We start from the raw sequence: 72089 nt of genomic DNA on the forward strand, positions 1-72089 counted from the left end.
ACATACCTACAAATGATCGTGAAAACACAACAAAGATTACGCCGTATAAAAAATAATAACAAACACAAAAATTTAATCTGGTTTGACACCTCTTGCCTACATTCACGCAACTGTCTCAGAAAGTATTTCACTATCACAAAAATGATTACAAAATTATAACTCATCCCAAATAGTGTATCACTCTATAAACCCATGTACCACACTTAATGGTTACAAGAAATAATAACAATCTTACACAAATACATTTTTCTCTCAACAAAGTGACTTTATTTCACAATCTCTCTCTTTATGTGTTGTGTTTCTCCACTAATTCTCTTATTTATTTATAGTGAAGATTGTCACCAACTATAATAAATAAGCTCCCTTGGAAGTTGAAACAAAAATAACTTTCAATGCATCCATTCAACTAAGGTTCATCTAATAAAATGCAATTTTCCACTTTGCATTTAAGCCACCTAAACCTTAGTGATAAAAATCAAATTTCCAATATGCAGGTACCTTATCTTTTGGCTTGAAACTCTACAAGTCTCCCCCTCAAGCCAAAAGAGAAATATTTTTCCATCAATTTGAAAGTGAACAAACTCTCCCTCTAACAAAAGTATCTCCCAACACATCCACAACATTAGAAAACTTCATTTTCTTCTTCACTTTGCTATCATGGTTCCTCTTCAAGGCTTGACCATCCAAATAACAAATGTTACCTTTATTTTTTTGTCCTCGCAACACCAAGTGTCTCCTCTTGTACACCTTGCATCCCCACTTTGAACCAACATACTTGTACCCTTGTGATATCATATCTCCTATAGAAATCATATTGACAATAACAGAAGGTACAAACCTCACATTTGAGAAAGTTCAAATAGCACCATCATGGAGCTTCATCTTGACGCTCCCTATGCCTTCAACCTTCATTTTCCCACCATTCCCTAACTTAAAATGACCAAATTCTCCATCGATTTTCAAAGTATCAAACATCTCTCGATCTCTGCAAATGTGTTTTGAGGCAGCAGAATCCATCACCCATTTTGTTTTTGCAACCTCATCATTTGTTGCCAAAAACACATCATCTTCATCTTCAACACTTTTTACTACATTAGCTTGGGAGTTGGAACCATCTTTGTTCATATCTCTCAATTTCTTCAAGTCCTCCTTCATTTGTTTGCACCTCACTTGCACATGACCATTCTCACTACAATAGTAACATTGAATGTTACTCATATCTTGTTGTGGATGTGATTGCAATTTTAATCTTCTTCTTGGACCATCATGTCTCCTTGAATGATTCCTCCTTCGCTCAGACTCCACCATAACTATTACATTATGCTCATTATCAACATTTTCAGTTCTCATCATTCTCTCATTTTCTCTAAGAGCAACAGTCACCTTATCCAAATTCAAAGTTGATCTTCACACAAATAACTTTTGAACCAAAGCTTTGAAGGACCTTGGTAGTGAGACCAACAAGAACAGTGTCTGCTCCTCATCAGAGATTTTATAATTTGCATTCAACAATTGACTTACTAGCTGATTGAACTTGTTGATGTGGTCATAAAGATCTCCTCCCATCTCCATTTTGAGTTGATACTACTCCATCTTCAAATAAAGGCGATTAGTCGATTGGTTAGTGACTTTGACGCATAGATATTCTTGAGCTTCTCCCACAAGACCTTCGATGTTGTCTCCTTCAACACGGTTTGTTTTATCTCAAGAGCAAAGGCTAACCAAATCGTCCTCACAATCCTCCTTTGGATCTTAGTCCACTCGGTTTCATTTATAGAAGCTGGCATTTCTTCTTCTAACTCCTGATCAAGACATTGTTGCACCAAAAGGTCTTGAATAGTACTCTGGCAAATCATAAATTTTATTTTTCCATCAAAAAACTGTATCTTGAACCTTTGTGTGTTCTCGACCATAGCTTTGATATCACTATTGAATAATCAACGCTCCCACAAATAAAATTATCCACATCCACGAAGGATCGTGAGAATGCAACAAAGATTATGCCATATGAAAAATAATAACAAACACAAGAATTTAACGTGGTTCGACATCTCTTACCTAGTCCACGGAATCGTCTCAAAAAGTATTTCACTATCACAAAAATGATTAAAAGATTGTAACCCACCCCAAATAGTGTATCACTCTACAAACCTGAATACCCCACTCAATGGTTACAAGAAATGATAACACTTTCACACAAAGACACTTTTCTCTTAACAAAGTGACTTTATTTCACACTCTCTCTTCATGTGTTGTGTTTCTCCACTAATTATCTTCTCTATTTATAGTGAAGATTGTCACCAACTATAATAAATAAGCTCTCTTTGAAGTTGAAATAAAAACAACTTCCAATGCATCCATTCAACTAAGGTTCATTTAGTAAAATGCAATCTTTCATTTTGCATTTAAGCCACCTAAACCTTAGTAATAAAAATCCAATTTCCAATATGCATGCACCTTATCTTTTGGCTTGAAACTACACACAATGTTTCCATGAGATTGATGTCAGGAAGCAACAACACGAACACATTGTGATTTAGAAGCAGTAGGTCAATAGGGCCTGTATCATCCATTGTGCGCTTCATAGCGTCGAAGTCCCGCAAGTCCATCGTGATCGTCGCCACCACAATCCCCATGATAAGTTGGATCATGTTTGGCACCTTTTCTAGCTTCTCAAACGACTGCACGAGGATCTAGTCGTGTTCACCTTCGTCGTGTGGTGCGTCAACGCAACCCGATGTCACTCGATTACTCACGCTATAGCTGGGAATGAGGCTACCAAATCTAAAAGAAGCTTCTCTAAGCCATTGAAGACTCTGTAGAAGAGACTATGAGAGTGGGCAGAAATAAAGGACAACATGGCGATGGTTGAGATCGAATTAAACATTTCAAATTGATGCTCTTGCTTTTATTTCCTTTTTTTTTGGGGATCGGATTATGACTTGTAGTTGAGATTTGATTTGGATTTGAGTTAAGATTTAGTTAGGGTTTTATATGACCTTTTCATCATTTTGGAGAACTAATTTATATTTTTGCTTTTAAAAATAATTAGTGGTTGCTTTGAAACTATCAATATGTGAAAATTAGTTATTGATAGTTTTTAATTGTCATAAAATGTAAAATTGATTAATATCTTTAATTCATTAATACCGTTTATTTTAATTTGGATGGAAAAACCTAATTTAATATTTTTTAAAATTTAAATATAAAATTAAATTATTTAATAATTAAATGATCAAATCAGTCATTTAACCTATTTTATATAAGCTCAAGTTAATGTATATAATTAATTATTTCCCTACCTGCATATACACATGCACCATAAATGCAGTTCTCTCTTCTATTGGATCTTCTCGATGCTCAACAACAAATTAAAGTCAAATTGTATTTTCTGGTTCTTTAATATTTTTGCTTAGGGTCTAATTAGATTATTAAGTGATGCCAAAGAGATCTTTGGATTTACCTAATAATTGAATCAATAATGACATCATATGGCGATCGAGTGGGAATAGAAAGCAATCTCGTGAGTACATAGCGTGGCTTAATTAATTATGACAAATTGATTATCCATATTCATGAAAACAACCCAAGAGTTGTATCATCACACACGGAAACAGTCCTGCCATGATTAGAAGTGTAAGCAAGTCAAGCTAAACTAAATGCTCGAAGATTAACTTTGGTTTACGAAAAATATATATATACTACTAGTGTTCAAATTTCCTTCATAAAAGTGATTAAATTTAATATTTAGATTTGATTCGTTAAAAAATTATATTTAAGTTTGATTTATTTAACTCATTTTAAATTGATTATTTTATTATTATCCATTAAACACTTTTATATTTTAAGATTTTTTATTTATTATTTAATAAAACTTACATTCAATTCCTATTCTTGTCCTATCAATCTTTATAGTATCCCATACACCAAAAAAAAAATTTCTAGTATCCTAAACATCAAACTTGCTCATCATTTATATAATCAAGTTTAAAGAGAAACTTGAATTTATTTATTTATCAAAATAAATGAACTTCATCGAGCATGGTTTTGGTACGGTTTCAATCTTTTTTGGTACACAGTTTGGTCAAGTATTTAATTAATAGAGTTCAAAATACACAAATAACGTAATTCACTCATACTCCCATGCAATATTTCAAGAGGAAATTTTTTAACTAGAGTAAAATAATTGATATATATATCTCATATAACTTTATCTAAAGTAAAAATAAAATAACAAAATTTGTTTTTTTTTTTCTAATTATGTTTATTGGTGTGAAATACACACCCAACTTTTTTTTTGTCATCATCGGCTAGTTCTTGATTATTAAGATTTATTTAAATTAATAATAAAAAAATAACACAGGATGAGGTGTTAAAAACAAAAAGAAAAAAAAATCCTTCCAAAAAATACAAGTGTTTGGAGTTATTTTGTAGAATATTAATAACGTGTTTAGCTTGACAGCGAGTCAACCAAACATATATATTTTACCCAAAAAAATCTTGAAGTAACATATTGTAGCTTAGCTTTAATTGCCACAAAAATATAATCGATTTTTTTAAAACTCACCGCTTGACCAAACATGTTGTGAATTGACTTTGATCCACTATATGCAAGGGTTCATTTGTGTTTATTTTTAATTAAAATTTATTTAAAAAATTATATTTTATGTAATTTTAAAACTTAAAAAACATCAAAAGAGTATTAGTATTTTTTTAAGACAAAAAATCATAGATAGATTTAAAATATTCAAATGATGTTGTTGTTCCACAATTATTTTTTTAATTTTAAAGAAAGAATAAACACAAATTAAAGTCTTTGACGGTGTGTCACTATAAAGAAAAAGTATTAGGCAACAAAACATATTAAAATCCAATTTCACTAATGTGTGAAATGTGAAAGAAAAGAGAGATGTTTCAATAAAAGAAAGAAGAGATATGTGTATATCTTACTCATGACATCTGGGGTGATCAAATTGAATAGGGGGATTATGGTCATCAAAATTAGATTTTGTTTTTAAAAAGTTAAGGATCAAGATTAGTTACCTACAACTTGTTTAAACCATAATTTTATTTTTTTTAATTATTTTAATGTCTTAAATTTATTTGACAAATTTATCCCTTGCACATCCTCTCCCTTCTCTCTCCACGTCGATCTTCCACTGCGGCTAGCCCAAATAAAGAACATCAACAAGAGACACACAAGAAACAAAAAAGTTGAATTCCTATATGTTGTGCTTTGGAATGAAGATCTAGGAAATAGTGGACAGTAATACAAAGTGTGGAACCAAACCCATCAATCCATAAAACAATGTCGATAACAAAAAAACAATGGACAATCATATTCAAAAATTAAACATATCAATAATACCAAAAATTAACACAAACAAAACTTCAAATCGAAAAAATAAATTAAAAATTACATTCAAAAATAAAATCAACAAGGAGAGGTCAATAATCGAAAGGAAAATTGGTCAAATCCAGTTTGTTGTGTTTGAGTTTAAACATTGGGCCTTTTGTCGATCTGCGGCGATAGTAGCAATAATGTTTCAACATAAGTTGTGTTGTTTTGTGGTGGCTCTACTAGCACTGATGAAAGATCTATGGGTTATGAGTAAGATCTGCATAGCCCATCTCTTCTCCAAATCTCCACCACTATCATTTCAATGTCACAACTCCATCACTGTAGTTCCAACATGTTTGTTTCTCTCCTTCCCTTTCTATTGTTCTTTCTCTGGCGGTTGGCGATCACCGCAAACACCACACCACAACGTTGTTGTTGTCACACGAATAGTATTGCTGCCTTAAACCGCCACGTACATCATGTCCATTGTCTTCATCTTCCATGTTTCAGTTTCTCACACTGTTTAGGTTCAAGCTGCTAGTGGCACTAGGGTTCTTTTCATTAAGGATACTGATAACGGTTAATTATGAGTATTTGGGTTAAATTATATAAGAATTTGTAATTTTTCTCTCCTAATTCTTTCTTTTTGAGTAAATAATTGTTAAATTAACATCATTTAAGTTTTTGTGTAGAGAATATTAAAAGTGATGAATTTATGATGCTTAGTGAGTAAAATAAAGCCCAAAAAAGTAGGATAATTAAGAAAAGTAAGCTAATTAAGGAAAGCAGAGTAAATTAAGGAAAATAGGTTAATTCAGGAAAGTAAAGACGAGCTTAGTACGACGAGCCCACTTAGCACTAAGCTAATATGCATCTATAAAAGAATAAGAGAGAAGAAGGAAAAAATATACAAAAATTCCAAGAGAATACAATTCTTTATAGAAGACAAATGCTAGAAGAAGGAGAAGCAAACATTGGGAGTCATTCATTCCCTTTCTTATCTTTTCTCTCTTTACTAAATATTTCTCTCTTGCAATTGTAAAGCCTTCATGACAATGAGAGACTAAACCTCATTTATTGGGAACTTCGTAGCCAGCTAATCTTGATATAATTTCTTTTCCTATCTATTTAACAATATTACATTTGCATTATCCTTTCTTGAGCATAAATTATTATTTGTGGCTTGATCACCTATTTGCATGGTAAGTTTTACGGGGTAGCATTGAAAAATGTTATTTTCTAATAGAATTAGGAAAGAGTATCTAAATAAAGTCCTCATTAGGGATAAGTTGGTTTTTGTTTAGCCTGTTATACATCTATATTCTTAATGCAATTTACTATTTTAGCTCTGCAAAGAGATTTGAGAGAGAAAATAAATAAATTAGGCTTTTTCATGCGGGGACCAAAGTTAGAGTGTACTAGTGGATGCATGTGTAAATTGAAATAATTATAAATAGAGAAAAATCATTAACATTATATCAAAGAGTAACTCTGATAGGCTAAGTTTCTAACATTTTCATCTTCTGAAATTAACTTATATAACAATTGGTTTTTCTTTTCCTTTATGTTTTTAATTAATTAATTTAAATTCTTGTTTAATTTCTCCTTTTTAATTTAATTTTCTGCTAATTTAAATGACTGTTTTCTCATAACCTTTTGTAGGATTTATTTAATATGCCAAGAACTATGGTACTGGGTAGTATAAATATGATTATTCTATGTTGGATTTAAAATCATGGATAACATAAATCAAATGAAGATAAATACTCAATTTTTTTGTTATTAGCTAGATGCGGTAACTTTTTATCATGATGAGTATAAAATACTCATTTTTATTTCTTGTTTAATAACTAATATATTTTTTTTCTCTCATATCTTCTCCATCATCATTATTGTTGCCTTCAACATCTTACTATTATCGTTATGGCTATTGTTGTCGTTATTGTCATCGTCGTGCACAACCATAATCACCATCATTATCACTATCTTTGTAGCACTACCATCAACATTATAGCTTCCAATGTCTCTGTCATTATTGTTGTCCTCGTTGCTACGATCACGGTCACCACCACTGCTCGTGCCCACTATCATTCTTATTGTATTAATATAATTAATAAATTATATTAAGATAATTATTAATTAATTTTAAAAATGGTATTGTTGTAAATTTCATGTTATTTTGTTTGTAATGCTCGTTGTCTAATCAACAATGCAAAAAATTGTCTTATAACATTAGTATTTGTCCTATATTGGTCTTTTTTATGTTGTACCTTAATATGCATCAAATACACCCTCCTCCTTCTTTAATACTTAATTAGAACTAAAACTTAAATGTCAAAAAAAAAGGTAAAGATCAATTCATTATCAGTGAGGATCAAAATTCAAATGAATGAAAACATAAGGCAAGGCAGAAAAAGAAACACACAAATCAAATCTAATAAAATTACAAAACTAATTTTTATTTCATATTTTTTTAATACCACTAAACTCAAATTAATAAAACTATTAGTACTTTGTTGTTCACATAGTGAACATGCTCCTGTGATACGACATTTAATGAAAATAATTTTCTGTTGTTTCAAATCCTTGACTGCCAATGGAATTTCTTTATTGTAAGTGACTTTTTAATTTTAAAACATCAAATAAAATTGCAGCACGATAATATCGGTAACCGATGAACTTTTGGGGTCTCGGGTCAATGTTGTGAATGGTGTGGAACACAGTTCCTTTACAGTGTCATTCCAATAAATGAATGGCTTTCATCACTTCCCAACTGTTAAGTCCTTTTCATTACAGATTATAGCCTCGTATTATTGGACATTAACGCCACCATACAATACAAAATACGAATATACAATGCTGTTTTTTTTTATTCTTATTGGTCCCAAGCAAAAAAACTCTCTATAGTCATAATCCTAAAATCTTATCTGAAAATCAAATCTTAGTCCCAAGTACCCTTTTCATGGATAATCATTTTGAAAACATTGTTCTAGTAGTTTATATTTTAGTATCAGTATAATAGTAACTTAGAAATTCTGTCAAAAAGAAACTAAAAAATAATTATCAATACAATCAACAATTCCCAATGATTAGAAAATACAAAATTGGTTAATTAATAATGAAAAAAACTTTTGTAAGTTTATTCTAGTTAAATTTTTATATATATTATTCATAACTTGTTTTAATAATTTTAATTACTAATTTGGACAGGAGTTAGATTCAACTTAACGATTGGCGTTTCAGGAAAAGTTTCCCTCAAATTGCTTTGGTATTTTTTTAACTTTGAAAGTAAAAAAAAATCGTTGAACTGTAATTTAAACGTATTTCCAAACACATTCTAAAAATCAAACATCAACTAAATAAGAACATTAATAAAGTTGTACTTTATTATAAAAATGAACAGAAAAGGAATTTATTCTTCAATACTTATATATACTACTAGGAAGGTGCATATGAAATTAGTATTCTGTTGAATGTCCCGTGAATAAGCAGAATGTTGCAGGAGGAGTGAATGATTATAGATGAAATGGTCCAGTCAGATCATGATGAATTTTGTCCTGACAGGTCAACATACTCTCTGTGGAGCCACGAGGGCACAGTTGTCAAAGAATCAAGTCTATGGCAATTCCAGCTTTGAGAGGGATTTCACCCCCAATACTTCCAAGCTCTAAATTGACATAACACCCACTAATGTTTACATGTGTACCCTGCTGGCTTCTGATCAGTTTCTTTTAAATGGTGCAGATTCTAAATTTCAAAGGAAGGTTATGTTTAAATGGTAATATAGTTTAAAGGGTAATATGATCTTCACTCTGTACATTGTAGACAAACTCTACTTTAGGAAGCTTTTAGAAGAGCTGTATTAAATTAAATATGTGTTTGGATTGCTGTTTCAACAAATTCAACCTCCGTTTCCAAAAGCATGCTTTTCCCTACTTATGCGGTGGAGCTGCATAGTCTTATAGAGTTTTGTGCTGCCACAATTCAAACGGCAATGTAAACATACTTTTACTTTAATCTCTTAAGATTATCTTGAAATACAATTAAACATTGTTTTAGATAAATGTAATTATGTGTTGAGAAATTATTTCTAAATCCAAAGTGGATTTTGTGTTAAATTAACTTTAGGTAGTTATTTTATTAGATGAAAAAGGTTATATTAAATTTCAACTATAAATCACTTCACTTAAAATTATTTTTAAGAAAACAATAATTTTGTAAACGCTGACCCAAACATAAACTTATTTGGTTTATTTTATCATATAAGCGTTAAAATAAGTGTTTGGTTAAGTTTACAAAATGACTTACGACCCTTTGTTTTATTTTTAAAAAAAAACTTATTTTATTAAATTGGTATCATGAAACTTATCTGTCTCAAAAAAAAAAAATCATGAATCTTATCAAAATAAACCAGTGTGATCATAAGTTTTTAATAAATAAGTGCTTAACTAACCAAACCCCAATTAAGCTTACGACTCTAACGTTGACATATTACAGTTTTTTACTAATATTTCAATGTTCACAGGACCACAGGTAAAGGTACCCAATTTTCTCTGAAGCGATTTGCTGAAGTCCAAGCGCAATCTTACAATAGTGCCATCTCAAAGGATTTATCAGTTTGCGAAAAATAAAGATAATAAAAACTGTTTAAGAAAAGTGCTTTTCAAATTGAAGCAACAAAGAATACTAACTATATAAGAAATGTTTTCCCCTTAGGCCATGGATGTTTGGAAAGCAATGTATGTTACAAAAAAAGTGCTTGTAAATGTGAATTGAATATTTTAATTTTCAAGGCATGTAGCACATAGTTTGTGCATGTGTGATCATCAAATGAACCACTAGTGGGAGCAAATAATTAAACCTAAGACGACAACCTAATTTCCCCTACAATATTCTTAGCGTGTACTAGATTTCATCTCTTTCCTGTGATATCTGTCTAAGCACATAAATGATAGAACACAAGCTAATTTATTTTATAAACAAGAGTATGCAAGTATGTATGGGCATTTAGCATTATGGAGAGTCGGCAATGAAAAAACGTAAAGAGAAAGAAAAAGCCATAGTGATAAGGTACACGTGAAGTGGAGCACTATAATGGTTAATGTTTTGGACCTTTTTCCCTCTCAAGGAAAGACAACGGTCTCTTTTTTGTCTGAAAGCAATACAAGATTAAAGGGCCTATGAAATTTGGAATCTTGTTAAAAACAGTCACGGGAGGAAACTGCTACCAGATGCTAAACCTCTCTACCTCTAATCTAATAACCACATACTACACAACTTACATTAACTCCTCTCTCATATTCAACACCATCTCCCTCATTGATATATATAATCTCAAGACTATTATTAGCGTGTTTGGTTCCACTTTTGGGATGTGATTTTAAGAAGCTAATACTTATAGATTCCACGTCTCGAACATGATTTCTCACTTCTGAACGAGTTTCCAAACACGCTATACGAGATGTTAGACCACAAATACATATGGGTGCTTGTTTCAATCAATAGGTTCATTCAAGACACCTTGGAAGATGAGAAAACCAGGAATGGTCTAAAATTGAGATGCACTTCCAACTTGAGGATTCAAAAGCAGGAATTCTTTGAATTCTCTGAGCAATCAGTGCTGTCCAATCTCTATTGGGGTATTGACAGCATTGAGGCTGCAATTCAAGCTCAACAGCCAGAAGAAAGATCCTTCAGGCTAAGGAACTCAGAACAAATGCTTCAGGTGCCAGCAATGCTTGATGAGGAAGAGGTCACAGCCACAATTCCAAACCGTTACTTGGTGTGCTGCTCCTACTTTTACCTCTCAGTGGTTAGGAAGCTCCAGGGAGATGAGTGGCAGGCAGCACTGCATTTTCTCCAAGCAGTTTTGGTCTCACCAAAGCTTGTTTGGACAGAATTTGCATCACAACTTTGTGAAAGTCTTTTCCCACAATCAGGCATCACCATGATGCAGAGAAACAGTAGCAGTAGAAGTCTGGAATCTGTGTCTTCTGAGGATGAGATGGATGAAGCAATTAAGGAGGTGGCAAGGAAGTACAAGGAGTGGCTTGTGTATTACCAGGTCATGCTTTATGGAGAGACTCCATGGTGGCGCAGTTATTGCAGCAAACAATCACCACGGTCTGTGTAAGATTAACCATTGCTGTTCAACACAACTCTCATTATGTTCAATAAGTGGAACCTAGTGTGTTCTGAAATTCCAATAGTTTGAGGAAGAAATTAAAACTAAAACCAGAAAATGCAATGTTGTTTTCTGTGACGTAGTGAAAAGATTAGATTTGGCCATTTAGCAAAATTCAAGTTTCTATTTGAGGGGGACTTGTAGCCAAAGTAATGCTGGTAAATGCTCATGAGAATGACAGTTCCAAAACAAAGAGATTGGTCTCACACACATTTCAACTAAAACAGGCAAAAAGTATGCAGTAAAAATGTAAACCACATGAAGTTTTAGGACTTGTGAGCTAGACTTTGGTTCTAAGTTAGGATTGAATGATTGATGGAAAAGGGTGGAATAGAATGATACTAAGTGCAATTGTTTGAATTGTTTAAAAAAGGATGGATTGTAATGGAATTTCATTTCATCTAATACCTCTTTTTTTCTTGCTCTCCAATTTGGGGGTATGGAATGGAACCACTCTTTTTTTCATTCCATTGCAAAAGTATCCAAACAATAGAATGGTGGCCATTTCATTTTGTTCCATCCATTCCACTCACCATTAGGTAATTAACATAACAGATCCATCTAAAAGCATCTTTTTAACAATACTATTCCAAAGACAAATGGTTAGGTTTGAAGAGAAACAATAAAAATGCAGTTAATTTTAATGGTGAATTAGGTTGAAATATGTTAAATATTTAGTGAATAATAAAATAATTTCAGTCATAGTCCATAGTTGTTTTTCTAATAATTAATGACAAAACAAGATAAGATGAGAATGTAGTGATATTATTGGCAAGAAACACATAACTGACATAAGATACTGGTTGATTTGTAGAAGTCAAGACAAAGGATTTTTAGAATGTTACTGTATCATCTAAAAATAAGTTACTATTGTGAACAGGGATGTACCAAATACTAGCTGTGTTTCTTCAACTTCAGTTCAACACGAACCAAGATTGAAAAGTTGCAATATGGTAAGCTTTGTTCTTATTTAGTTCTATTACTGACAATAACACAACAAATTATTTCATTTAAACACTTCCAAATTTTATAGTATACAATTGGAAACTTACAATGTTAGATCATAGATGCATCAACAACTTCTCTTTTTTGTTCCCCTTTCATTTCCCCTAAACTCTGATATGAGTATGCAGTATGAAAAGGTTCATCCACTTGATTCTCAAAATGTGACGCATACAATGGAACATGAGTCAAAACAATTCATGGATATTGCTGAATATGAAGGTCACAAGAAAGCCCTCAAACAACTGAAGTCAGTTCAGTATCAAGGCAAAGAGGACCAAACAATGTCAAGCATCAAATGCTTCAAAGATATGATGATAGAAGCACACTCTAAAACACCAGTATCAGTGGATGCATGCTATAAGGATTTTAGAGACAGAAAGGACCTGGTAACTATTCAAAAGATTTCTTGTTGACATAACCCCCTTAAAATATATGTCTATTGGTCAAATTTGATCTTATAAGCAAGACAACTATACAGGAATCTGAAAGTGGATGCTAAGTTGTTAACTCAATCTGTTCATTTTCAGGAAAATGTGGATGACAGAAAATTTTATATACAAACCACAATAACCAAAGCAGATGATCTACCACCAGAAATCTACAACTGGTTTGGCTCCTAAACAGTCTTATCAACTGCATTTTCTTTGTTTTACTCAAAATCCATCTCTAATCTAATCCTACAGAAGCTAATTCTACACTATAGTTTATAATTGTCTCGTGGAATTTCTTATAACTGACCTTCGCAGGAAGCTACAACAACACTCTGGTTTGCCTCAAGCTCATCAATATCCAATGCAAGAACAGTTGGACAAAAGAAACATAATTAAGCTTGATTCTAGCAGATTCAACAGGTCCATAGAAGATTTTACCTTATCTATCTCAAAATACAGAGATAAAACAGGAAATACTCTCTTAAATTGTCATGTAGAGGATGAATTAAACGAGGATGCATCACAGCCAAAAAAATTGTTTGATCATGTAACGTTTACATCAGCTTGCAAGCATAGGCCAAGCCAGAAAAATCATGAAGAAAGTTCCGAGATACAAAGATCATATAGCCTAGGAAAGTTTGATGAAGTTTGTTCAAACTCCAGAAGATATTCCCTGCGCGACTTGTCTGAACTGACTGAAAGGAGAATTTCAGAACTACATTATTCAGAGGTATTAGGAAAATGTGATGAAGAATATACTGTAGACATTGCATCAATTTATGAGAGCTTGATTAGTTCATCAGGCGCTACTTATGCTTCCTTAAAGGATGTGATTTTGGATGAGCTGCTAATAGCTATCTCTACATCCAAAGAAGAAAGAAAAATAAGGGCATCAGTATCTATTCTGACAACAATAATTTCAAGGAACAAGTCAATTATAGAAGATGTCAAGAAGAAAGGTTTAAGGTTGTGTGATCTGGCAAGTGCTCTAAAACAAAATGTCCATGAGGCAGTAATTCTAATCTATTTAATAAATCCTTCACCTATCGATATAAAAACATTGGAACTTCTTCCAATATTAGTGGAGATTGTATGCACTTCAAATAGTTACAAGAATAAGCAAGAGTCACTTCTTTTGACACCTCATGCAGCATCATTGATGATCATCGAAGAACTAGTAACTTCATTTGACTATGCCACAAATAACATGCATTTGGCCACCATCAGTTCTCCACATGTTCTCAGCGGATTTCTTGAAGTTGCCAGGAATGATAATCTAGAAGAATTTTTCTCTTTAACCACCATTCTTATAAAATGCATGCAGTATGATGCACAATGCAGAAAGTATGTGTCACAATTCACTCCACTTGCTCCCTTTATCCACCTTCTGCAATCAGAAAACACCCGCGCCAAATGCACAGCTCTTGAATTTTTTCATGAAATCCTTTGCATACCACGGTATATAACTATGCAGACAAATATTTAATTTGAATTTTATTTGAATATAACTGAGTAGAATTTGTAGCAAATATGTATTTAACAAGTAAATCCGATGCTTTGTTTATATATTAGTTGTAATCCTCGTCCAAAGAGAGTTTTCTGTAACCGTGATTCATTTCTTTCAGATCATCAGCTATTAGTCTGCTGCAGCGTATACAGCAAGAAAGCAGCATCAATATTATGCAGATACTAATGCATTGTGCACATCAGTTACAACCTGATCACCAGCTTTTAGCAGCAAATATTTTGCTTCAGTTAGACATACTGGTAATTTTTAAATTCATAAAAATATGTCTACAGTTCATGAATTTCAATCATTAAACTCCTACAAATGAACAAAGATATTAAGTCAGTATATAGGAAAGTTCCCTTCCATTTCATTAATTTTCATGAGGTTCACAATTAATAATAAGCAACAATAATATTTATCAAAAGGAGATATCATGCGGGTCTCACATATTAGAAATTTGTAAACTTTGTACATGAAGTCACTAAATGATACATTTAGCATAAAGCCATTGAAAAATATCTTGCATTTCTAATTTGAAATTATTTGAAGTTTAGAAACTTGTTTTTTTCACTAAATCTTAGGCTTGGATATATATAATTTGACCAAAGGATTCTGACAAGATAACATATGGAGTTTAAAACCATTAATTACTAACAAAACAAAATTATCATGCAGAACTCCCCTGACAAAGGCGTGTTCAGAGAAGAAGCAGTGCAGATCCTTCTCAGGGCAATGACATCTGAAGAAAGTTCAGAGCAGATATTAGCTGCATCCATTCTATCAAATCTTGCTGGTACATATGCTTGGACAGGAGAACCATACACAGCTGCATGGTTGCTGAGAAAGACAGGCTTGACCTCTCCCTATCACCAGAATATGATAAGAAACTTCAACTGGTTGGATCAGAGTTTACAGGTAAGCTTCCAAAAAGGTTTTTGTGTCAGAAAATTCAAAGTATATGCATGAGCTGAGCTTCGTAGCATGTTAAAGGAGGTGAATTAATTTCATTAAATGCAGGATACGAGCACAGATTTGTGGTGTGGAAAAATTGCCAAATGTATCATAAGCCTTGGGGATTCTGTCTTCCATACTTTAGAGAGGGTGCTAAGAAGCAAGATAAAGAGGGTTTCTAGAGACTGCCTTATAGCCATTTCATGGCTTGGTTGTCAAATATCAAAAATCCCAGACAGCATAAGTTATTCTGCATCTGAGGTTATACTAAGTGGAATTGAGCAGTTTCTGCATCCTGGGATAGAGTTGGAGGAAAGGCTTCTAGCATGTATGTGCATGTTTAATTATGCCTCTGGGAAAGGTATTGTCCTCAACATACTTTATGTCAGTTAACGGATGTCATACGCTATTAATTAACACAAAATAGTTATAAACAAAGAAATTTTGTGCATGTTGATTATAAATATGAAATCTTTGCTTTGTCTTTCTCATCCCAATATTTCAACTTATGCCAGTTATGTGCACTTGACAGAAATCCTGTGAGCACTGTGTTAGAGGATTTACTGGAGAAAAAAGAAAATCAGTTATTCTCTTTTTAAAAAATAAAATAAAATCTTAGAATGAATGAATGATAGAGTACTTCTTGATCAGGAAATATTAATTTCCTCGACTAAGTCGGTGTTTTTCATGTAGGAAAGCAAAAACTAATGCATTTCTCAGAAGGAGTAAAGGAATCACTAAGACGCCTTTCAAATATAATTTGGATGGCGGAGGAATTACACAGAGTAGCCGATTTCTTGCTGCCAAACATATCAGTGAGTATTCATTCATGTACTAAGTTGTATCACTTGCATGAATATTATATAAGTTAAGAACTTGTGTAAATTTCCCATGATTAACTAGCACTTACTGATATGTTTTGTGATATCACCCAAATCATGGCGGTGGTAAGAGCAGCGTATTTCTTGCGTTCACACACAAATCCTCGAGGCAGGTTGTGGCTTCAGCTTAGCTGTTTGCTCCCTCATCTACTTCAAGGGATTGCTGTTCAGTGGATATTCAGATGGATCAATCAAGGCAAGGAACACATGATATGATTTACACATTTTTTCATATATATAGACTACATGCTAAATCATTTTATGACATCCTTTGAGTTATAGGTCTGGGATATTAGGGGGCACTCAGCCAGTCTTGTATGGGACATTAAAGAGCACAAGAAGTCTGTGACATGTTTTTCACTTTATGAGCCATCAGACAGTCTTTTAAGTGGATCCACTGATAAAACCATAAGGGTAAGTTTAAACTTATTCCAAGGTCACCACTTTCTATTTCTCTACCAAGATCTCTAGTAACAAAAATGAATTGATTATCTTACAATAACATACATAAAATAGGTGTGGAAAATGATCCAGAGAAAGCTGGAATGTGTTGAAGTTATAGCATTGAAGGAACCAATTCATCATTTGCGTGCACACGGTGAAACAATTTTTTCAATTAGTGAAAGCCTGGGATTAAAGGTGAGGCTTCAAAACTTGCCATGATTTGTGACATGCTATACTGAAGAAAACAAAATCACACACATATATACCACTAAATCCTCTCTATAACCAGGTAACAAAAGTAGAGACCATTTACAATAGATTCATTTATCTTTTTAACCGTTTGCAGCTAGTTAATGAATCAAGAGTGACCAAAGATATTTTGAAAGGTAAGCATGTGAAATGCATGACAGTGGCTCAAGGAAAGTTATATTTTGGATGCACAGATTCAAGCATACAGGTTAGTGTTTTGTTGTATGACATGCATTCTAGATTTCTAGTACCAATAAAGTACAAGCATGACATGATACTTTGTTTTAGGAGTATTCCTCAACACACAACCGTGAACTAGAAATCAAACCCCCTACAAGGAGTTGGAGGAAGCAAAGTAAGCCCATCAATGCAGTTGTAGCATATAGAGACTGGCTCTATAGTGCAAATAAGCATGTTGAAGGCACAACATTCAAGGTGAGAATTATAGCTTCAGCTTAGGAAAAAAAACACTGCTTTCTCCTGACATGGATGGATTATATAGGAATGGAAAAGAACTAAGAGACCAAAAGTTTCAATTCTTACGGACAAAGGAGATAATGTGGTGGACATGGAAGTGGTAGAAGACTTCTTGTACCTAATCTCCAGCTCTTCACCGAACAACATTCAGGTAGCTAAACGTATTTAATGAAAAATTATCAATTTAAACACTGAACATACAAAAATACCTGATAAGCTCCACATGATAACTTGCTACAGTTAAATGGAACATATAATAAATTCTGTTAGACAATTTACATTCAAGGTTCTTCTGGTATGGTGTAAAAATTGAGGTAAAGAATGCATGGATCAATTGTTCGATACGATGACCTTGTTTGAATAAACTTATCTATAAGCATTTATATGAAAATAAAAAACTAAAATGAATTGAGCTTTTTCCTTGACTTAAAATCAAATTATATGTACTTAACTTTTATAGAAACTCTCATCTGACTTCTCCAAAAGCTTAGGTGTATAAATTGATTTTAACATACAGGAGAATCTCAACCATTTTACCTTCTTATTTTCTTCTCCTATAAGTGTTTATGGAAAAGTTTATCCAAACATGACCAATATTACCCATAGAAATGATCCATTAAATTTTCACATTCATTTTTACCCCATATCCAAGTTTAACCAAAAGGCAGCAAGTTAACTTCTTAACCTGAAATTAACTTCCTAAACCAGATATGGTTGAGGGAGGCACCGAAAAAGTTGGGGAGAATATCAGCTGGAAGCAAGATAACAAGCATCCTCGCAGCCAATGACATAATTTTTTGTGGTACTGAGACGGGACTAATCAAGGTAAGCACGACTCATCTGACCTCTTTCTACTTATTTATTTTCCTAAAAACAATGTGGACATGTGACATTGCTCTCATCCTAGCTAATTCCTCAATTATATAATCAACAGGGCTGGATCCCTCTATAGGAAGAGCAACTTGCTATTTGTACATACACATCCTTTCAACTTCCAACGCTTTGGCTAAAGTATTACAACAGAGCCTATCCTGCAGTCATCCTGTGATGCCTAGAAGATTGCAATAGCCAAAGGCTTAGCTTAAGTACAAATTTTGCAGCAAGGATTACTATAGTAAATATATAGATATACATTTTGACTGAAGACCAGTGTGAATAGTTTTGGTTGTCTTCAGTGTACAGGAAATGTTGTATATCAAATACCAAGGTGATATTATTCCTTTCAACCAGGAGTTTGAAAATCTAGAGCCAGATAAATTCCAAAACATATAATCTCTATTTCTATTAATTTGCTATTGTTGGACTACAAGCATGAAGATGAAGTCTCACATTAAGTAGAAATGAATAAGTTAAACAAAATATAAGTGAGGAAAACCGACAAACATTATGTATTAAGGTTTTAGGTTAAAATATGATGTCAAGTTTACTTTGGTAAATAGTTTTAGAACATAGATATCACACATATAAATTAGGCTTATTTGCTTAAAGGCAAAGCTTTCCGTATCTAACCTACTTTAATTATACAATTATTGTACATCTTAATTTCTTGTGTGGTCACACATTCCTTTTAAAACTATTATTTTTGTTACTCTCACTTTTTTCTTCTTCATATTATCCCTTTAAAATTCAACATTCATTATACTTGGTTTTATTCTTGAACTTTTAAAATCAATAATTTTTGTTCCTCTATTTTCTAAAAGTTAAATTAATTTCCAGTTTAATTATTTGACAATTTTTAAATGGATGTGTAATTAGGTTCTTGTATTTGCATTTGTTTTTTAATAGGTCCCTAATGTTAACAACATGACGTACTTAAAAAATAGATACAAATTCAAGAATTAAATTGAAATTAAAAATTATTATAATTTAAGGATTGAATTAAAAATCATTAATTTTTACAATCTAGTCATCTCACCTCCGGAGACTTTATGAATTCTCACATAATAATTTTAATTAAATCCATAAATTATTTATCATTTTTAATTAAAATTTTAAACTTTTTCTAAAATTGATTTTCCCAAACTTGTATTTATTTTTTAATTAAGTTTGAAGATTGATTTTTTTTTTGTCTAGACCATATGTAACCTCCGATTAAGTTGAAATAATTTTTAAAATTAGTTGATTCATGTGTTTAATGATAGCGTGCCTCCTTGCGTCGAATCTGCATGATGTTGTGATTGCCGAGATCCATGACACTATTCCCTCACACCAAATTCACACAGCCTAGCAAGGTGGCAACCATTAAACAATCAAGTAACTGTTGACACTCAACCATCACAAATAAGGGGTTAGAATAAAAAAAAATCAAATCTTTCAAACTAACAAATTAATCAATCGAGAATTTATTGACAAATTAGTCCATCCATCGAGAATTTATCGACAAATTAGTCCATTGAGAATTTATTGACAAATTTGTCTATCCATTGGAAATTTGACAAATTAGTCTATTTCATTTATCAACTAACATGGTTAACATTTATATATATATATAAATTGTCACGTAATTAACCCAAATGTCACGTGTGTGTTTATGTTAAGTTTAATAGTTATGGGTTAATTAAATGACTAACATGTCATCATTTTTGTTATTCAAGTATTGAAATTTTACTTTTAATCTTATAAGGACAAAATTGTTAACACTTACCACTTTGAAGGATTAATAAGTATTTATCCTATTTTTAATTTGAGGAGTGATATCAATCCTCTCAAACTTTTTCTTTTTAAATTGATTAACATTTATTAAAAATCATCAATTTTAATAGGTTTTATTTTTTAATTAATATTTATCTCTCGTAAGTTTATTAAAAATTTGATAATTTTTAATAAATTTTAATGAAACACAAAATAATAAGTGTTGAAGAGAGCATGTTAACACAGACGAGCTGTGGTAGCAGCTAGCGGGTGAAGGTTTCTCCGCCGCGCCTTATCACGCCGTCCGAAAGCGTCGTTGCTGCGAAACCCTAGACAGAAGCGACGCCGTAGATGGAGGTGGAGCCCGTGGAGCCACAGTCGCTGAAGAAGCTAAGCTTCAAGTCTCTGAAGCGCGCTCTCGATCTCTTCTCTCCCATTCACGGACACCTCGCTCCTCCCGATGCCGAAAGGTTTCGCTTCTTTTCCCTTTTCCTCACTCTCTCCGTAATCTCTCTCACACACCAACCAACGCTGATCGATGCTTCTGATTTTCTCGTGCAGCAAGAAAATCCGCACTAGCCACAAGGTTAGTTACTGAATCTCAAATTCCTAATCTTTATAATGCTTGTGAGTTTTGAATTAGTAGTACACTTGTTGCCGTTGGATTTTTCTCCTAAAACCCTAAATGACAAGATTGAATGGACCCTGGATTATTGTGAGTCCTTACTTTAAAGTTTTTTGGATATTTGGATTATGAGCTGAGCTGGTTGTGCTGTGTGGTTTTTGGAATGGAAATTAGGTGAGCGTGGAGTATGGCGGAATCAAAAGCACTGCTAATCAACCTCCTCATCAAGTTAGTTCTGCCACACAGGATCCAGGGCCCTCTAACACTCTTGCTCTTCCAGGTAACTTACTGGTGTGAGTGTATGGATTTGTTATAGGAAAGTTATTGGAATTGGTTTTAGGGTGGTTCCAATTTCTCAGCCATCTTTTTGGTGTGTGTGATTAACTTATATAGCTTCTTGCGGCATTGCCATTGTCTTTATCACATCAGTGTGAGTGTAGTGTTTGTGCGTTTTTCTCGACGCCCTAGGAGATTTGAAATTGACGTCCTTGTTGTAATAACCGTTAGAAAGATGTTTATGAATTATAGATCTTTTTAGGATTCTGTATTTAATGAATGCCTACTCCCATTGTATGTGCCTTTACATAACTCTTTATTCTTGATCCGATGCTTTTATTTTTCCCCCTTGTGTGTGTTATGATATTATGATGTACATGCTTTTGACATTTGAAAGAAATATGTTGATGTGCCCTCTAGCATATAGTGTTTTCAACATTTTCCATGTAATTATTCCTCAATAATAATAATTAAGAGAACCATGTTGTTAGTGCTCATCATGTTGATATTGTTTCTTATTATTTAACAGGTCCAGGAGATTCCAAGGATTCTCAGAAAGGAGGACCCCAAAATGCCTTGGTTGTTGGTCCAACTATGCCATCCACAACACCGTAAGTATATGTTCCTCCATTTTTCATGAACGTTGTGCATCTAGGCCAGGGGAGTTCTTTTTTTTTACTCACATAATCTGTTTGGCTCATGCTTATCAGGTTTTTTTCTTTATAGTTCTTGGATTATTTAAAAATTTATATTCTGACATATTAGCCTATATAACAGTTAAGATGCAAATCATATATTCTGCAAAAGTTTAATAACGAATTATGTAGTATTCAGTATTCTAAAATATTGTTTGAAGAACCTAATTGGTTTTCAATATAATAAAAAGTGTTTACTGTGTGAAAAATGATGGAAGTTTGCTGATGTGTGACATTTTATTTTCAAAAGAAAAATAAATGGGATTCCATGCATTGAGAAGTATGCTGTTCCATTTGTCTTTTCTTTCATTTTGATTCTTGCTTGTATTAAGATATTTTAATGTTATTTCTTGAAGTCACATGCATTATAAATTTGTGCCATTGTAGAAAGGAAAGCCATAGGTTATGAAATTGAAGCGTGAACTGTGTCTTGCAGAATGCTAAGTTTTCAAATAGCTGTTTTTGAAGACTGATGGTTTTTATGTTTTTGTTCCTTTACAGGAATGATACTGGCTTTCAGAGCAAAAGTACAGCGGTTGTTTCAGCCTCTGGTTCATCTGAAAGGTCCTGGCTTTCTCTTGATGCTTTTTATTGTTTAAAGAGATTCCAAGATAGATGATTTGTGACTTGTAGCTGTCCTTGTTGCATTATATTTTTCTAAGAGCATAATGCTCATTTTGTTGGTTCTGTACACTGTCTTGAGTTTTTTTCTCAATATGTTTATGCATTTTGCCAATGTAGGATTGTATTTATGTTTTTAGGATTGTCACTCTCTTGGAACAAACATTTTGACTAAACTGCTATGATTTCAACACTACAGAAATTTATCAACATCTGCTTTGATGGAAAGAATGCCAAGTAAATGGCCACGTCCTGTATGGCATGCACCATGGAAGAACTACAGGGTACGAACCTCTTCCCTTTTTTTAGTTAGATTTAATGATGGATAATTGGCATTGGTATTTGTTATTTTTCATTCACAGATTGTGTGAACCAAAAATTTAGTTGAGCATGTTTGGTGCATTAGTTAGTGGTTTAGCTGAGAAAGACCCCAGCTTAGTTCCATCATACTGTTGCCATTTTCTTACAACTAGCGCAAGGTTACCTTGGATTTACATGCTCAGATAAAGTAGAGTAATACATAGAGCTTTTTTATAAATGTTCTGTTGGACAACCCTGAATGTTGAGGGAATCTTAGAGCTTTTTTGCTTCTTTGCTTTGATTATTTAACATTTTTATTTTTACTGAACAGAATATAGCTATGATGATGTGCTCACTTGAATTTTGTAAGAGTTGTAAAGAAATATATCTTCAAAAAAGTTTAAAGTCTTGTGGTGAAAATAATCTGCAAAGTCTATTTTCTGAGCACCCAATCATGATTGTGATTAGTTCAACAATTTTAATGTGAGTTGTATCATTTATTTTGGGGGAAAAAGCCAATTAAACATAGTAGTTAACCCATACCTCATGATCTTTTTACTAGTCTTTCAAGCATATTCTTTAATCTACTTCAAATTCACAAGGTCAAATCTATTGATATTTGGGATGAGAGGAGTCTGAAGATGAAAGACAAACAAAAACTTCATCCTAGCTCAGATTGCTAGAGTTGTGCAGTACAGAACAGAAACCCATTTATTTGTTCAATTCATTATAAATTGGGATGTGTTTTGTTGTAATGTGGGTTGTGCTTTTAGACCACCCTGTGTTCTTAGATTGGCATGCATGCACTACATAGTAAAGAAGGATAATTGTTTAAATTTATTTAAAGCATAGGATCTTTAGCTAGTAGGAATGCAATTTCTCAAGCATTTGTGGTTCTATTCAACTTAGCAAATTTAAATTTTGAATCTCGTCCATTCTCTGACATAATATCTAAATTAAAATAATTGGTTTCTATGCTATTGTCTTGATTCTTGTAGTCTTTTGTTCTAATGAGGTCTTACCTACATAATTTTCAGAGGCCTTTTAAATTGTAATACTTATGATATAGTTTTAGTTGAGTGAGTTGAACCTTGATACATTTTCTGTAGGTCATCAGCGGCCACTTAGGATGGGTGAGATCTGTTGCAGTTGATCCCAGTAACACATGGTTTTGTACTGGTTCTGCAGATCGAACTATCAAGGTATTTGATCACAAAATGCATGCCATAGTTGCTTGTTATGAGAAGGCATGTTTATAAGGAAAATTTGGTGTCATGTTGAATTGTTGATTCTATGGGTTACTTTTCTTTATAATTTAATCTAAACAACCCTGTGTTTTTATAAATATTTCCAGATTCAACTTATCTGCTGCATATTTTTTTGGTGATTATAGGATATTTAGTGCCATCGCAAAATTATTTTGACCTTGTGGGATTGCTCTCTTCCTAGAGTTATCTTTATGCAATATTTTAATCTTTTATTTATTAAAAATATTGGTGTGTTATTACCATGAACTTGCTATAAATTGAAGCTAAATTTTTTGAAAGTTTATGAACTTATCATGCCAAATGTATTATTTTTCTCTGGCTCTATTCAAAATTAGTTGGTTTTTTTGCTCAAGTTGTTCCTCTGGGCAGATATGGGACTTGGCAAGTGGAGTATTGAAGCTCACATTAACAGGCCACATTGAACAAGTTAGAGGTAAGATGCTAAGGTGTTATTAGTGGTGGTAGCAATTGTGAACCAGGTTAATAATAACAATGTGCTTTTTTAACAGGTCTTGCTGTTAGCAACAGACATACTTACATGTTCTCTGCTGGTGATGATAAACAAGTTAAATGTTGGGACCTTGAACAGAATAAGGTCAAATCTCCGTTTCATTAGTAATTTTTCTGGACTGAATATTTCAGCAGTTACTTGACTCCATCAAATAACAGGCTACTAAAATACATGATATTGTATTTAGGTTATTAGATCTTATCATGGTCATCTGAGTGGTGTTTATTGCTTGGCTCTTCATCCCACAATTGACGTTTTACTAACCGGAGGACGTGATTCTGTCTGCCGGGTATGGATTTTGCTGATAGAGTTTCATTATTGTATAGTTAGATGAATGTGATCCTTTCTGGTAAATAATTTCGAATATTTTCAAATTTGTTATTAAGGAATAGAAATGTAAAATTTATGCTTTGGTGATGCTAAATTTTCAGGTTTGGGATATACGAAGTAAAATGCAGATTCATGCTCTTTCAGGACATGATAACACTGTCTGCTCTGTGTTTACGCGGCCGACGGTGTGCAGATTCTACTGTTGTCTATATCATTTTTTTTTCTTCTTGATATTCAGTTGTGCCATATATTGCAGTCTATATACATGCATTTGTCCTCCAACATACTTATATCTGTAAGTAGGGATGGCAATGGATAAGGTCTGGGTAGTGTCCTACAGTACCCATTCCCATACCCGGCCCCATATCTGCGTGGGTAGCAATTTTGATTCCCATTTCCGTACTTGCTGGGTACCTATATACCACCCGCACCAACAATCTGCACTTTACTTGTATATAAGGTTAATAATAATAAATCAATAAAAAATGAATTAGAACAATTACTACAATTATAGTAAAAAATGATTCTTAAATAATCCAAACATAACATTAAAAACATACACACATAATATTAAAAACAAACTAGCATAACATTGACTCGTCCAAACTCAAATCATAAGTAAACAAAAGTACAAAGATAATCATCCAACATAACGATTGTTAAAGTTAATGTTTTAATCGCTTAATAAAAACTCTAATAAAAGGTTTAGGGTTTTCCGCTCTCTGATAATCATCCAACATAGCGATTTAGGATTTCCCACTTTCTGATGGTGATACTGTTAGATATTAGAGACTTAGGGTATTAGTCATAAAAAATATAATTATTTTTCATAGAAAATTATATATATAACTATTTTGTAACATATAAATGATGAGTGGGGTGGGTTGGGTACTATAGTACCCGTACCTGCACCCATACCTGCGTAAATTTGTGGGCATATACGCATCCTGTACCCAGTCCCAATATTGTGGGTAATTACCCGCCCTGCTTGTGAAAACTGGTGTGCAGATTATCAGATTTGGTTAGTTGTAATATGATAAATGTGAAAACAGACTGTCATATAAATGCAGCTTTCAAACATGTCTTAATTTGTTCTACTTTTTTAAACCTTTATTTCCCTGCTCTTCAGAGGCCTTATTCTGTTCATATTTTGTTTACAGGATCCCCAAGTTGTTACGGGTTCTCATGACACTACCATCAAGATGTGGGACCTTAGATATGGTAATTTATGGCTTTGTTTTTCCTATCTTCTTGCTTGTCTATGTAGTGATTATATGCATAATCTGACACATGATGCATTCATTTTCATTCAGGTAAAACAATGTCAACTCTTACAAACCATAAAAAATCTGTTCGAGCAATGGCCCAGCATCCCAAAGAGTATGTGTTTGATATCAGTTGATTATTACTTGTGGAATTATAAAATATGGTTGGTTAGTTAAATTTGTTATTCTATTTTGTCTTATCACCCTCTTATTTTTTTTGTTGGCTGCAGGCAAGCTTTTGCATCTGCTTCAGCTGACAATATTAAAAAGTTCAACCTTCCAAAAGGAGAATTTTTGCACAACATGCTGTGAGTTCTTAAACTTATTTTTACCAAATTTGTGTGATTAGGGAATCATTAATGAATGGTAGGATCTTTCCTGGGGGGCAAAATGCCAAATATGAATTGTCTATACCTAATATTCAAGCTCAAATTATACTGCTTTAAGTTGAAAGATATGGTTGGAAAGATATGCTCCAATAATTGATGTCTTTTCGTTATTCTGCTTAATGTGCAGCTCTCAACAGAAAACTATCATCAATGCAATGGCTGTCAATGAGGAGGGTGTGATGGTTACTGGAGGTATGGAAACAAATTTAGACTATCAGGAAAGCAGTTTGTGGAATAAATTCAACTAATCCGTGCCCCAATTTTTCTTAGGCATGTGATTAGGAATTAATGCTCCCCAATCTTGATTTATTGTGTCATACTGAAGAATTTGATATGGATATTATTTGTCCCTTGCATTAAACTTTATGCCCTTTTTTCTCCTGGTTAAAGGTGACAATGGCAGCATGTGGTTCTGGGATTGGAAGAGTGGTCATAATTTCCAGCAATCCCAAACAATTGTACAGCCTGGTATCCAAGTTTGGCTGCTCTTAGATGATTAGTTATTTGCCACTTAGTTCTATCATACCCGTAAGATTGACTAGTATAATTATTTGCTTTCCTCTTTCCTCAACCTCCCCCTCTTACAGGTTCCCTGGATAGTGAAGCTGGTATTTATGCTTGTACCTATGATCTTACTGGCTCGAGGCTTATAACCTGCGAGGCTGACAAGACGATAAAAATGTGGAAAGAAGACGAGAGTGCCACTCCAGAAACCCATCCCCTTAACTTCAGGCCTCCTAAAGACATCCGTCGATTCTAGACATGCTCCTCATATATCTCAGGCTATTTATTCTGCCAATACACAGAGTGGATGTGCTATAATCTGGAGGGCTTGGTGTAAATTTACGTGTTGGGAGATTCACAGTTCTCTTTTAACAGGCTTTTATCGTCATTTTTGTATCATTGGATTGATTTTAAGAATATTCCTACATAGATCCGTCCGTATTTCTATAGCTTTCCTACAAGGCGTCTTCCTTGTAGAATTGAATAGAATGATGCATTTTAGCTTTTGGAGAAGTTAAAAGTTAAAGTATATAAATTGATTTTAATTTATTAAAGAAGTTTGATTTGTTTTATTATTTTGTTTTCTTATAGGTATTTATTGAAAAACTTGTCTAAATTGAGCATTAATGTCCCAGTTGACTTGATTTTTTTAAATCTCCATGCTTTATTTATTTTGGGAGTCTGGATGACGTTAATACCATGTCTAATGATGGGGATTTTCTTTCTATATCAGTCATTTTTCTTCTACACCCAGCACTGAGAGTGAAAAATCAAAAACATCCTTAGGTAAGGTCATTATGGTATTATGGATTCACAATCCTTAGGCTATTATGGATTATCAATTCGTAAGGTTATTATGGATTTACAATATGTAAGGTTATTATGGATTCATAACTTTGGTGTTATTAACACGACATTCTAATCAACTGAGTTAATAGGTTAATTATGTTAAAAAATAATTAATGTTGTTATATATAATGAAATTTTTTAATGTATATTTAATACACATAAGTTTACATAATAATTAATTTTTATTGAATAATTAACTTTTTTACATGTATAAATTTTTATTAAACCTATGATTTTATTTCAAATTTACATTGTAAAAAATTACATTATTAGATCAAAATTAATTGTTATAAAATTTATTATGTAAACTTATGTGTATTAAATATATATTAGAAATTTTAGTATTATATGTACGATATTAATTATTTTATAACATAATTGATCTATTAATCCATATGGTTATAGCGTCACAGGTTCAAGATCTATATGGACCATTAATTTTAAATTATTTTGTAAAATATTTTTAACAATCCTTAAGGATCTATATGAAATGTTGAAATTGTCAAAAATGTGCTGGGTATAGAAGAAAAAGGATGGATTCAGGAAGAGAATCCTGTGAAATATCCCATTGTCAATAATATGTGGCCCATGCTATTTACACCATCGTTTTGCTCTTCATATTTCCAATTTTTTGGGTTATTTTGAAATATCCAAACTACTCTCATTTTCACCTTCATTCTTCTCTCTTTCGGGTGTTGTTAGGTGCACCAGACATATTACTTATACACCCAGCATTAAACAAAATTCCAAAAATACCCTTAAGGAAGGGTAAAACGGAAAAATCACGCAACTGCTAGGTGTACCAATAATTTTACTGGGTGCACCTAGCAATGCCTCTCTCTTCCTTGCACCCTCCTTTTGTCTAGCCAACCCTCCCCCTCTTGGCACCCACTTTTATTTTCATGGTAAAATATGTTTTTTTTTTCCCTTTCAAAATATGTTATATTTGATTTTAGTCCCTCTAAAATTGTGTGTTTTGTCCCTTTATCACTTTTGATCTTTTAAGTGGTTTAGATAATACAAAGACAAAAAGTTATTTAGATGGCGCTTGAAAGGCTAAAAATGATATATTTAAAAATTACAGGGATCAAAATTTAGAGGGATAAAAAATATTTTACCTTTTATTTCTCTTATTTTCAAAGTCATCTTTTTCCCCACTTTTCACATATCTCACATCTTCATAATCTCTTACACTAACATTTATGGATAAAAAATATATTATGCATGTATAACCGTGGAAGCATTACGATTAACTACGGTATTTACACTGATGTAAAAGGGATTTGGCCCTCTACAATGAGTATATATAGAGTTCAAACTGCTTGGCTAATCAGGTTTTATATAAGGTCGTCAATCTCTAGTTTTCATTCTTGTTCAACATTTTAAATATATGCGTTAATAATACATTGAAGTTTGTAATTGAAGTCCTATTGCGATTTTATAGCATCTGTAGATAGGAAAGTGACTTGCACACAAAAATTTACACCATTAAAAGCAATTCTTAACACGTAGTTATTGGTTAAGTGAATAAATAGATTGGTTATCGAACTTCAACTACAGTGGACACAGTATTTTTTTTCTCTTCAAATTAAATATTACATTTGGGAAGGAATATAAGATGTTGGAGCTTGAAATTTAGACCCAAATCCACAATGATCAGTATCCTCAGTTTTTTCTCACAATATCCAAAGGGTACGAGTGAATTGTATCCCTCCATGCAGTGGCAGTGTCTGGCTTCACGTCACAAACACACTTCCACACTGCACTGTTACACTTGAATCCACTTCCAAAAGCAATTTGCCACACCCTATCCCCACTTTTCATCCTCCCTTTTGCTTCTATGTAGCTCAGCTCATACCAAATCGAAGAAGACGAAATGTTTCCAAACCTGTAAAGAGTCATGGTTGACGGCTCCACGTCCTGTTTCCTTAGCCTCAAGTTTCTTTCAACAGCTTCTATGATGGCTCTTCCCCCTGAATGTATGCAGAAATGCTCAAAAGCATGGTTGAAATTTGGAGTATAGATGCTTATTCTCCTTGAACTCCAAACTTTGCGACAAATAATCGAAAATAAGTACAAGAATTGCTCCCTCAAAGGCAGAACCAATGGTCCTAGTGAAGCTATGTTTTTCTTCAGTGCATCTCCAGACACATTTACTATGTTCTTTGATATTGATATACCTTCTTTGTTCTCAGGATCCACTTGTTGGTAGACACAGCCATGAGATTGATCATCCTGTGCAGTGATTGTTCTAACAATATGCTGAAGTTTATACTTTGCCTTGTGCTTATCTTGGACCCTACTAGACATCAATATAGCTGCTCCACCCATTCTGAATAGGCAATTAGAAAGAAGCATAGAAGGGACTTTACCAGTGTACCAATTCAGACTTAGAGTCTCTGTGCTTACTATTAAAGCCAAAGAGTTCCTATGAACTCTCAACAAGTCCTTAGCTAGACTCATTGATATGATTCCAGCACTGCATCCCATACCTGATAGGTTGAAGCTCATTATGTTGCTCCTCATTCTGAACTTGTTAACCACCACGGCGCTAAGAGATGGTGTGGGGCAGAAGACACTACTATTAGTGATGATTATGTCAATGGCTTTTGGGTTGATGTTGTGTTTCTCAAACAGGTCTTTGATTACTGAACACATGATTGTCTCAGCCTCATCAAGGGCAAAGGAGAGAGCTTTTATTTTGGGTATCTGAGCAAGAGATGGAGAAATGGATGTTTGCTCACTGAATCCTGATTTGGCCATGATCTTGCATTGGAAAGCAACAGCGTCAGGATCCATGTTGTCATAAAGTTGATTCTCTTCAAACATGGCAAGTGGTAGCCTATAGGAACTCGGTGGACAGTAGCAGGTGAAGTCTATCAAGTAAATTGGTGCTTTTCTTCTGCATGCAAAGAAAAGGGTTGCTAGGAATGCAACCAAAACCACTGTAAAACAATGATAAGGCGAGGAAATAAGGTCTATGATTGTGTTGATATGTTGTGTCAATATTTCCAATGAGGAACACAGACTTTGAGGTTCCATTTTGTTGGAAGTCTGAAGTTAATTTTGTTTTGGCTAGTGGTTGGTTTTAGGCGTATGAGGTTGATCTTTTATGTGGTGATATTATATGGAGTTATGAGAGAGGAGATTGTCATGATATATAGTTTGGCATGAAAAGTGGGAAAAGGAAAATGTGGTTGGAGCTGAGCATGGCATTCTTTTAGTGTTTGCCTAAATAATGGCGTTGTGCACGGTAACTTCCTGTCACGCAATAAGAAGGGACTTTCCTCCTAAAGTGTGATCGAGGGATGTGTGTACAATGAAAATGTGAATAGTAGTAACAAACAAGGTTCTCTAGGATCGTATTGATTAGGGTAACCAAATATAATTACCTTAAAACCTCTTTCCTAATTAGCGACTAAAAAGGCTAAAACTACTTGTTTATAGATTCTCTTTCACTATAACTGATTAGGACATAATAACCATTTACTGTAAGAATCTATTAAAAATTTACTATGACATAACAGTATTTTCCTATTAAAACTTTACTAAGAATCTTATCTTATACTCACCCGAATATGAGCGTGGTAGTATTTTTTAAGCACCTCCTTTGCCACACACAACCTTGAATAGAGGATTCTAAAACTCTTAGTCTAGTAGAGCATCCTCCAACTATTTATTATGTTATTCGTATTGGTACAGTCCAAAAGTTAATACTCATTGGAGTCAAAATCAAAGAGGACCGAATGGATAGGAAGTGAGAAGTAGTAACAATGAATTGGCTGGTAATGCCACCTATTCAACATGTTAGAGGAATGAATTTCATGTTACCTGCAAGTACATGACGTCTCGAAATCTCATTCATTCTCATGTTACTTTCATGCACACTTCTAGGTCCTTGTTACAACCAATACCAAGATAGAGGGATAGGCTCGTAGATTGTACAGTTACAGCATTTTAATTACAAACGATACTAGAAAAAAATTAAACAAAATCTTTGAGTATAATTAATCCTAGAAGAAAAAAAACTAATAATCTCTGGGCTGGGACGAGTAATATTGGTTGTTATTAGGCTGGGTAGCTTATTTCACGTTTTGGGATTTAGTTTGGAATAGGAAGCTAGTCCACCTTTTGCCAAGCAAAGTGAACGCCACAATTTTTTAACCTAACACATGGTTGATTCGGCTTGAATCTTGAGAAATGATCGTTTGTTTTGCAAAGTTCTTATGAGGCTAACAAGAATAAATTATTTCTCCGAAATAAATTAAGCTAAACAGGTACTTACTCAGTTTTTTATCCTCTTTCTTCACCTTCACAAACAAACACACTGACCTAAGCCTCAGTAGGAGTCATTTATCTTGTCACTCAATCAGACAAATAAGTAGACTGAGAAAGCTTTCTCTTCTGTAATTAATTCATGTAACTTAAAGCATGCAAAAACTGCATACCTTATCCGCATTTAAAGGTACTTGATGAAATGGATGCGTCAATAAACTTGTTTTTCATGTAACTTTCACATAATCACAACCAAGGCAGAACAGGAGGTGTCATCCAGTCCAATCAGTGCATTTCAATCTCAAAGAGTGCCCAAAAGTTTACAAACAGAAACATATACCAAGCAAAGCCTTTCAAATGATCGGCACGAACGACGGGATAACTCTTGGTACCAAGATAATAAAAGAAATCTCAATTTTCAGTGTAAGACGAAATAACAATTTTATGCATCCACAAGAAATTGACGAATGATGACCTAACATTTTTTTTGAAAAAAACTCCAAGTTTGATTAAGAGTTATACAACTTTTGACTGAGTTATTACTGACTTCAAAGTCAGTTTTCTGTAAATAATTTCTGATTTTCTTTATTTCTTAATTCAACTAGGAGTTCTTCATATTCCCAGTCCATCTGGAAGAGTAAAAACTGGTGGAAGACCCTTTCTCCTTTTTGGTGTGGCTGTAGCCGCTTTGTGTCCTTTTTGGTGCCTATCTGGTTCACTTCTTGCTGATCATATGGAGGAACATTGTCAATTATCAGAAAAAGATCAATATTTATAAGCCTAAAATATGTTTTTCATCTTCGTAATTATGAAAATATTTGGGATTTGCCCTTACAAAATTTTCAATACGTTTTTCATCCTCACAAAATTGAAATGTGTTTTTTTGGCTCAAAGCAAGGTTTGAACATTCGAACCTATGTGCATGACTTTTTTACGTTGGTTATATGCACAATCGATTGAAAAAAAGTCACATTTTACGTCAGTTGTATGCATAACCGATGTAAAATACATCACATTTACATTGATTATATGTATAACCGATATAAAAAGTCATTATCGTAAGTTATCCGAATCCAGACCAAAAAACAATACATTTCTACTTTGTAAGAAAGAAAAATATACTAAAAATTTTATCAGAATGAATTTCAAACATTTCCATATGAACACAAAAAACATATTTTAACTTATTTATAACTACCAAATTACATACTAAAATTTACTTTGCCCATCATATTTACATAACAGTAATTTAAAATCAGGTAAACCAAAAATTATGCCCAAAAGTGGTTTTTACTCTATCCTGTTCCAAGCTAACAGGTATGCAAAAGACATAAGTGGATAGGATTTTGGTGTTTGTACTTTGTCGAGAGATCTGGCTCATACTTTGATGCATAAGGACTTGGTTTGCATCCGTTCACACACATCTTAAGCAGTTTCTTTTCAATCAGTGTGTGCATAAGCTAAGGGCTACTCAACAATGCAACCAAGAACTAACTCTCATGTCTACCAGTAGTCTCTGCAAGAGCAAACACCACCTTCAAATTGGTGAAAACGGATCCGATCCCTCACGATTATCTCTGTTTAATATTTTTGACACAATTGTAATCAAATTATGACAGTCTAGACAGATACGCAGGTTTCAGGACCGCATAGGCCAAGACCAACTTCTCACTATGAAACGTTAAATTTTCCTCTATTTGCTCTTCGGAAACATCCACCAAAACCAGATCCGTCAAGGGTGTGAATCCCCCAAACCTTCCAGCACTCTGTAAATTGATTTCATTTGAGCATGAGACTGATACGCTGCATTGAATTGGTGAATGCCGTCCCCCAATTCAACCCAACTCTTACCACGGCTTTTCCGAACCCCTCCCGTTTTCATCATCTGCCTCACTCTCTCAGCACCATCCCAGTTTAAAGAGCAATACATATTTGACAACAACACAAGTCTCCACTCTCTAAGCGGGATATGTTTGCAATGGCAACTTCACCAAGTTCTTTCTTTCTGTGGATTCTACAAGCACTCAAAAGTGCTCTCCAGATAACATCTTCCATGAGCCCTGCTCGTCCCAAGAGATCAACCACGGTTCCATAATGCTTAAGCTGTGGCTGAATCATGAAACGGTTCTGCATCATACCAAAATACTTGTGACCTTCTTCAACGAATCCACAGTGACTACAAGCAGTTAAAATCCCAATAAAAGTAATAGAATCTGGCAAAACACTCTCCATCTGCATCCTCGAAAACACCACATTCGCATTCATTGCAAGCCCATGAATTGCCAACCCACTAAACCTGTCTTGAAACATCAATCCTACCACACTTAGCATACATGTCAATCAATGCAGCACTCAAAATATAATTCAGCTCAACCTTTTTCTCTACCATCAAACCATGCACCCATTTGGCATTGCCGAGCCCCAAGGCGCGCACATGCAGTAACCACCAAAGCAAAGGTGAACCCATCAGGCTCAACCTTGTCACTCAGCATCCGCCGGAAAATACTCAACGCATCGAAGAAACGCGAGTTTTTGACGTAACCTCCAACCATGGAGTTCCACGTGACCACATCTCTAACAGACATTTTGCCAAACACCTTGGCACATCACACTGCCCACCTTTCATTAAACTCTCAATCACCAAATTCATGCTGAATAAGTCCAAAACTCTGGAGAAAACGTGAAGGGCAATGTGGGGTTGATGGCATTGAGCATAGATTGATATGAGAGATGCCACAATAGAAGGGTAAGTGGAAAAGCCTAGTACAACAACTCTTGCATGGATTTTAGTGGCGGTTCTGAAATCCATAGAAACTCTACAGCGTTCGAGAACTCGGTGCAGTACAGTGGGATCTGGCAAAAGAACAAAAACGAGGGAATGAAGTGCTTTACAATGAAAAAGATTCAATTTTGTGTGTGCCCTTCAAGTTCAAAGTGTGAATTGAGAAAAACAGCGAGTGTGTGAGTGGCACTGGTACCTGTAGCTGGCAATGAATAGTGAAACGGAAATGAGAGGGAATAGAAGGAAGGATGAACTTTGGTCCGTGATTTACCAAAACAACCAAACTTGTTGGCTCTATGTCGTAATCTTATCATCCTTGCATTTCATTCATAACCTATTAGTTTAGTTTAGTTACTTCCTCTCTTGTTCACTGGTTTTTCTTCTTCCTTTGAAAAATGTTTATTTTACAATGAAAGTGGTGTTCTAACTTAGTAGTACTATTCTATGTTGGTCACATGGTCGGCAGAAGAGATTAATTGACTAATCCTATTTAACATGGAGTATTAATATTTAAATTACATCGAGGCGATGTGTGCACATTTAGAGCATGTTTGGATTATCAGAATCAACTAATGTTTTCAGGAAGCTTCTAATGCCTTGCTTCTAAGTTGAAGTTGTCTTGTACTTCTTGCTGCAACAAAAACGATTCACACACTTAATATCCAATAGTAACTTAAATAGAATTGTCTTTAAAAGAAGATAATGGACATGATGGAGCCTTACGGGTGATATTTCCCTACCAGTAAAGAACATAATGCAATCTCCACTTGGCAAATTTCCCCATCTAGGTAGTTTTAAAAATTATTTTCCTAGATGGGGTTGTTTCCAAATTATTTGCAGCATGGGACAATTTTTTACGTGAAATGCATGGGGTCATGCAGCCAAACCGCCATTGCCAATGGCGAGTTTGGTCTCAGTGAAGGACTCGCCACTACCAATGGCGATATGTCCATGCAAGACACAAATCGCCAGTACGAATGGCGATATACACACACGCAAGGGAACCGCCAGTCAAACTGGCGAGTTTCATGGTCTGATGGTGCAGGCCTACGTCGCAGGCAGTTGCACTTTTCAGTGGCTAGGTGCAGGAGCTTTTTCAGAGAAAAGGGAGTTGCAACTGCCATTGGCGAGTTGCCTGCAAGTTGCAACTCCCATTGACGATTTAGGCAGAAAAAATAGCCATCACGAATGACGATTGTGTGCTTATAAATACTCTCACTCACATTTTCAGTTGTTCTTCAAATCAGAAATTCTTTCTTCTTTCACTTGTGTGGTCACTCACGTTTTCAGCTGTTCTTCAAATCAGAAATTCTTTCCTCTTTCAGCTGTAGCTGTGTGCTCACAATTAGTAGGTTTAAGTTTTCTGAATGCACAAAGAGCTTTGAGTTTTCTGAGTGTGTAGGGATTTTTATCCGCATAAAGTTTAAAGTTTGTTTGCTTGAACTTAAATATTTGAATCAGGTTTGTAATTTTGAAATTAATAATTTGTGTTATAATTTTTTTAACCTATATTTTTATAGCAGTTAGAAGGTATAGTTTTTAGTAATTCTTTAATTAAATTAGTTTTATATTTTTATTTCGTAATGTCCCATAAAATAATTTGTATTATTATTTTTTTAAGTAATTTTTTATAGCAATTTCAATGTATAGTTTTTATGAAATTTTTAATTAAATTAGTTTTAATTAAATTGGAGGTACCTTAGGGAAACTTTACTGCTGCTTTGGTCAACAAATAGAACTCCTCCTATGAATCTGAGGATCCATGCACGGGTAAACCTTTGAAATAGGGAAACGTTACCGTCATGGATATTTATTTCTGAAAAATGGTGAGCCAGCCAACTTAATTTGACCACACTGCCTTGAAGTTCACCTTCACCTTCCTGTGATCTGACTCCCAATAATTCTTCACACAATTCAGCTCAATCAAGATTAGTCTGACCAATTAATGGTGCCCCCTCAGTATGAAGACCTAACAAGACTGACACATCTTGAAGAATAATCGTAGCCTCTCCGCATCTGAAGTGAAACGTGTGTGTCTCGGGCCTCCATCTTTCAATCAAGGCTGTAATTAATGAAGAATTAATTTTCAGGTACCCCATTTTCATTATCCAATAGAATCCTGATTGGCGAAGCAGAGGAATAATTTCCTCTGGTATTTCTTCTTGTCCTTGATAGATGGGTAGAGCTCGTCTGATATGTAGTTTTCTGTCTGCTTCCCCATTCCAAACATGTTCGGAAACATGTTTAGGTTGCAGCCATTAGACGTCTCCTTCTATTGGGCCAGACTTAATGTGTATACTAGATGAAGATGATGACGAAGATGCCATTGATGCTGTAAAGTTAAATATAATACAAAAAATTGACAACAAAAATTTTACATTAAAAAAATTAACAAATTTAATAGCTACACAAATTTAAATAAATGTTCTAAAATACTCTACAAATAACAAAATTACAAATTTAATAGCTACACAAATTAAAATAAATGACCAAATTTAAATACATAGATTTGTTACACGTACAAAAATTTAACACAAAAAAACATAAAATACTACCTAAAATAGTCTACAAATAAAAATATTAAAAATTACATACCTACACAAATTTAAATAAATTACCAAATTTAAATACATAACAAAATTAAAAACTTAAACACATACATAAATTGTACACAAATAAACTTAAAATACTACCTAAAATAGTCTACAAATAACAAAATTACAAATTAAATAACTACAAAAATTTAAATAAATGACCAAATTAAAATACATAACAAAATTAAAAATTTAAACACGCACATAAATTGTACACAAATAAACTTAAAATACTGCCTAAAATAGTCTACAAATAACAAAATTAAAAATTAAATAGCTACAAAAATTTAAATAAATGACAAAATTAAAATACATAACAAAATTAAAAATTTAAACACGTACATAAATTGTACACAAATAAACTTAAAATACTACCTAAAATAATCTACAAATAACAAAATTAAAAATTAAATAGCTACAAAAATTTAAATAAATTACCATATTAAAATACATAATAAAATTAAAAATTGTTACACGTACATAAATTTTACACAAAAAAACTTTATTTACTGACTAAAATACTCTATACATAACAAAATTAAATATTAAAATACGTACATAAATAAATTTAATTAAATGACCATATTTTTTTTCCAATTATTAAAATTTAAATTAAATAACAAATATTATACATAAAAAAATGATATTAAATCAAAAAAAATTCATGGAATAAAAATTTTAAAGAACGTATATATAAAATTAATAAAGTATCATATATTTCAATAAAAACTATAATTCAATAAACTAAATAATATTCACATTCTAACTAAACCTAAAATACCATATATATAATACAAATAATATTATACAAACCTAATAAATCTAAACCAAATAATAATAACATAACAACTAAAATTAACATACAAATAATTTTATCACAAATAATAACATACAAATTTTAAAAATCTTAACAAAATTATATTAATAAATCAACTATAACTAACGTACAAATAATAATATACCAACTAAATCATATTTAAACATACTACTTAAAATTTAAAAGTTTCACCATACATCAACAAACATAGCATATCTATATATAAAACAATTAATAAAACTAACCTAACCTAACAATTAATAAAACTAACCTAACCTAACTTAGCATATCTATAATTAATTTACAAAATTATAAAAAAATTATATTATCAAATTAACTAAAACTAACCTAACTAATATTATCAAAATTATATTTATAAATCAACTAAAACTAACCTAACTAATATTCTTACAATTATATTTATAAATCAACTAAAACTAACCTAACTAATATTCTTAAAATTATATTTATAAATCAACTAAAACTAACCTAACTAATATTATCAAAATTATATTTATAAATCAACTAAAACTAACCTAACTAATATTCTTAAAATTATATTTATAAATGAACTAAAACTAACCTAACATAAACCTAACCTAAATAATATTAATATGTGAACTGAAATTATTTTAACACATGTATATATAACAGAAAAATATAGGGCAAACAACATTAAAAAAAGGAACAATGCAATGGAAGAAAGGAATGCAGTGTAGTGTTAGGATACATTAAAAATTATATTATCAAATTAACTAAAACTAACCTAACTAATATTATCAAAATTATATTTATAAATCAACTAAAACTAACCTAACTAATATTCTTACAATTATATTTATAAATCAACTAAAACTAACCTAACTAATATTCTTAAAATTATATTTATAAATCAACTAAAACTAACCTAACTAATATTATCAAAATTATATTTATAAATCAACTAAAACTAACCTAACTAATATTCTTAAAATTATATTTATAAATGAACTAAAACTAACCTAACATAAACCTAACCTAAATAATATTAATATGTGAACTGAAATTATTTTAACACATGTATATATAACAGAAAAATATAGGGCAAACAACATTAAAAATAATATTAATTTATATTTCAGTTTTAATTGACAAATTTTTTACGTATTGTAGGTGAAGTTTTGAATCTTACTTGTGTTGTCCTAACACTACACATGTATATATAACAAAATTAAAACTGAAATATAAATTAAACTTAACTTAATATATATAACACAAAAAAATTTAAAATTTTCAGTCAACATAATACTTACAAAAACACCTAATACCAACAGAAGAAGAAACAATGCAATGGAAGAAAGGAATGCAGTGAGGAAGATAAGCAGAAGAAGAAGAAGAAGAAAGCATGCATACGAAGTCCCATGTCTCGCGTTTTATAAAACAAAATTTTGAAGCTCAACTCGCCAGTCAAACTGGCGAGTTCTTCCCTGCACCAAAGCTGCAACTCGCCTGCACCAATGGCGTGTTCTTCCCTGCACCAAAGCTGCAACTCGCCTGCACCAATGGCGAGTTCTTCCTGTGCGCCTGTCTCTCCTGCAGCAGCACGTAGCCTGCACACGTAGCTAATGTAGGTTGTGCTCTCTTGCCAGGAACTCGCCAGTTTGACTGGCGGTTCCCCCATGCATGGCAAAATCGCCAATGGGGATGGCGGGTTCCTCAGTGCAGCAAACTCGCCATTGACAATGGCGGTTTGCTCAGAGGCCCATGCAGTTTACGTGAAAAATAACCCCTCCCCGTAAAATTTTTGAAAATGACCCCAGTTTAGGAAATATTTTGTAAAAGTGCCCCATCTGGAGAAATTTGCTTCTCCAGTTTATCCTATCCAAATATTATAGCCTTTTAAGTGTTCTATGATTTCCTTGTTGAAACCTAATTTATGCCTAGGAGACAATTTGACCTTGGTAGGTATATTTCACCTCACCTAATGTCCTCTTTCAACTTATGTTTATAGATGTCAATATTATTCATCCTCTACGGTACATACTCAAACTTATATTTATATTACTATCATCTTAAGTTCTTACTGTTTTAAGAGTTTTTAAAGATGCCATCACCTAAACCTTCATATCTTCTTGCATTCCAACAATCTCCTCCACTAACAACCATTTGAAATACAACATGAAGAACAAATGAACAACATAATTTGAGCATATATATGAATCCCTTCCCTTTGCCTCCACCCGAGATCTATATCTATTAATCTTCCAAAACATTGGCATCCTTCAATTCCTTAAAACATTAATCAATTCACTCTCTCAATTATAAAACATTAACATTAATTTAGTTTCTCAACAATAAGAAATTGTGTCAATTTATTCTTTTAACCTTGCAATTATTAATACTAAAGTCCTTTACATGAACACGATACAAAGCCACATGTTTACACGTTATTGGTTGAATATGAAATTAAAAATAAAAAATAATTCTCTGATGGAAATCAAAGACAATTGGTGCTATAGTTTTCGTGTGTATGAATTTGTAGAAGTGATAAGCATTTTCCTTTTGCAAATTATGTGTGAAATAATAACTTTAGTGTAACTTTCATAATCAAGAATCTCTTATATATTCAGGACCGTGCAAGATGCAAGGTAAATTAGCATCAGCTTAAGGCCCAAAAAAAAATTTTTTTAGGCCTCTAAATTTTTTTTATTACTAACTATTAACAAATTTTAACTAATCAAAATAAAATAATTTAGAATCTCTCTCTTCCCTAAAAATTAGTCAATCAATATCATCTTTTTAAAAATTAACCAATATCACAATTAATGTCATTTAAAGTATTTTATTTATCCCAAAAAAGTAAATCCCTATTAATTTTCCTTTAATATCACAACTGATCAAAATAAAATAATTTTGAATCTCTCTCTTCCCTAAAAATTAGTCAATTAATTTCATATTTTTAAAAATTAACTATTATCACAATTAATGTCATTTAAAGTTTTTTATTTATCCCAAAAAAGTAAATCTCTATTTTATTTATAAGACCCCTTTTTATATTATCCCAAAAAAGCAAAATCTGACAATGTCAGGTGCTAGACGCACTCTGCATTTGCGCTCTTAGTTCGTTCTGTTATGTTGTTTTATTTTCTAATTGATAAAAAAAAAGTTGATTGACGTACGATTCTAACCTTGCATGGAAATTCTTGTTTAAATACATAGAAATTACACATGTAGTCATCCAGTTGATAAGAATTTCTCTATCATGCCTATATAGATAACAAATATCTTTTTTCGTTCATTCAAGTGCTTCTCATATTAATTAACAAGATAAATGAATCATGCCCACATCATATTGTCTCAATGAGGATTTAATAGGAACAAATATTGATAGCTATATGGTTAGATAATTATTCAAACCTAAGGACATATATGTTTGTGTGTGTATGTAGTAGAGTTGGATAATTATATGTATTTTCTTAAGAAAATAAAAAATTAATTATATTTTTATTTCTTAAAATAATGATTTTTTAGGGCCCCTAAGGGGTCTTATTTAACCAATATCACAATATGCAAATTTTACAGTTAAAAAAGCTAGAAGATTAATATAAAAATTAATATTTTATATAATATATTAAGTCTCTTTAAAATTCTTATAAAAAAAATCCCTTTAACATTTTCGCCTTAGACTCCAAAATATTTGTACACGATCCTATATATATCCATGTATAGATGTACTATAAATATGACTTCTCATTATCAAATAAGACTATTTTAACAATTACTATTATTCTAATAAAATCTCGATTTCTCATTTAACATGTCAATAAATTGATGCATGATTATTTTAACTTAATCAATGGTCTTAAATATTGAATATGTAATTACATTAAATAATTTGAGAAAAAAATTTATTGTCTATGATAATCATAATTATTTTCAATAATTCCTCCTATGAAAAATACACGTGGTTGTAAAAAAAAGTCTTCTCTTATATAGTGTTTAATTTTAACATTTTATTTATAACTTTTTTTATTATTTTAACATTTTATTTATAACTTTTTTATTAGTTTAAAATCTCATAATGTATCAAATTAAAATATATTTTTTCAGAAAGAATTGGATTTTAAAGTTATTGTAATCTTAACTAATTTTAATTTTAATTTTAAGTTTTAAGATACTACTATTTCAATAAAGAAAATATTTTATATTTTCATATTCCTCCTCAATTTTAACAGTCACGCTTCTTTAATTTATTTTTATCTGATACAAATATTCTTTATTAATAATATTATTTTCTTTGATTAGTTTTTATTTATAAATTCTATTTAAATCTAAAAATATCCATACAATACAGCAACAACATGCTATTCTTTTAGCTTTTTTTTTAAAGCTAAGCTAAATCATATCAGGCACTAATGGACCAAATTAGATATGATGTGTAGTGTAATTTTACTCACTCTACTGAAAAAGGTTGGAACAAAGGGTATGCGATATGGGATAATGCGAATCCTGATTGCATATCAAATTTTCAATTAGTGGGTATTCACTGGACCTCTTCAAAAGATCATCACATAGCTTGCACAAGGGAACACGAGTTGCTTCTTTAATGATACAAATGGTGCACACAGCATTGGCTTTATATAGAATCAACAGTTGACAATTCGGTATTGAAAGAATGTCAACTTAAAACGCTTTGGTTAACAATGAAATTGAAAAAGAATATTATCAAATTGTAGTAAACAACATGGCTATGTAGGTTATCACACGCAACAGCAATTTCCATTTTTGTATAGGGGGTAATAATGTTGAATCACGTAACTTGGCACTTCACTATAGTATAAATTGTTCATCTACACATCTAACTTGGGGCAAGAAATACAACTTAAGATTGTCCTATTCTTATCTAAGAATCATCATGAACTTCAAATATTTTATCACATTTCTCCAAATTGCTGTAATATCAATTCCAAAAACCAAAGCTCAGCTTGGGATTCTTAGTGGTCTCTTTGGTACGGTTAGTAATATTCAAGGAACTGTGTTTTGCACTTCCAAGGAAAATATGGGGGGTCAAAGGAGCCACAATCCCTGTTTTTCCAAGTAAGGCCATAATTCATCGCTATTTGCATTCATTTTGCAAAATTCTGACTTTTTTATCCTAAATTAATGTCTTTATTTTTTCAGGAAAATATTGTGAAAAGTTAAATAATATTTTAGTTTTTTTATTGACAAATGTGAAAATAAAAATGATTAATATTAATCATTAGATTAAAACAAAAGATCAAAATTAAAATATTTTAAATTTAAATTAAATATCATTTAAATATAAAATTTGTATAAGATTTACCGAATAAAAATCAATTATCTTAAAGATTAGTTTTTCAAATACGTACATTGCTTACTTGATGCATTGCATTGAAATATAAAACACCTTCTCTTTCTTGAATATGGGCAACACCATCGAATCGTTTGCTTCGGGCTTAGGAAATGCTATTGGCAAATTCTTCTTTAATTCTCCAATTGAATATCTTTCTGGCAAGTCTTGCAAGTAATCAATATTTCAATGGTTATTCAACGGCTCATGTGAAAACATTCTTATGACAACGTCAAAATAATTAATAGCAATCATCACATTAAACTTAAAACTAATAAATGAAAAAGATTAAAATATTTATAAATTCAAATTAAAATTTAATATAATCATCAAATCTTTAAAAGATTTACTAAACAAAAATTAGATATATAAAAGATATCAATTATCATGTTTTAAATTATCTCAACTATTGTTAACTCATTAGTATCACCATGACTGCTAGCACCTCCGCCTCCATGGTTGTAGTCATTGTCACTATTGTTGTCGTCCGGCGTTAGCGGTGATAATGGCAGCAACAATAGTTGTGACAATGGAGGTGGTAATAGTCATCAGTAATGAGATGGTGGTGTTAGTGATCGACACAGGATGTGGGAGCTACAACCTAGCAATGACAGTGACAACACCAATTATGGTTGTAATGATGATAGGTTAATTGAAATATTTTAGGAAGTGATAATTTATGAGATGATTTTTATAGATTTGATTTTATCTATTTAATATTTTAGATGTTTGATGATCATATTATATTTATATTTGAAGTTATAAATATTTTAATATTAATCTAATAATGGTTGTTATTATATATATATATATATATATATATATATATATATATATATATATATATATATATATTTGTTTTCTTTTCATTTGAACTTTTGTCATTAGTTTTTTTTTTTACAAAAACTTTTGTTACAAGTTGATTACTTTGAATATACAACTCCAACTAATGCATATGGTCTCTAACTTCTAATTATTTTAATTATATAAAAAATAATGAATAAAAATATTAAAAATATATAATTAAGAAATAAATTAAAATTTTAGTTAAATGTATAATTTTAAGTATATTATTTAACTATTATTATAATTTAAATTACTTAAATATTATGTTAATTAATTTATATTTTTAAAATTATATCAATGAAATATTTAATATTATATATATATATATATATATATATATATATATTATGACAAAAAAAATATTAAAAAATATAAAGGTGGTAGTACATACATGTACATAGCTACATATAAGTATAGTTTGATATTCATCTTCTCTCATTCTCATTTAAAAGATTTGGATAATAAATATACCATGCCCATACTTGATTAAACAAGTATTTCTCATCAAAATCAAAATGGGTTTAAAATTATTTGTCATGTCTATTATTTTTGTATACTTAAAATTTAAATTAGAGTCAGATTAAACTGAAACTATATTATACCGGTTGATACACACTCAATTATTAATTTGTAGAACCTGAACACTAGAAGTAGTTTTTAATTCAGAATTAAAATTACAAATTACAAATTTTTATTATAATTTAAATTCATGCACCAAATGAATCCTATGATGTATGCGCAAATCAGTAAGGTGGCTCAATTACTTTTAATCCTTGTCAAGATTGCGCATTGAAGATTGATGATTGATATGCAAACCAAATAGAAATCCACTGGTTATTATCATCAACCATTACGAAATGGCCAGTGCAAACATTAGTTCATATCAATATGATTTAATGATAATATATATATATATATATATATATATATATATATATATATATATATATATATATATCAATATGATTGGCTGCTATGTAGGAGTAAAAAAATCTACCTAATGTGAGCTCCTTCCTGTTTTGCTGATAATTGTTACCACCCGGACTAGTGGAGAAATTTAAACATATTTTGAGAAAACAATCTCAAAAGTGATATCTAATGTAAAATTTATTAATGTTTTAATTCTATCATACGAAGGCTTAAAAAAATATTCAGCAAAAAAAGTGTAATGTTATACAAGTATTCGGAAATATCTTGGCCATTAATTTGGTTCAACCGCACACTAAAATTATTTTTATCCATTTTCGAATTGAATTATATATATTTTTTTGGCACCAATTTTTACAATATTCTATAATATTATTATTTCTCTATATCACTGTAGATCATATCAATCATATTAGATATTTTCCCCTCTTTTTTTCTTGTTTTGTTTCTTTGTCATACAAAATAAAATAAATTGGATAAAGATGCTTGGACACTTTTGTGCTACTTGACACCCTCAAAGAGTAGAAAAGACAGAAAAACATAAGTATGATAGATGATATAATTTGATAAAAAAAAATAAGAAGAATGTCAAATAGATTATAGGCATTTATGATATATTACTCAAATAAATTATATAAAATAATATTTTTTTGAGACTTACCACTATTCAATTTGCACAATATAGTAGGGATTTGTTATTTGTTAAAAATAATTTATTAAGGCACATAAAGGTCTGATCAAACCTAAAAGCCTATGTATAAGATATGATCTAATTAAATACATAAAAGGTTTGAAAACTTATATACAAGATCTGATCAAACCAGAACAAATAATTAAAAGTAAAAAATCAATATAATAGACATGCTTCTCTTATAAGTTATAAATTATCAAACATGATCTTGTTCTAAAAAAATCAAGTAACAGACCAGAACAAATTAAAATTCATAACAAAAGTCTCAAGAACATAAACATAAAAGTGATTGATATGATAATATCAAATATGATCTCAAGTCTCAAGCCACAAATTGAAATCAAAGTTTCCTAACTAAAGTCTCAAAATCATAAACATAAAAAGAAGGTCTCAATTCTAAAGTTACAAATTAAAACCAAAAACTCAAGTCTCAATCAAAAACATAAAAATAACATAACTAATGACATCAAATAAAGTCTCAAATCTTCAACTTCACCAGCATCAAGAGTAAGGCATCAAATCTTCCCATTGATCACTTTAAGTGGTTCGTCAACCTAAAATACAAGGATAAATTTTATTATTAGAAAAACATCAAATAAGTTAAAATTACAAGAATTGACCATAAAATTAAAAAATATTAAACCTTTTTCTTCTTCAATTTATATTTGTGACAAAGCCAATCTCTTCCACAAATGAGAACTTCAATAAATTCCTCATTCAACTTTGATCGATATTCATCTATAACTCTCCCTTCAGCATTAAAAGTAGCCTCTGATGCAATAGTTGAGATTGGAATGGCCAGTATATCAACTGGCACCTTTGATAAAATCTTGTATTTCAAACTATTGTTCTTCCACTACTCTAAGGCACTAAAAGATTAGTTATCACCTTCAGTAACACAAACACCCTCTTTAAGATAAACATCTATTTCAAATTTCATAGCAGGGACAACTTCTTTCTCTCTCACAATATTTAATTATTTCATCAAATCTAGTAACAATTGTAGACTTGCGCACATAATTAGAAGAGGTGTTGCTGCCACTAGTATTTCCTTCATCAGTAGATGATTCTTCAACACTCAAATTAGCATATTCATTGTACAACTCATACAAAGAAGACTAAACTTTATTCACATTATGATTAATAAGTTCTTCAGACTTAAATATCAAAGGAAAACATGTCAATAATGTGAAATTTGAACTTTGGATCTAAAACACTTGCAATGGCCATTAATAGATTACATTCCCCCTAATGTTTATTGAACTTAGCTCTCATAGGAACTGTCATTGCTCTCATAAAGAGATCTTTTAGATTGGAAGTAAGATACTCGGTCCCTGAAATGACATGCGTGGCAAGATTAAATATTGATAAAAGTTTGTAAACTTCGTGAACTTTCTCCCAATCTCTAGGTAAAGGACCATAGTTATAATGTGGCTCTCTTTCTTTATAGGCTGAAAAGACAATCTTAAAGTTCAATGCAGTTGATAGCATTTGATGTGTAGAATTCCACCTGAATATATGGAATTGTTAGTATCATGTAAAACAGACAACAATAAATGTAATAAAAGAATTTAAAATATAAATAAATTTTACTACCTTGTAGGACAATCAATAATAAGTTTCCTTTCTTTTAGGTGCTTTTGTTCAACAACATCGCAAAATGCCTTTAACCTTAAATCATTATGATTGATGTATTTCACACTTTCACGAATGTTGTGAATTGTGGTTTTGATCTTACTAAGACCATCTTGCACCAACAAATTCAGTATGTGTGCACAACATCTAACATGAAATAGGCTACCATGAAGAACAATGATAAATTCTCCTTTATATTTTTCAAGCAAGAGTCGTTATAAGAAACATTATCAATGGACACCGAAAAAACATTATCTTCAATCCCTTATGCCTTCAAGCACTTGAATATTGCATCAGCTACATCAATCCCACGCCAAGTACTTTTACAAAGCTCAAAACCCTCTTATGAAGTTTTCACCCCGCATCAATGAAATGGCCAGTTATAAACATATATACTCAACTACTTCATGACTTGATTTCCACATATCTGTAGTTAAGCTAATCTTGGCTACGCTTTTCAATTTTGCCTTCAATACTTTCTTCTCTACCTCATATATCGCTAAACAATCACTTCTTACTGTTTTGCAACTTACTTTATGAAAATCAGAATTCACATATTAGAAAGTCCACATCTAAACTTCTTTCTCAACAATGCTAAAAGGCAGCTCATGTACCATAATAGAAGTTGCAATAATTTATCTCATCTTTTCATTAGAGTACCTCCTGCATGGATTAAGAAATGGGTTAGTTGAATTGGAAGGGGGAAATGGAATGCATGGTTGTTTTTTCTTTTTTGCCATCTGCCACCTCCTTGGCAAGTAAAACACATAAGCCTGTGGTATTGTTTAATATAAATTCAAATTATGCAAAAACAATTAAGATAATAGAAAAGAAATTAAGCACAATTAACATAAGAAAAGAAATTAAGTACAATAAAGGTCAAGAAAGAACTGTCATAGTTCAGTTACTACAAAGAATAGGACTTGCTGATAGAACTCCTAAGGCACTTGCTACATACATAGCTTAATAAAAAAGAAAAAGGAAAAAAAAACCGCAAACAAAGACCATTGAAATACTAATGGTTTAAAACTAAGCTTAATATGTAACCATAAGTATGTACATCAATAGCAATAGAAAAGGCAAAAATTTGTAATTTTCAGTCAAAAGCAACTATAATATACTAAGCAGGTAAAGATGGCACATTTAATGCATTTCACACAATGTGACTTAGCATAGAGGAAAAAGTTTGTACTAGTAAAATTTGCAAAATCCACCAACCAATTGACTCTTTAAAAGCTACATAAAAGAAGGATATTTGTTCACTCAATAATAAATTAAGCTACCAATCCTTGTGGAGAATTCTATAGACCAAATATCAACACTTTACAATATGGCAAACTGCATTGTGCGTAAACAACTAAAACATGCAGATGAATTAAAATCATGTAGCAACACTAATGAGAAAGATAAAAATCACACAACTAAAAATGTCCTCGAAGTGAAAAGGGAGAAAATAGAATATTTAATGTGGGATGTTTGAAATCAGATACTAATCATGGTGTGTGAAAGGTTTTAATGGTTAGAATTGGATACAAAACAGAATATTTAACCAATTTCAATGTTGTATTTACCTTTTGGATCAATAGTTAAGCTCAATCAAGCTGATAAATTGACTCAACTTGTCTCTCTAAACTAAAATATGTTCATGAAAAGGGAAAAAAAACAAAATGAAAATTGATTTATAAATGTCATATAGTCAATTTAGAATTAACTTCATTAAAGATTTAACCAGCATTTTTTATGTTGTTTTTTCAGGGTTTAAAAAGAAAAATGAATGTGAAATCTAGTTAAAAAAGAATGTTAGTTTGTAACTTGTGTGCATTCTCTTGCATGTCATAGATTAAAAAAAAAATATTGTTCTACTCCTATATAAAATTGAACAATTTAATCCTAAAAAACTAATAGTGTTAGGTCATTATAAATTATAATTTTGCTTTACTTAGGTTTTTTCTATAAAAAAAAAAACTTGAAAGGAGAGACAAAATTTTTTTTTGGTACAATAGCAATGTTAGTTGAGTTATTATCCAAAGTGACAAAAACTGAAGAAAAAACAAAAAAAATAGAAAAAAATGGTGACAAAAACTGAAATAAATAAAAGAATAAAAAATAAGAAAAACAAAAGGCGATGAGAAAAAAGATGGTGACAAGAACTGGAAAAAGAAAACAAGAAAATAAGTTAGAGATGAAAGAAGAGATTTAATTATTTGGTTGCGAGTCGCTAGAGTTGGAATTGCCAGCTGGTGGTGGAGGGGGAAGATGAGCTTCAATCAGCCCAAGAGAGAATGGGAAAAGATAACATGCATGAAAGAATAGCAATAGAAAACTGTCACACTATTCCTTTAAGCCCCACCATAACCGCTCCAGCAACGCCTCCACCATGACGCAGCTCAAAATCCAACTCAAAAATGCCTCTGAAACCCTCAAAGTTAGTTACCTACGAGGAGAGCTGAAATGGCGTCCCCTGCATCACCATAGGCACAAAACCTGCCACCACTGAATCAAAATCAGCTACCGCACTTGTTGGCAAATCGGGAACCGGAAATTACAGAGAGGTTCATGGACGGTCAGACACGATATACAATGTTTTTGGGGAAATTAAGTAGAAAATAATGATTAAAAATGCAAACTCACAAATCACAGAGAGGTTCATGGACGGTCGGACATGATATCGCTGACCAATATTGAACGATAAAGGTGGACGGAGGTTCTCCTTCTTGTCGTTGACGGGACACGGTTTCACTGACCAATATTGAACGATAACGGTGGACGAAGGTTCTCCTTCTTGTCGTTGACGGGACACGGTATTGTCGACCAATATTGAACGATGACGGTGCAGGTAATTGAGAAGTGGAAGTGAGGAATGAGGATGTGTGTTGGTCTCTGTTAGGATTTAGAAAGAAAGTGACATGAGTCACGTGATGGACCAAGAGTCCAAGACTATATGTTGTGCTACACAGGTAAGTGACTCCAAAAAGAGAGTCGAAATAGGGTTTCAAAAAAGTGAGGTAACTGATAAGTGGAAGTAAAAATATATTTAGTTAGACTTGTCCACTATTCAAGCTTAGTAGGTTTTTTTTAAAGTCCATGACTTGACCTTTTTAATTAAAATTTTTTTAAAAAAAATTTAGGGGGTGTTTGGTTTGGTTGTTTTCTGTTTTCATTTTCACTGAAAACAGTGATGAAAATGTGTTTGGTTGGATTTCTGAAAACATTTTCAGTGAAAATGAAAACAAGAAACAACCAGAAAATGAAAACAATAAAGTCTCATTTTCAGTGTTTTCAGTTGGGAACATAAACTTCATTTTGGGTAAAATGAAATTGCGGTGGCAATGAATGTAGTTTTAAGCAAATCTAAAAATACAAAAAGACAAGAAATCAATATATCATAAATTTTCAGTATTTTTATTTCATGAAAACAGAAAACAAGAAGTCAAACCAAACATGTTTTCAGAATTTTAATCTTTTGAAAATGAAAACAGTTTTCAGAAAATGAAAACAGGAAATGAAAACAGAAAATGAAAATGCAAATCAAACACACCCTTAAATTTGTCCTTTTTAATAAACAGGTCAAACCAAGACAATCCTTAACCAAGTTAGGTCATGGGCCCAGATCATTTTTTAATTTTTATTTTTTAAAAGTGACGTGATTATAATTTGCATAGAAGAAGAAAAAATAATGGTGCTAGCAAAATCTACTCTCTTTGTCAAAAAAAATAATTGAATAACTTACCTAGATTAGTTTACAAAATCATTTCTTATTTAATTATTTTGAAACTAAAAAATAAAATAAAAAACAACTATATATATTTTTCTATTTTTAATTATGAAAAAATATTCAGATAACAAGAAAATAAAGAAACATATTCTTAATATAAATATAGCTCAGTTGGATGAGCAAGAAACTTAGTTATTATAAATATCTAATATTATATTTTCTTCCTACAAATAAAAAAATAAATATATCAATACTTTTATCTTCACATCTCTAAAAATATTTTAAATTAATTATTATGAAATGAGTTTATTAATACACTAAGGACGACCTATTGGTGATAGATTTGAGTAGTTTAGATAAAGTTATTTAAAAATATATAAGTATGAAAATTTATTTTTCAATAATCTCAAACCAATTTTTTTTACCTTTATTTGTATATTTAATTTTTTTAATTGATTATCTCTTTTAACTTATATTTTGATAATGAGTTTTAAAATTGAATTTCAATTATTTTTTAAAAGAAATAGTCAATACTTTAAGAATGTATTTGACAAGACATTTGGATTAGTTTTTAACTTTGTTTACTAATTAAAAAACTTGTTTGATAATTTTTTAATAACTTCTAATGTTTTTTAGAACACTCACTTCTATATTTTTATATATTTTTTGTCCTTAAATATTTATTAGATTTCCTTTAAATCTTTTCTGTTTAACGTAAAATTTTATTATTTTTTTATCTTTTATGTAATTTTATATTTTCCAACTAGTTTAACATATAATTTTAACAAAAACAAATATCATTTAATAAGATAATTTTTTTACCTTTTAACTAACTTTTAACTATCTGTTAGTTTTTAAATTTTTAATTAATTTTTCAGTTAATTTTATCCGTTTTAACCTAAAATAGTTAATAATTTAGGTTGAACTAAATAGATAATTTTTAAAATGTAAAGATTAAATTATCAGGTAATACATAATTCAAAACTAAATAAGTTATTTATCCTTAAAATTTGGTATCTGTTATAACTTGTCATTGTAAAATATTGATCATATTTTAATTCTTGGCCATCAGATTTTGTATCTGTTTCTGTTATAACTTTTTTTTTTAATAACATATCTGTTATAATAAAATATTGAACACGGAAACTCTTATATAAAGAGGTGCGTCGATCTCAAACCCTAACGTGTGGTGCGCCTCCTCACAAATACACACAGAAAGTTGAGAGGTGGTAGTAGCTGCTGCGGAAGCGTTCAGCAGCCAATAGCTTTCGCAGCAGCATCAACAACAAACCAACGATTCAAATTCAACCTCCTCATTCAGATGGCACAATCTTTCTCACCAGCCAAACGCGCCCTTGCCTTTTCCCTTCACCGGTTCGTCCATTATTCCATCCTCATGCAAAACGCCCTTATTCTCTTTCTTGCATGCCACAATTTCACTAACATGTTATGTTCAGTTAGCATCACATGCCCGCAATGAATGTTTTTTTTTGTCATGGGTCATAGAGATAACGGGTGTCTTTAACCCATTGGACGAATTATCTCATTAAATATATTTTTTTTTCACATGTAAACGAAATAAAATTTTATACCTCTGCATCAATGATATACATGTATAAAAATAAAGCTAGAAACTTGCACGTTTGTTAATATACATATTTTAAATCTTTAAACTAAAATATATATTTTAAAATGAAATAGAGAATTAATTTTCATCACCCTACCACCACCATTGTTATTATTATTTATTGTAATTAATTTGGGTGTGCCATTTGTGTGGCATATGGTTAATGTTTGTAATTATAATACGTTTTTGGTATATATTCATGTGCTATGGTACTACAGGCGAGGGTACGCAGTGGCGTCTGATGCTTCTCCTTCGGTGAGAGGGGGATTGGATAGCATTGGAAGCAGGAGTGCAATCGAGAAGGGTGTGACAAAAAACAATTCGGGCCCATCGGGGGCCTCATCAGCTTGGGCCCCGGACCCAGTGACGGGTTACTACAGGCCCATCAATCACACCAATGAGATTGACCCGGTGGAGCTTCGAAGGATGCTGTTGAAACACAAAGTCAGATCATCATCCTCCTCCTAGAGTGGCAAGGGGCACCAACACCCACACCTTATTCCATCAAATCAAGTTTATTTTGCTTTTCTTGTGTGGTTTTATCTATCTATTTTTATTTTATTTTTCTGAATCTATCTATCTTTTCATATCTATCTACTATCCTTGTCAATTGTCATACATGAGCAGTGAACAAAGAAACAAAATAGATTTGGTTTTTGTTTGATGGTTACCTTCTTTTCCTTTTACAATTATACAGTTAATGAGTTGTGGGCTGCTTTTCGGTTTTTTGCGTTAGATTTTGGTGCATGGAGAATCTATTTATCATTCACAAATTAATATCTGGTGCAATATATAAATTTGGGATCATGAGATCCTTTGGACTTGGGTTAGTTTATTAGTATCATAACTAAAGAAGTTAGTTTAATTGGTTAAGTAAGATGTCAAAGTTATTTTATACTCTGATACTTATCTTTGATTGTTAAGGATAAAAAAATGGATTTTAGTATCATAAATTTCAATTTCTAATTGCAATAAATAGTCCTTGAAATCTTAAGTATGGAGAACATAAGAAAATCAATATAGTCCAAAACTATCATAATTATTAGTTAATTTAGTCTTTAAAATTGATTCCACCAGTCAGTTTGGTTCAATTTAAATTCTAAATTTAACAATAATTATTTATTTGGGTTTTTTAATATGAAAAAAGTTAAGTAATTTGTTCAAGGATTACATTGATTGATACACGGTAAAGTTGACTAATAATTGCTCAAGTGAAAGATTAAATTGATACATCCTTGAAAAGTGATTTCTGATGGTTATTTCAAGATTAATGTGATGATTTATTCCTTCCGATTCATAAGTCAATGAACCGTGTGTGTCGAGTGTTGAGGTGTATAAATTGCAGTATTTGATGAATCCTTACTGTTCAGTTAATCATATTTTGCTTTATTGTTGGGGCAAAGTGGAAAAAATTAAGATAAATCAGGTGATTATGGTTCAGTTGAAGAGGGTCCACCTTATTGAGTCGAGCGATGTGTGAAAATTGTCGTAAATTTTTAATACCTAAGTTTGATTGATATGAATAAAAAGTTGAAATAACTCATTTGCAACTTCCTACAGAGTTTTTTATAATTAGCGTTGAGTTGTTTGTTGTTGGCATCACGTTTTAAGTTGTATAACAAATATTGGCCAACTTTTACATCACCTGTTCTTAAATCTCTTTCGGACAATTTTCGCTTTTATAGAATTCATAGGTCTTTTACCTAAATTTCGAACTCAAAATTAAGATTTGAGAGCTTCTTATTCATCAATAGATTCAACAGCATGGATTTGGTGCTTGCAATGATGATTTAAAATAATCTTAGAATATCCAAATCTACAAATTACTATGATGTAAAGATGAATCAAGAACTTGCATCTAGATTCATGGCAAGATTGATGATTCTTGTTTAGTGAAGAGAGAGATTTTAAGAGAGAACGAGAAACTTGTTCTCTACATATTAATTAACTCACCATATGAGGATAGAGACCTCTCAACATGCTACTAAACTAAATGAAAAAACAACAAAGTGTGATAAATATATTATGTATCTAAATGCCTCTGGTACCAATTAATGTATTTAAACCAATTTTAGAATGTCCAAATTATACATAGATACAAATTACAGCATATAAGTCATCATTACGAACTAGAGATGGATCAAGAACGCATGCCTGTATTCATGCTAGGATCCATAATTGTTGTTTAGTAAAGAGAGATTTTGTGAGAAAATGACACTCTACCTGATGAGTACTTGTACAGTTGTACGTGTGTATAAACTACTTAATAGGGTGTAATTTAATAACTATGAACACAGGGAAATCTCAGTGAGCTACTATAACTGAATGACCCAATTCATATGTAACTCAATTCAATACAGCATTCATCAATAGTTGATACAATAATAATAACTATCGATCATGATCCATATATTTATAATTAAATAATGATTTCTAATAATTGATTGACGTTAATAAAAAATTACTAATTATAATTAGTCTAACATGCAACTAATTTCATCCATTCAAGTACTTATTCAAGTTCGAATTTCACATCTAATTCCAACCATGCATTATCATCCGCATGGTCGAATACTTTTCTCTTGCTTCATATATATGGTCTAATAAAAATAAACAAAGTCAACAAAGATTAATTATAAATATTCAAATTTATATTTCTCAAATTTTGTTGTCATTATAAAAAAAATTTGTACTTCCACATAAAAGTTGATTGAGTCATAAGAGACTTGACCCCAGCGAGTCTAAAGACTACATGGCCAAATTCACCTAAAATTTTCCTGATAAAAATAAAAAACTAAGAACATTTGAACCTACCATGTAGGAACTATAGAATTTGAAAAGTCACGTTCTATTGCTGAGCCCAATTTCCTAACAACAGTAGCAAGAAGGAAAAAGTACTGGGCCCAGTGGCCCGCAAACATTACTATAGTCATTCTAAATACATGATTTTAGAGGCTAAGCAAAGCAACATCAAGCTTCAAAACCAGCATTAAATCTTCTCATATTACTATAGCATAAGTATGTCTCATACACATCATGGTTCCAAGCCTAACCCCAAAGACCAAAGCTGCTGCTGTACGACTTATGATATACCCATAATCAGCATTGGTAATCAACCAGGCATGGACGTGTCACATATAATTCCACTTGCTGATATATATATATATATATATAACTCTACTCAGTGTTCAATACTTGAATCTAATAATTTTCAGCAGAACACCGTCCAAAATAAAATGGAGAGTTGGATAAATTTAGCAATATGATCATAAAAAAATGGCTTAGATAGAAGGGTCAAAGTTTTTAGCATGACAGATCATAGATTTAGTCGGTACAAAATGTTTAAAAAACAAGGTTCTAGGATAAAAATGCATGCACACTTCATGTTCTTTGATAATTGAATAAAAAAAACAAAAATGAAAAAGAAGTATGAATGTAATAAGTATATAACATAATAAAAAATAATAAATATCAAATAAATATCTGTGATGTATAAACAATCATATATTAATATCATTATCACATATTACAATAAGAGTGCCAACAAAATTGATTAAATTAGTAAAGATGAAATTATTTCACAATAACATAAATTTAAATCTTATAATCGATATAAATTTTTTATTGATAAGTGATATATAAATACTTTTATAAACAGTGGTTAAGTTTTGAGACATATCATGAATATGATAAGCCTCTGAAAGTATAACAAAAGTGGTGAGCGCAGAAATTGCTAAGGGCCTTTGCAGAAGCGATTTGGGTGTGATTTGTCCATCTCTTTATAAAAACCAACATATGTCATTGAAGCAGCTTTTCTCTGTCTTCTTCCATTTAGGTACTTTTTCATCAAGGCAGTCCCCATCATAATTCCCCACATCTTATCTTCCCAGATATTCATTATATATTATCAATCAACATCACTGTTTTCCTCATCAATTTAACAGAATTTATAATATATTAAAATTAATATATTTTCACTTTTTTTCTTCTAAATTTTACTTTTTTTAAAAAAATTGTTAATAATTTACACATTTTAAATAATTTAATACAAACAAAAACATGTTTGAAAAAACTAATTAAAAATATATGTTGTAAAAGTAATCAACATATCTTTTTGAAATGTTATTCATAAAAAGTAAAAAGATACATCAATATATCTTTCAAGTTTCAACAACAGTCAAATAATTATTTTGAGATGTTTTCCATACATGATTAAAAGACGTTTTTAATATAACAATTTAATTGTGTTGATTAAAAAATAAAAACTTAAACAACATGTTTTTAGTATCTTTTCAAAATATTAAAAATAATAATAATTTGCAAGACAAAATTATAATAACAACCGAGCTTTGTTTTCAAGTTGAAAAAACTTTTTTTTTTATCATTTTTAACGAAAAATCAGGTTTTAATATAAATTTATGAATAAAATTAATTTAATTTCATATTTCAATTATATTTCATAAACTATGGAAATAAATTCTATTCAGTTTTAAAATTAAATAAACTATGCATAAAAAAATTAATTAAAGAAACAAACTTTTGATAAAACCAATCAAGTATACGTTCAGATGAATCAGACCCATTTCACATAATTCACAAATTCCTTTTCGTTCTTTGCATTCAGATCTCCGTAAACTATTAGCATTTCCATACAGCTGTGGTGATGGATAACTCGAGAGAAAATGTTCAAAAAGAATAAAAAAATTGTAGAACTGCCACTAGCTGCCCACGGAAGCCTATAATAAATGTTACAAACAGTGAATGCAAGATCTTGCTGGTGAATGCAATCTTGGGACCACTAAAACTCCATGTTCATGTATTTGAGTACTATTGAGGAAAGTTTCATAATATATAAAGAAAACATAATTATGAACTAAAATATGAAGAGAATAACAATCACAAGTCACATCCAAGGGGGAAAAAAACTGCTTTAATTTTGACATTGCTTCACAAAACACCCATAACATGGCCATGAGTAATTCTATATATCTTCCCCGTTGGGCATATATCACTCCAACATGTGAATGCATGTGAAATGTGATTGTACAGAAAATTATCAGAAATATTGCATATCTTTGCCTCAGCATCATAGTGTTAACTGAATTACAAGATGGAAGCTATCAAGAATACAATTATATATACAACCAAAAAATATCAAGTAAAACTAACTACATGCTGACATGGTAAAAGTAGTGAGACTTCCTCCCGTGGTTGTCCTTATATTATAATTGTATAACACAAAAAATTAAAATGAAATACAATTTATAGATTTTAAAACTTCAAAATACTCACAAAAATTTAAAGTAAATATATAATAATTAAGTATAAATTTTAAAAATACACAATAGTATCTATTAATAATGACAAGTTACATTTAAAATAAAAAATAATAAATATTTTCTTATTTTAAGAAGTTACTTTGTAAGCATTTAGCTTGATCTTTTCTTCTACATTAACTTATTATTATTGATTTTGACTACTTTTCTGATTCTTTGACCAATTTCTCTCCAAATCACTCATATATTTTTCATTTGAACCAGACATAACTAATGAGCAAAAAAAAAAACATTTATAGTTATAACACATTCTTTCTCACTAGACTTTTATTATTAACTAAAATTTATGAAATCATATTGATTTATTCAATAGAGTACGTAAGACCGAATTTGTAAAATCCAACAAATTTCATTTTTGAATAAAAATTATTCAAAAGACTATTACTGTCCACAAACAAGAAACACTGAACAACAATAAATAAAGAAACGAAAAATATTGGAGATTAAACTAAGTATAAACATTGCTGATGAAAGAAAATTATAGCCATGAATGATTCCATTTTACCAATTCTCCATGTTTAGTGTCTGTTTTAGTTTCAAGTTAGAGAATATATTCTGAGTTTAATATTAACTTTAGACAAATTTTATATGCTTAATTTGATGTTCAAAAAAATTAGAATTAATTTTGAGTTTAAATTATTTTCAATTAAAAAAATTTAAATAACTTATGTCGAATCTAAAATTTTATATTAAATTTAATTTCTAATTAAATCTTATAATAATAATATTTAAATATAAATTACATCATACCACAATCAATTTTATAAACACTCATTTAAATATACACTAAAAATAATAATTTTTCCTGTTGTGCCTGCAGTCTGCACCACTCAAACATGGGTTCGCTTGCGAACAGTAATTTTACAGAAAAAAAAACTTAAATAATTTTTTCTTCCTACAATTCAGTGTATTTTATTTTTATTTCTAAAAAAATAATTTTAATTTATATAAAATATATTTATTTTATTTTTAATCTTTAAAGTATTATAGATAACATTTTAAGCCAGCACTAAAATTTCAGTCTTCAGACAAAAAAAAGAATATACTAAAACTAGCTAGATATCTAAGCCACAAAGATACAGATACAGGCAAAATCCCTAGTAAATTAAAATAAACCACATTAAATGGAGACTTCCTTTTTCAATTTCCTTCAACATCCACTACATAGAGTACCATAACAAAGAGTTTCCATAGCAGATGATCATAACCCAACCATCTAACCATAATAATAATAATTTATACACAATAAACCATTTTCATAAACAAAGAAAAGAAAGAATGAGGAGAGTAAACTGAGTATTACATTATTATTATTAGCGAAGATAAACAGAGCATGCTAATGTGCATATAAACCAAATAAATAAAAGCCTCCGAATAGTTTATCATTTTTTATTCTCTTTCAGCCTCTAACAGTGAGCAAGGTAGGAATGGCTGATAAGTTAGGCGTGGCGTTGTTCTTATCAGAAGCATCTCTCTTCGAAGAAGAAGAAGGAGGAGACCCTTTGGTGGTGAAAGCTCTCATAGGACTAGCAAACGCCCAACCCCAACTCCTTCCTCTGCCATCATCAACAGAAGAAGAAACCCAAGACGAAGAAGACGTTGTTGATGAAGACGAATTCATAACGAAGCCACTGAATATTCCTCCACATCTCACTCTTTCCTTCATGCAATGGTTCATAGTATTAGCAGAAGCAGCTAGCTTAGGTTTTCCTCCTTCACGCTGAGACTCCACTCTCCGTAGAGTGCAGTCGCCGAGGCCAGAAGAGATCCTCTCGAAGAAATCACTGGAGAAGCTTCTGCTACCACACCCAACAGATCTAGATCTCGAAACCTTAGAAGAAGAAGAAGAAGAAGAAGAGCTCAAACACTTGTCCTCTTCCACAATAATCACGTGATCACTCTTTTTTCCCAAGCACTTGCCTCTGTACTTACCATTTGGACCAAAGCTCTTAGCTTCCTTTGAAGAAGAAGGATAGAGGAAAGACCAAAAACCGTTTCTTTTTCTGGGACTGAAGTCCTTCTCCTCGAGAAACTGGTTCCTTTTGGGTGTGGCAGTGGACTTGCTGCGTTTGAAAATGATATTAGCTGATGAAGAAATGTTGGTGTAGGAGGAGGGTTTTTTGTTGTTGTTTTTCTTGGGTACGAGGAAGGGGAGGCGAGAGCGCGTGTTGTGGTCGTGGTCGGTTTTAACAGAGGGAGGAGGTGGAGGAGTGAAAGAAGGGGAAGGAGAAGACGAGGAAGAAAGAGGAGGTGAAGAAGAGAGAAGGTTGCGGAGTTTATCTTGGAGACAGAAGGCGCAAATCCCACCGGGATTGTTGTTGCTGTTGTTGTGAGGGTGGTTCATGCATTGCATTCCGTCGCTAATTTCGTTGTCGCATGCACCACCTACCCTTCCTCCTCCTACTCCTGCTTCCATATACGCTAGCTACCCTTGATTCTGCTAATGGCTATGTTTTCCTTTGAAATATTGGATGATTCCGTTACTGTAGGCTTGGTGGAAGGAGGGGATAGGATGGGACTCACCGAGAAGTAGAAAAGAAGGGAAGTGGAGTGGCAGATAGGTAGAGAAGAAAATGGCATTGAGAGACAGATATGTGGGCGTATGTAAAAGTGCAAGTAAAGTGGGGAGACTCACCAGAAGCACGTGGAGCACTCACTTGGAAATGTATTAAATAAAGTGCACAAGAAGAGACAAACCATGCCATGCCCCTACGACTTCCACCACCCTTAGAGGAGAGATCCTCCATTGGACATTTTCTGTAAGAGAGAGAAATGAGGACTCCTATTCAGCTTGTGTTTTTCTCTTTCCTATGTCCAAGAATTTGGACACAACTTGTGTTTTTTAATCTTCTATTGGAAATGTTCAATAATTTGAGAGAAGACTAAACTCACTAACTCCTACCATAAATCCTCACACAAAATTAAATGCTACTCCAAAAATAATTACTAGTACTTATTTAATGTAGTATTTAATATTACTAGTATTTAATGTTTGATGAAGTCTAAGATGTACAATCAAAAATTGTTGTGCACCATCCATGAGATTGATCTTTTTTTTTTCTCTCTCTTTTTTCACTTTACCCTTGCTCACCCTTCTCTCTCACCACCCTTCTTCTTTGATCTCCACTCACTCATCATTGGCTCCGACCCAACAACCCTACATCCATGAACACCACCATCCGTGGCATTCTTCTTCTCAATGATAACCTCTGTTGCCACATGTGATGGCACCACCACGAAACTAATCATCACTTCAATTTGCATGATTATTTTTTAGCTTCATTTCACACAATAATTATATGTTTTCCTTATTTTTTATTTTTTTTTCTTAGCTTAGTCTCAAATGGTAAAAATTTAATGCTTTTATAGAACTATAGGCTTGTAAATAAAACTTTAAGCATTTATCTAGTTTTTTTTTGTTTTTATTAGAGTCTTGATACAGCAAGAGAAGAAGGAAAATTGTCACAACAAAGAATACCTGCTCAACGAGCTATGCTTGTCCAACTAGAGAGCTCGTGCAAAGAATGACTCATGGCAACCTGAGAGTAGAGAAAGAGGACCCAGGTCATTTGAAGAACTCACTTAGCGAGTAAGGCCCACTAATCTTAAGAAATTTCAATTCAAATTGAAAATGTTAAAGAATTCACCCAGCAAGCTCAGCTCACCCAACGAGGAAGATCTATTAAAGAAATTTCTTTTGGATTTTGCAAAGAACTCGTCCAGCCAGCGAGTAATGCATTTTCTGAAAAGATAAGACAAGGGCATTGGACCCATTATAAAAGCCACATTTTATTGGGATAAGTAGAGATTAACATAGGGTTTGGTGTAGAGCGAAAAATACTTTGTATTGAGTTCTCCTTCATTTTTCTTCGTCTCTCTTGTAATCATCCACTTTTCATGTCTCTGATATCAATGAGAGGCTAGTTTTCTTTCTATAGTGGGGGATTGATGTACTAACAACTCTCATGTAACTATCTTAACTTTAATGATTGTGCTATATTATTTCCATTTCTTTGTTTTAATGCTAGTTTGTGGATTGATCAATCATATTCTTATCTTTTAGTTTTCTTTGTCATTGGAAAATGCTTGAAAACTAAGTTTTGAGAATGGTAACTAATGGGTGTCTTTTCTAGGGATATAAGGATATTTATTAGTCTCTTAATGACTCTTGCTCATACCAAATTATTTAATTGCACTTGCTAACAAATTAGGAGTGAGATTAAGTTATTTAACTTCTAATAATTGAGGGATCAATGTTAGAAGATTATAGTGAGTTGAGATGACATATGAACTTCATTAAATAGAGAAAAATATTTATTATTATTGAGATGTTGGTTTAGTATCACAATTATCCCCGACTATGTCATTTAATCATTGTTCACAACTTTCAAATTTCAAGTGTTCAATTTTTTGTTCATGTGAAAATTGATTTGTTTTTACATTGCTTATAGTTCAGAGTCTTTAAATTTGTGTAGCTTTACATTTAAACACAACCAACTTATCTTATTCAATTGCTTAAAATTTGGTTTTACACAAATTGCTTTGAACAAACAAAATTTCTATGGACACAATATTGGATCTATTGTTTTATTACTTATTTGATTTGCTACATTTGTCAATCAATTAACAATGTACCCTAGACTCCATCTTAATATTTATACATTCTCTTTATAAAAAAAATTGAATTGAAAAGATAAAGAAAACCATGAATATATGAATAAATTGATGTGAGTTATTTTAATTGAACCAATAATTTTGAATTTGATTCTAGATATATAATTGTATAGTATCTTTACCTGACCCAAACATATATGCAATAAAATAACATATATGTGGAGTATAAAGGGAAAAAAATATTATGATGCATTATGGTATAAATAATATAGTCAGATCTTTCTTATAAAGTAATAATATATTAGAAATTGAGATTTTTCTTAACGAAAAAAAATATATTTCAATTACTCAAGATCAAGACAAGAGTAAAAAAATCAATGCAAATGGGAGCTTCCTCTAGCCAGATCCGACGAGTATTAGAGATGCAAATTTCGCGAGCTAATAAGGTACATAATTTACTTGTCACTATTTATGAAAATCTAAAACCAATAAATCTTGACTAAAGAGAGCTAGAGTTAGCTAATAATAATCAGGTTAAGAGCTGATGGGTCCCGAAAGCCACTCCTAAACTGCTTCACCACTTGTAAGCAATCACTTTCTGCTATCAATTCAATTGCATGAAAGAAATCTAATATATTGGTGTAGTATGATTAATAAGTGATAGGAAATTTGATCTTAGATTCTGTATTTCTGTGTATGGGAAAAGATTTGTGGGGAAAAGTCAGTCATTCAGCTCTTTTAATTTGTTAGTTTTTCAAATATCAGTCTTTAATTTTTGGTAGGAAATTATCCTGAATTCATTAAAAAAAAATTCATAAAAGGAAGATCCCGCACAAATGAGATGTCCAAACTTAGACCAATAGGTTCTTCAATGCCACATTATTTTAGCATGAGATTTTCTAGGTTGCTGCTTCTAAAATACCCCCCTTCACCGATCATCCCTCGCAATAGCTCTAACACCTAATTGAAAATAAATCTCCAAATTCTTTTTAAGAGTATTACTCTTTCATTTAAATGGTTTTAAACATAAAAAAAATAAAAATTCTTCATTTAAATTGGTCCCATAATGTTAGTAAAATATGTAAACTTTTTTTTTTTGGAGAGAAAAAATATGTAAACTTATTCACCAAATTGTTGGATATTTAATGTATGATTGAATTTGAATCCGGAGAATTTGGAAGTATTTTTATTTTTAAAACAATAAATTCTTTTTTCTTCATTTTGTGTATTAGAATTCATAAAAATATTTTTTGTACTTCAATCCAAATATACCCTTTGTATCCTCTGGGTTAGTATCCCAACTGACCAATCTAATGATCCATCCTATTTTAGTTTCTTCGTCATTTTAGCTTAAGGTTGGAGGATTATGTGTTTTTTGGATAAGATTTATCATTGACCTATTTGCACTTAATCAATCTAAATGAATTTGTTATAAAATTTAATCCCACACAATAACACCTCAGAAGGTTAGCAGGCGAGGGGGGTCTACTTGTTATACTAAAAACTAACTCCAAATCCTTAATATTGGTCGGCGAAAAAGAATAAAAACCTAATGTGACTAGAGAGATGGGCAGATTACGCACTTAAATGTTTTGCCTAGGTCATTTTAAATCTTAAAAGAAACCTATATCGAAACACCCTTTTTAATATTTGAAAACATATGCATACTCATATAACTTTATTATTTTACATACTACTTAAAAAAGAAAGTAATATTTTGACGATCAAATTGGTGAGTTTAAATATTTCCTAGTGACATTTTTAATAAAATTAACAAATTAATAATTGTTGGTAAGAAAAAATTCCCTTCTCTAATCCAAGGACTAAGGACTGTTGAGAGTGAGTAGAGGAGCTAATCGAGGTTCCTAAACGAGTTGTGAACACTGCATATTACTGATTGTTCAACACTTCAACTGCTTCGATTCCAAGAAAAAAAAGAAGTTCTACTATTTCGTTTGTTGCTGGTCATTAATTTCACAAAAACATCCAAAAGCAAAAGACAAATGCAAGGACATCGTCATAATGTCATCACAGTAAAGTGTGGCGTTTATTCATATCATATGGTGATAATTTTTATTTAATAAATTGACCTCACTTAAGTGATATGATATGCCAGAAACAAACTTTGCATTATTAAGTCAAGGGGAACATGAAATCGTCGTTAATTGCATGAAGATAGACTCCTCCACCAATCAATGCACCCGCATCCTCGAACATCTATATATCCTTTTTATTTTTTTCTTTCCGATACAACATCTATGTGAAATTGATAGATGTGAAGTCTAGCTGCTTGCACAGTTTCTGTAAATTTTAAATCTTTAATTCATTACCAAAAAGTTACAACATTACAAAAAAAAAAGTTAATTAAATTACATAAAGTATTTTATATTATTTCTCCTTAATCAATTCTTTATTCAGTTTATATGTTAATATTGATTGGTTAGAGAAATATTAATAGTATACTCTTTAAAACTTTTTCTCATACACTTTTTCTAATTGAGTAAAATTTATTAATAAAAATTAATATTCTCTAACCAATCAATTAGCATGAAACCAACATAAAAATCTATTAATAAAAAAAGAATATTGAAAATAAAAATATTAAAAATGGTGTTCTATTAATATTCTCTTCCTGATTATAAATAGGTATAATTTCTTTTGCCTAAAACATATGGTTGGTTGATAATCTTTTTCCCTAAGCACGTGATCATGATTTCGATAATTTTCAGTTTTTTCAATTTTCTTCTTTAATACTTCAAATTATATAGTTTTAATATGGTATCAGACTTATGATATCTAACTCAAGAATAATTTATTCTTTCTTCGCTGCATTCAATTCATGAAACTTGATTATCACCAAATCATGATTTATACCCTTGACCAATTTTTTATTGTGTCTCCTTGAGTATTAAGTTTTTGAGCACATGTTCAGCTGCGCATTTTCCTGCCATTCTAACTTTTTCGTTTCAGCCTATACCATATACCTCTGTAGATTATTCTGTATTCAGTCTATCGTTGCATAAGTTAATTCTGTTCCGTTCCTGTTTGAATTCATATTACACAACTTAAAATTTCATTGAAATATCAATACTTGAATTCGCAAAATGTAGTCATTGAGCTGGATTGTAATTTGTAAAGTAGTCGTGGATAGTATGACCAACTCCAACCCAAATTATACTGAGTTTGGATTCATCATAGACAAATGCAGAGAAAAACTCAAACTTTTCCAAAACGTTATGATTAGTTTTATTCAGAAGCAAAAGATAAGCAGATTTGACAATGTAGTTTCTGTGCTTTGTATATTTCAAAATAAGAACATCTACTTCTCATTGGCAACGTATGGGTAGGATTGGATGTTTGCTACCATATCTGTTGAAAAAAGATTATAGAGCAATTGATTACTATCCCACATTTTCTTCTAATATCAGATTGTTTACCATCATATCAACTTGAACCTCATTAAGCTCATTAACTATAAGTAGGTATTCTGCCTCTTGGTGAATTTGGGAGCCATTTGTCATTAGTTACATTCACTTCGTCTTCCATCTTCATTCTGCCCGTATGAGCCCTCTTTTATTATCCATTTTGTTGCCTGCATATTGTCCATGGATCGTGGACATTTGGAGCATTGAGTGGTGATGTATATTGTGAAGTTTTTTTTTTTATTATTTATCAACAAATATTAATAATTATCATGTTATGTTAATGAAGGATTCAAAATCATTAACATAAGATCTTATCACTCCGACCCTTATGCCTCTCTTCCTAGCCACCATATATCACCTTATACCTCCCATCTATTTTGTGAAGTATTCTTTGCCTTGAGGATCATTGCAAATATAGAGTTAGGATATGATAGGTGTAACAATCTGCCATGATTGCATGACACTAACTAACATAATTGAAGAACTATTTTTTTTTTTGTAAGACTTCCTTTTTATTTATTTATGAAAATATGATCATTAAACTTCTGTGTTTTTAAACAATAACAACATATATCAGAAATTTGGACAATAAAATAAAGTACCATGCAAAATAACTGGAGAATAATATTAAGCAGAGTTGTTAAAAAAACTGAACTGAAACAAACTATTCAAGAACCGAATCATACCATAAAAGTCAAACTATTTTTATAAAAAAAAAAAACTCGAAATCAACTATTTGAGAACCAAACTGAAATGAACCCATCCACAAAAACTGAACCATTTTTTTTATAAAAGAGTAAAAATTCTCCTACTTTCCTCGTTCTTAATCAGTTAATTATAATGTGCAAATAATATCAAATCACTATCCTTCTTCTTTACCAACAAAATAGATGTTCCCAGGATAAACAAAACTGGTATGAAGTTATTTTAGCTTAATATGTAATAATATTAAATTCTTAAAAAAATTAAATGCATGAATCAAATAGTATAAAATTATTTCAATTTAACCAATAATCTCAAATTTCAAAAGAAAAAAGAGGTACATGCAGAACCAGACAGTAACTATTTGTCTGTTGTGAAAGCCCTTGTTAAGCCAAGTGGAATGTGGTTTGCCCATCTCACTTTCTCTGTCCCCGGCTCTCTCTTGTTATTCCACGTCCTTACAAAACAATGGTCACCTGATCCCACCTGAATATGTCGTTCATCTCAGAATATTATATGTTTTTCTTAATAAATGAAGTATTATCTAATTAATATTGTAAATTTAAAAGTTATTAACCAGCTACATATCAATATCATACTTCCCTTCCCACTACATCATCGATGTATAATGTAAGTATGTAACTATGCTTTTGAGGTGGTACTTGTTTTAATTTTGCGTCCATAATATTTTAATGGGCCTAGAGCTAATGCTCGCAAAACCTTTTTAAGATATGGGTATTGTTATTGGCACTACTATTTTTGGTAACAGGACTATCCACGTAGGTGCACTTTAGTCATATCCCAAAATTACCCCTTGAGAAATTACACAACGTGTTTTTATTGTGCAGTTTAGGGATAAGAAAAAATAACAGAAGTATGTTTCTGTTGTACAAGTGTACAACAGAATCATGTTTTCGATCAAGTTGTATGTAATGATTTGCCAATCTTCAAAAAAAATCCTTATTTTTCTGTGTAAACCAAGAAAATCAAGATCTGTCGAAGAGATCAATGGTCTGATGGGTGGATCAATGGTGACAACAAGTTCTAATGAAGATCATAAGTCTATGTAGTCATGTTTTTAATTGATGAAATTTATGTTAATTATTGTTGTTGTTGTTTGTTTTCTAAATTAATCAAAATTTTGTTCTTTATTACATTAGTAAGCGTGTGTCGTTTAAACATAAAAATAGGAAAAACATAAAGTGTTAAATATAAGTTCATAGAACATAAAAAATATAGAAACAACATCATAAGTCAAATACATAATAATAAAAATAATCATAATACAAAATAACAACTATCCTAAACAATGTTCAACTACCCTTGTGACTTTGTTAGGTTTCTTCCTTGGCGATGACTGCTCCTCAATTGAGCTACATTGCCGCCATGGCTAACCAACTTCAACTCTTCTACGCTGACCAATCCATACATGCTCAACTATGTCGTCCCTATAGGATTGAAGCAACGTTAAATCCATAGTGCCTCCTCCAGATGAGGGTCCAATGATATGACTAGGTTGTGCCTTTGCCTCAGGCTGTCCCTCAGTCTTTGCTGCTTGCTACTACTGTCGTTGAGCCAAGTCTACATCACAACATGCTAACTTAGTCACAAGTTGTTGCCTATCCTTTGCCTTTGAATTTGACACATAGGTATTGCGCTTTGCACGAGCCATTTGAAAAAAAAACAAATAAAAATTAAAATTAGAACCATGAAAATAATAATTAAACAATAAATTAAATAATTTATTAAAAATCATTTCACGATAAAAATATAATTCTATTATGTTTCTCAACCCAAAACACAACAAAATTGTATTTTCATTGTGTTTTTTTTAAAACAACACATAAAAGTATGATTTTGTTGTGTTTCCAAACCCATAAATACAATAAAATTATACTTATGTTGTGTGTGTGTGTGTCATATATATATATATATATATATATATATATATATATATATATATATAAAGAAATAAAAATCTTACCAGTTACCACTATAAAGGGAAGAAAAAGAAGAAATGAGAAGAAAAGTTGAACACATGGGAGAGACTTGAACAGAGAAGGGTTAGCAAGAGGAAAGAGAGTTGGGCTCAATAGTTGGGGAAGAGGGAAATAAAGAGAAAGACATATGAGAACGGAAGGGAGAAGAATGAGGGAGAGAGACATTGGAGGGAAGGAAAAAAGGTGGTGGGAAGAATGAGGAAGAAAGAAATGAAAGGGATGGGAAAAAAGTACAAGAGGGCACTTTAGTCTATTCCTACTACTTTTCATAAAGTGATAGTGGAAATAGTAGTTTCCTTAAGAGAGTGGGCTCAAACTTATATAGTTAGGCCCACAACCAACATATTTAATGTGTGTTTGTTAGGACGAAAAAATAGGACAAGTAAAAAAAAAGAAATTGGTGAATAAAAATAGGTAAGAAATAGAGAAAATAGGTGTTGCACCAATAATATAAAACCGCAAAAATCATAACAAAGAATCAATTACAGTATTTTTTTATATCGATTTTTATTTAAAAGAATCAATTATGTAATTATGCTTAAACACAAAAATTATTGGTAATTACACAATTTATACTAATTTTGAATTGCTGCAAAACAAACCACCACAAAATGATAAATATGGAACTTCCCAAGTGCATTTTCACGCATATCAAGGAGAAAATAAATAAGTGTGGGTCAACACCTTTTTATTTCCCTCTCCACCTATTTTGAAACATCCAAGTACTCTAAACTTTTCATTTGACACCTATTTTTCTTTTCTCTTCCTTATTTCCTCCCAATTTATTATCTAACAAACATACCATTTATGTTTCCTAGAAGCTAACAAACATATCATTTCTTAATGGTCTATAAAAGTAGTCCATAATAAACTACTTGTAGAGCTGGTGCACCCTAGCCTCCATTTGTAATGTATTATAAGTTGTTAGTTTTGTGGTATGGTGAGGTGACCTTCTATTAGTCACATTAGTAATTAATAACAATTAACAAGATTAAATTAATAATAGAGATTACCATGAAAAATTGAATATAACAAAGACTATTTTAAGATTTAAAATATTAAAACTAAAAATATATTTAAACCAGATTCTAAATTATTTTGAGATGTAGGTAAGAGGTCATTTGGTCATTGTATCCAATACAAAACATTACAAAAAAAATTGTATATTAATGATGATCATAAGTCATTGCTAATCATGAAAAATCGTTACTTAGCTTAAGGTTATCACTAAGTTGTTTGTGTCAACCAATAAAGGGTGATGTTTATTGGTATCAACCTAACCAACATATAAGTCGATGTTATGCAAGGGAAAAATAAGAAAAATAAAACACCATGAATATTTCCTATAATAATTTTAGAATGAGCTTAGGTCCATCCATCGTTGTTGAGCCTCCCCACCTTAAGCCATCCACTATTGCAAGAGTTCCATCCACTGCTACCTCAAAAAATATAGTGTTACCACCTTGATAAATGTAACAAAGAAAAAATCCATTGTCACCCAATACTATTAAGTTTCTCCAATCTCTAGGGCAAACCACCTACAACGAAAAATAATAAATAATAAAATACAAAAAGAGAGAAAGAAAAAAGGGCCTCTGCCACTGCAACACCAATCCATCACTTTCTCTCATGTGCCTATTTCTCCACCGTGGCTCAATTGCTTTGTTGCCTAGAGCAACATGTAATGATTTTGAATTAAAAGGATGTCAAAGGGAGAATAGGAGGGAGGAAGAGAATGGGAGGCAGAAGGAAAGATCACAAATGGCAAAACAAAAAAGCTTTCAAGTTCAAAGTGGCAACTAGTCGTTGCTTATTAGTGATGACTCTAGCAAAGATATAGTCGTCACTCATTAGATATTGACACTCAAATCATCAAAACGCACGCCCACACCCAATCAATCAAAATCCCTAATTCCTCGCCCCCGAAATTTGGTTCCACAAAAATTCCCAAATGTAGAAACACTAGTAATCATAATTATTAATTTAACATAACGCAGTACCGAGAACACTAACAATCTTAGCAGTGCTTCCTCCATCGTTGAAAACGGGGAGAATGTGAGCGATGCGGATGGTGAAATTCTTGAGCTCCTTGACGATGCTGTTGAAGGCGGTCCCATCGAAAAAGACGAGCAAAGCAGGCTGAGGGTGAGGAGGGTTAGGGTTTGAATAACAGCGGCGATGGTGATGGTGGTGCTGCTGCGCTCGTCTCTAGGAATGTCACCATTCTTTCTCTATCTTCGAGGAGGTTCTTCAGCACTGCACTCGTCTCTAACTCATGCAGCTCCATCGCCGGACGCCAAACCGAATCGATCTCCTTCTTTAGCCTCTGGATCTCATCCTTCTTCAGCCTTGCAACGCTCATCGCCATCGGAGCTCGAAGATGAGAGGGCACCGCTTTATTTATTACAGTGATTTTGGTATAATCGACATAAAAACAGTGTCGTAGAATATCTCTTTTTTAGTGGTGAAATTTCAAATGGGAGTATAAATTTTTTTTTACACTTAAGTTAAAAACTAGTAATAACTCAGTTATTATTTGACTTCTCAGGTTAAAAACTATTTGTTGCTGTCTAATGAAGTGACTAATGAAGTGAAGTGAGATCAAATTGACATTAAGTGAAGTTGCCCAACATATATATGAGTTGCATTATTTTGTTAGATTTTATTTTAAAATCAATTGATATTAAATAAAGTTGCCTAACAGATATATAAGCTGCACTCCAAGGAGTAAGGTAGTCAATGTGGGACTTGGATATTTTCCAATATATATTTTATATTAAATTATAATATTTTAAAGGTTTGTCCACAAATAATTTCTATATTTCTTATTTAAATATGATTGTTAGCTTTTTAATTAGTGAAGTGTGACCTCGTTCTTGTTCATAATATATAGTCCCGTACATAATTTGTTCCCATTTTCTACTTTTACGTTATATTTTTAATTTATTCGAATATTTGGATAAGATAATTCATGATATGACAATTATATCTTATATTAAATTATAATATCTTTAAG

General features: G+C 31.6%; 5 protein-coding genes and 1 pseudogene across 6 annotated transcripts; 3 read left to right on the plus strand and 3 right to left on the minus strand.

Moving 5' to 3' along the window:
* Nucleotides 1-10528: 10528 nt before the first annotated feature.
* On the plus strand, nt 10529-18785 carry LOC114387941 (putative E3 ubiquitin-protein ligase LIN-1). 2 transcript variants are annotated; one of them, XM_028348232.1, is made up of 17 exons: nt 10529-11470; nt 12406-12478; nt 12659-12916; nt 13058-13137; nt 13277-14419; nt 14587-14728; nt 15147-15386; nt 15489-15783; nt 16116-16237; nt 16380-16499; nt 16586-16717; nt 16820-16942; nt 17094-17204; nt 17285-17431; nt 17499-17624; nt 18182-18298; nt 18408-18785. In XM_028348232.1, the coding sequence occupies exons 1-17, from the start codon at nt 10803-10805 to the stop codon at nt 18423-18425; spliced, it is 3915 nt and encodes a 1304-aa protein (XP_028204033.1). In that variant the 5' UTR covers nt 10529-10802; the 3' UTR covers nt 18426-18785. The 2 variants fall into 2 exon arrangements, with proteins under 2 accessions (XP_028204033.1, XP_028204034.1); XM_028348233.1 differs by having other exon boundaries at nt 10529-11464.
* A 1534-nt stretch (nt 18786-20319) lies between these two features.
* Nucleotides 20320-27463, plus strand: LOC114388596 (protein pleiotropic regulatory locus 1-like). The gene is made up of 17 exons (XM_028349162.1): nt 20320-20574; nt 20666-20690; nt 20904-21009; nt 21535-21616; nt 22202-22264; nt 22521-22605; nt 23731-23823; nt 24259-24322; nt 24399-24484; nt 24588-24689; nt 24832-24915; nt 25891-25951; nt 26044-26110; nt 26226-26303; nt 26512-26576; nt 26775-26852; nt 26972-27463. Exons 1-17 carry the CDS (start codon nt 20456-20458, stop codon nt 27142-27144), a joined length of 1431 nt encoding a protein of 476 aa, XP_028204963.1. The 5' UTR covers nt 20320-20455; the 3' UTR covers nt 27145-27463.
* Nucleotides 27464-29322: 1859 nt separating this feature from the next.
* LOC114386805 (probable 3-ketoacyl-CoA synthase 21) lies at nt 29323-30845 on the minus strand. Its single transcript, XM_028346859.1, has one exon. It carries the CDS (start codon nt 30777-30779, stop codon nt 29403-29405), a length of 1377 nt encoding a protein of 458 aa, XP_028202660.1. The 5' UTR covers nt 30780-30845; the 3' UTR covers nt 29323-29402.
* A 2340-nt stretch (nt 30846-33185) lies between these two features.
* LOC114387643 lies at nt 33186-35367 on the minus strand (annotated as a pseudogene).
* Nucleotides 35368-52531: 17164 nt separating this feature from the next.
* On the plus strand, nt 52532-53666 carry LOC114387095 (late embryogenesis abundant protein Lea5-like). The gene is made up of 2 exons (XM_028347220.1): nt 52532-52743; nt 53215-53666. The coding sequence occupies exons 1-2, from the start codon at nt 52691-52693 to the stop codon at nt 53462-53464; spliced, it is 303 nt and encodes a 100-aa protein (XP_028203021.1). The 5' UTR covers nt 52532-52690; the 3' UTR covers nt 53465-53666.
* A 5777-nt stretch (nt 53667-59443) lies between these two features.
* LOC114386944 lies at nt 59444-62139 on the minus strand. Its single transcript, XM_028347020.1, has 3 exons — nt 61998-62139; nt 61811-61871; nt 59444-61089 (listed from the first exon to the last, which is right to left on the minus strand). The coding sequence occupies exon 3, from the start codon at nt 60746-60748 to the stop codon at nt 59732-59734; it is 1017 nt and encodes a 338-aa protein (XP_028202821.1). The 5' UTR covers nt 60749-61089; nt 61811-61871; nt 61998-62139; the 3' UTR covers nt 59444-59731.
* Between the last annotated feature and the right edge of the window lie 9950 nt (nt 62140-72089).

Source organism: Glycine soja, chromosome 15 (genome assembly GCF_004193775.1).
Source record: "Glycine soja cultivar W05 chromosome 15, ASM419377v2, whole genome shotgun sequence".
Classification (NCBI taxonomy): domain Eukaryota; kingdom Viridiplantae; phylum Streptophyta; class Magnoliopsida; order Fabales; family Fabaceae; genus Glycine; species Glycine soja.

What these genes read in the sequence shown, in the direction of transcription:
- LOC114387095 (XM_028347220.1), top strand. Translation starts at nt 52,691, where the DNA reads ATGGCACAATCTTTCTCACCAGCCAAACGCGCCCTTGCCTTTTCCCTT. An exon ending in CTTGCCTTTTCCCTTCACCG is followed by an intron (nt 52,744 to 53,214) that starts GTTCGTCCATTA and finishes ATGGTACTACAG; the next exon opens with GCGAGGGTACGCAGTGGCGT.
- LOC114387941 (XM_028348232.1), top strand. Translation starts at nt 10,803, where the DNA reads ATGTTAGACCACAAATACATATGGGTGCTTGTTTCAATCAATAGGTTC. An exon ending in TTAGAGACAGAAAGGACCTG is followed by an intron (nt 12,917 to 13,057) that starts GTAACTATTCAA and finishes GTTCATTTTCAG; the next exon opens with GAAAATGTGGATGACAGAAA. An exon ending in TAATTATGCCTCTGGGAAAG is followed by an intron (nt 15,784 to 16,115) that starts GTATTGTCCTCA and finishes TTTTTCATGTAG; the next exon opens with GAAAGCAAAAACTAATGCAT.
- LOC114388596 (XM_028349162.1), top strand. Translation starts at nt 20,456, where the DNA reads ATGGAGGTGGAGCCCGTGGAGCCACAGTCGCTGAAGAAGCTAAGCTTC. An exon ending in GCTCCTCCCGATGCCGAAAG is followed by an intron (nt 20,575 to 20,665) that starts GTTTCGCTTCTT and finishes TTTCTCGTGCAG; the next exon opens with CAAGAAAATCCGCACTAGCC. An exon ending in AAATCCGCACTAGCCACAAG is followed by an intron (nt 20,691 to 20,903) that starts GTTAGTTACTGA and finishes AATGGAAATTAG; the next exon opens with GTGAGCGTGGAGTATGGCGG.
- LOC114386944 (XM_028347020.1), bottom strand. Translation starts at nt 60,748, where the DNA reads ATGGAAGCAGGAGTAGGAGGAGGAAGGGTAGGTGGTGCATGCGACAAC.
- LOC114386805 (XM_028346859.1), bottom strand. Translation starts at nt 30,779, where the DNA reads ATGGAACCTCAAAGTCTGTGTTCCTCATTGGAAATATTGACACAACAT.